Source organism: Andrographis paniculata, unplaced genomic scaffold, assembly GCF_009805555.1.
Source record: "Andrographis paniculata isolate CXL003 unplaced genomic scaffold, ASM980555v1 Contig37END, whole genome shotgun sequence".
In the NCBI taxonomy this organism is placed as follows: Eukaryota; Viridiplantae; Streptophyta; class Magnoliopsida; order Lamiales; family Acanthaceae; genus Andrographis; species Andrographis paniculata.
In genome coordinates, this window is record NW_026137570.1 from 3,110,485 (window position 1) to 3,182,573 (window position 72,089).

The 72,089-nt window shown below is 33.1% G+C and overlaps 2 protein-coding genes across 2 annotated transcripts; one reads left to right on the forward strand and one right to left on the reverse strand.

The window, feature by feature from the left end:
- The first annotated feature begins 14,621 nt into the window (after positions 1-14,621).
- LOC127250127 (uncharacterized) lies at positions 14,622-41,589 on the forward strand. The gene is made up of 4 exons (XM_051273286.1): positions 14,622-15,094; positions 40,174-40,332; positions 40,439-40,547; positions 40,620-41,589. Exons 1-4 carry the CDS (start codon positions 14,741-14,743, stop codon positions 40,814-40,816), a joined length of 819 nt encoding a protein of 272 aa, XP_051129243.1. The 5' UTR covers positions 14,622-14,740; the 3' UTR covers positions 40,817-41,589.
- Positions 41,590-53,978: 12,389 nt separating this feature from the next.
- On the reverse strand, positions 53,979-55,955 carry LOC127250535 (uncharacterized). Its single transcript, XM_051273864.1, has 2 exons — positions 55,688-55,955; positions 53,979-54,284 (listed from the first exon to the last, which is right to left on the reverse strand). Exons 1-2 carry the CDS (start codon positions 55,919-55,921, stop codon positions 54,210-54,212), a joined length of 309 nt encoding a protein of 102 aa, XP_051129821.1. The 5' UTR covers positions 55,922-55,955; the 3' UTR covers positions 53,979-54,209.
- Between the last annotated feature and the right edge of the window lie 16,134 nt (positions 55,956-72,089).

Consider the following 72,089-nt stretch of genomic DNA (forward strand, 5'->3'; position numbering starts at 1 on the left):
AAGCAAGAATATAAGTTATTATATCAAAATCTAGCAGATATTAGACTTGTAATCATAGAAATTGAAGTTATATTGATTTTCGCAAAATTTCAAAGAACATATAGTTTTCGTGAAAATTATTTTTGATTTAGTGTTAATGCGCGTGAAATCAGAGTAAGTAAACCATGAAATCGAGTATTTAGATCAAGGCAAACCGAGATCTTACCTCAGATTTAGCTAAAATTGGTTGAAGGATCAAGATTTTTTAATTTTTGCACGGAGAACTGACGGTTTTCTTTAGCTTCTGGAGGAAGTTACTGTAGGGTAAAAGTGTAAATGAACGAGCACAGGGTATTTATAGGGGATGTCACTCGCTTCTCAGAGGAAGGTAAGCGGTAGTGTGGTATTGTAGTCAGACCATTATTATATTATTATAAAGGCATAAGGAAGGGTTGTTGGGCAGGTGAGCGGTTAAAGCACTACTTCTAATTATCCTAAGTATGACACACAAACGATAGTGGAAGCAGTACTGGGTGAGCGGTAACGCTCCTCAATAGGGATCAGAATGAAACAAACGAAGTGATGGTTGGCTTGGGTCAGGCTTAGGTTAGAAGTTAAAATTCTATATATCCTAATTGAAGAAAGCGATAATAAAAACATTTAAACTATCTTCTACAAAATCGATAAGCCTAGCTATGAAAAAAGTAATAACTATTTTATGAAAGCAATAAAATCTCACTACGAAAGCGATAAACAAAAGCAATAAATTCTAACTATGAAAAATATAAACAAAATCAGTAAATTCTGTTGGCAGACATAATATTAGGCATCTATGGATATTAATTCTGAGTTCTAATCATTGAGCGAGCTTATGAACCTCAACCAGATTCATCTTTAGATCAGCCCGCTGCAAAATAGGCCCTTTAATATATGGTTTCAGTCTCGCTCTATTGACAAGGAATGAGCCACTCTCCCTGGGGTTATCCAAACTACTGATTCTTGTGGCTCCACTTGACAGAACTTGTTTGACTATGTACTGTCTAGTCCACCGTGATCCCAATTTCCCTGGGAATAAGTGAAGCCTAGTATCATACAATAAAACCTTGGATCCCTCAGTGAACTCTTTCTTCTTTAACTTCCTGTTGTGATAGAACTTCATCATTTCCTTATAAATCTTTGCGCTTTCATATGCCAAGTAGCGGAACTTGGTTAGATCAATCAGTCGCTCAGCGCGTTTCTTTTGAGTGGGGAGAAGATCACAATTTAGAAACTTGATAGTCTAATACGCGCGATGCTCGAGTTACAAAGGTAGATGACAAGCTTTTCCGTAAACCAAACTATATGGGGACATCCCAATTGGAGTTTTGAAGGCTGTTAAGTATGCCCACAGTGCATCATCCAATTTATATGTCCAATTCTTGCGACTTTTCTTAATTGTGGTATGGAGGATGTGTTTGATTTCTCTGTTAAAAACCTCCACCTGACTGCTTGCTTGTGGGTGATAGGGAGTAGTTAGATGCTGGCGAACATCATATTGCTGAAGGCAAGATTGCAACGCCTTATTCACAAAATGGGTGCCTTCATCGGTTATTATAGTCCTTGGAACTCCGAACCTCGAAAATATAGTGTATTCTATGAAGCAAATTATAGAGCGGGAGTCATTTGTAGGGAGCGCTTGAACTTCAACCAACTTACTCACGTAGTCCATAACCACCATAATATATAATTTTCCATTGGAGTTAGGAAAAGGTCCCAAAAAAGACTATTCCTCACACATCGAAAATATCCACAAATAAGACTCCAATTTGAGGCATCTCATTTCACTTTGACATAGAGCTTAATATTTGGCACTTGTTGCAAGCCTTGGCAAAGACATATGCATCCTTCTGTAAGGTAGGCCAAAAGAAGTTTGACTGCAAAACTTTGGCCGTTGTACGCTGGCCATCGAAATTCCCTTATACATGGAAACCGTGACATTCATCCAAGATCAGCGGGACCTCTGATTCTACTACACAGCGATGAATTATCCCATCAGAGCCGATGTTGAACAAATAAGGTTCATCCCAGAAGTAGTCATTTGCCAAACTGAGCAGTCTTTTCTTTTCTCTTTCTATAATGTGAACGGGAAATTGCCCTATAGCCAAGAAATCAGCTAGGTCTGAAAATCATGGCTCCTTATCCTGCACTAAGAACAACTTCTTGTTATGAAAAGATTCATTTATACCTAGGGATGTGTCCTCCAATTGTCTCAATCTACTCAAATGATCAGCAACGTAATTTTCCTTTCCCTGGCGGTCTTTGATCTCTATATCGAATTCCTGAAGTATAAGAACTCATCCGATCAAACGGGTCTTCATTTCCTTCTTCTCCATAAAATTTTTTATCGCTACATGATTTGTATGAACAATGGTCTTGCTTCTGATCAGACATTTTCTGAACTTCTTCAAAGCCAAGACGATATCTAGCAGCTCTTTCTCGATTGTAGTGTAATTTCTTTGAGCATAGTCCAACATCCTACTGGCATAGTATATGACGTTTAGCTTAGACTCCAACTTTTGTCCTAAAATAGCTCTGAGACGGCGTAATCACTAGCATCCGTCATTAACTCGAATGGCTCACTCCACACTGGTGCCGAAATGATGGGAGCGGTGGTGAGCTTCTTCTTCAGAATCAGGAAAGTCTCCTTACACTCGTTTAATCACTCAAAATGAGCATCCTTGCATAGCAGTGCGGTGAGCGGTTGAGTGATTTTGCTGAAGTCCTTGATGAAGCGACGGTAGAAACCGACATGTCCAAGGAAACTTCTAACTCCTTTTGCATTCGAGCGCGCTGGCATCTTTTCGACTACACTGACTTTTGATATGTCCACCTTAATTCCGGCGATCGAGATCTTATGGTCTAAAACAATTCCTTCATTTACCATTAAATGACACTTCTCCCAGTTCAGCACGAGATCAGTCTCAATGCAGCAGAGGAGTACTTTTTCCAGGTTATGCAGGCATCGGGAAAATGTTTTGACATAAACCGAGAAATCATCCATAAAAACTTCAATGCAAGAGTCCAGGAGATCACTGAAAATATGGTACATACATCGCTGGAAGGTGACTGGTGCGTTGCAGATCCTGAATGACATCCTCTTATAAGCGAATGTACCATATGGACATGTAAAAGTTGTTTTTCTCACAGTCCTCCAGCTTGATGGGAATCTGATGGTAGCCTGAGTAGCTATCGAGAATAAAATAGTATTCTTGTCCTGCGAGCTTATCAAAGCACTAATCAAGGAATGGCAGCAGGAAGTAATCTTTTTTGGTCAATACATTTAACCTTCTATAGTCGATATAGAATCTCCATCCAGTGACAAGTCTTGTCATGAAAACCTCCCATTCATTATTTGTTTGTTTGACAAAGCCTCATTTCTTGGGGACCACCTGGGTTGGGCTGACCCACTGGCTGTCGCTTATTAGATAAATAATACATGCATCGAAAAGCTTTACTACCGTCTTCTTTGCTACCTCTTGCATATTCTCATTTAGGCATAGGCTTTGCTTCAGCTTCCAGCCTTATATGGTGTATACACACCGTTGGACTGATTCGATTGATGTCCGAAATCTTCCATGCAAAAGCCGTCTATATTCTCTTGAGAAGGGAGACGAACTGAGCCTTTTTGTTCGGGAATAGTGAGGTGGAGATTATCAGCTAGTAAGTCTCCTCCGGGCCAAGGTATATGTACTTCAGGTGGTCAGGTAATTTCTTCAACTTGTCCTTAGTCTCGGATTTGCTCTTTGGTTCTCATTTCACTTCTTCTATGGACTCTGGTTCTCGCTCACCAGAGTCCACAAAATGCTTCAGCTCGAGCGAATCCTTTTCTGAAATTTCTTTCAGAAGTTCTAATCGTTAAACAATTCTCAAGAGCGGTTAATTCATTTATAAAATCACAATTTTCTTCATGAGGTTGGTGCATGGCGTTGTTCATGGAAAATGCAACTTTGTCTCCACCTATGCTCAATGTTATCTTGCCTTGAGCGACGTTGATGTTAGCTTGAGCAGTGGAAAGGAAATGTCTCCCCAATATTATAAGAATTTCGCGATTTTCGCTCATTTCCATTATTATGAAATTTGCAGGGAAAATAAATTTATTTACTTGCACTAGTATATCATGAATAATCCCTTTTGGGAGTCATATTGATTTATCGGCAAGTTCTATTACAGTTCTGCATGGTTAAAGCTCATAAGCCTCAATTTACTAAAAAACGAAAAACGTATAAGATTGATACTAGCTCCTAAATCGCATAATGCCCTAATAGGTTTTCGATTCCCAATTGTACAAATAATAATAAAAGTCCCAGGATCGCTCATTTTCTTTGGGAGGTCCTCCTTAAATACGGCGTTGCACATCCTCTCCAATTGCACCACTACTTCCCCTTCGGGGAATGCCCGCTTTCTATTGACAATATTTTTTATGAATTTAGCATAATGTGGCATCTGCAACAAAGCATCAGCAAACGGTATAGTGACTTTAAAATTACAGAAAATGTGTACAAAAGTCTCAAATTCCTTGGAATTATCCTTCTTCCGAAGCTTGGTAGGGAAAAGAGCCCTAGCTATCGCTTGAGTTGGGACTTTCTCCGTCTGTTCAGGTACCCGAGTGACTGGTATCGCTCCTGGCTCGGACAGGCTTTCTTTCTCATTTGGTACTTGGTTGTTCTCATCCTGCACAGGTAAATTAACAACAATAGGGGTAAAAGAAAGATTAGTACCTCTGTCTGGCAGTGGTGGTAATTGTGTCCGTTTCCCACCCCTTGTTTTAACTGCCTTCACTTGGTTCGGGGCAATCTCAACTGTCTCAGGCAGCGTTTCTTTCTGCTTGAGCTTCAGTGCCTCAACTATCTGCTCGACCTGAGTTTCCAGCATCTTGATCGAGGTAGATGTATTATGTTGGAACTCCTGATTCCCCCATTCGGTATTTCTCAATAGCTCATCTAGACTCAGCGGCTGCTGTGCCGCTGTGAGAGGCTGGGCGAAAACAGGCGTCTGCTATGAAAAATAGGGGGTCTGAAAATATTTTTGTTGCGGATAGTATCCGATTGATAGTATTGCTGCACAGCAAATGGTTGTGGCTGTTGAAATTGTTGTTGAGGACGTGGTCCAATAGGCCTTTGGGGTTGCCCCTTCTGGAACTGCTAAAATTGAGGAGCGTGTATGTTCGTTATGTAAAACACCTCCGTTGGGTTCTGAGTCTGCTCAGTGGAGCTCTCAGCAACCTGCGGGCTAGATTGGTCTACATAGGCGCACTCCTCTGTTCCTACGGTTTCGCTTACTACCTGTTTTCCTTTGTTATCAGATAGATCCTGCTTCACGATCTTGGCTAGCACTACAATCTGGACCGATAGATTGTCGATCCTGGAATCCTGTGAAACTGTAGCAGAAACCTGGTAAAGACCACTAGATGGCTCCGGCCTGCTGGTCTCTGGCCAACTGGTTTGATTGGCTGTCATCTTCTCAATAAGAGCCCTCGCTTCTGAAATGCAACGTCCTATAAGCGAGCTACTCGCGCTGCATCAAGAGACATCCTCAACTCCAGTAGATGATCTGGAGCTCTATAAAGTTAGGAATCTCATGATGGGGCAGTTGCGGAGCAGCTGCTTGTAGCGGCTCCAAGATTTGGGTAGGGTCTCATCACAAGCTATCTTGAAGCTCAGTATTTCATTCCTCTGACTAATGGTCTTTGAAACAAGATGATACTTGCTTACGAAGGCTTGCACTGCTTCCTTGAAAGTGACAGGAATCGGGTAGAGGTTATCAAACCACTTTCTGGCTTCTCTTGTTAAAGAAAAGAGAAACATAATTTACTTTGCACTATCCTCCGTGATGCAGTGGGAGTTGCAGCGGCGTTAGCGGCCTGAGCCACTTGAGTAGTGATGAACGCAGCCTGTGCAGCTTGAGCCTGCTCAACCTGTGCGATGTGCGTTTGCATTTCAGCCATTCCCTGTTGAATGCTAATCAGAGTCCTAACAAAGCTGCTCTTCAGTAGCTCTCAAGATATGGGGAATAATAGATGGTTGGACTACAGTGGGGATCTGGAGCTAGGAATGGGCATTGTTAGAGTATTTGCAAATATTCAGGTATTTGATATCTGAACCGAAACAAACAAATACCCGAAACTGTGAATCATATCCGAACCGAAAATAACTGAATTTTTGGTTAACCGAAAATATTTGCAATATTTGCAAATAATTGAACCGAACCGAAATTTAAAAAAAATATATTAAAAAATAATTAAAATTCTAATTAAATAAAAATATTTGCAAATATTTCAAATCTCCGAATCGAAACCGAACCAAATATAAATATTTATATAAATTTCAAAACATAATACTACCTCCGTCCCATAAAACCGGTAACATTGGCCTTTTGCACTTATATTCAGTATTGGTATTCGAAATGAATTTGCTCAGTTAACCAAAAATTCGGTTCGGTTCAGTTCGGTTCATCCGTTCGACGGTTCGGTTCGGTTTTTTTGCCCACCTCTATCTGGAGCGGCATCTCCTACACCGATGCCAATGTGGAAGAGTTTGAGAAAGTCCCAGTGGCAGTCTGGAAAGTTGGGACAACAGTGGCGGGGGCAACGACATTTCCTTGGTTGGCCATTATCCATTTTCTAGTAATTTCTCGAAACAGACGTCTCTGTGTGCGAGAAGAAGGAATAGGACTGGTTGGACGCTGGAAATGCTTTGGACCCCTGAATTAAAATAGCCACACAAGATAAAAAGTTAAAACACAATAAAGGAAACACAAAACAGCGAAACAAAATTATAGAATTTAAAGGTAAATTATGACGCATCACTAGATCTATTCAAGACTTTGTTTCTTGAGTTTAAAATCCCTGGCAACGGCGCCAAATTATGATAAGTGATTTTTTATGCTTCAATCACAGGGAATTTGTATTGGAATTAGTGAGAAGTGTGCTATTGTGAATAGTCAGATATAGGTTAAAACATGTAGTTGTAGACCCCGAATCGTTTATCATAATTATTTATACTTTTTAACTGGTGAGTTTTCAGGTCGAACACAGGAATTTTAAGTTATGAAAATTCATCAAAAATCAACTAGTGAAAAGCGGCAAAAAAAAAGAAGCATAAGCTAGAGAGCGATTTAAACTAAGGCAGAATTAAAGAAAGCAGTTAAAAACGAGCGATGGGATGAGCGGCGCAAGGCTGGTGAGCGGTGGAAGGCAGTGAGAGTGGCTTGTGAGCGGAGGTAAGCGAGGAAGATGAGCGCGGTATAAGTATATATATAGTGAGCGATAGGGAGCGACCAGAGGATGTTGCGTGTGATTTGTACGTTCCTTAATGACTAGTTTGTCACTGATGAAATAAGCAAATGATGTTAGTGCATAAATAGAGATTATATGTATAACATGTAAGTGACATCAGATGTGAATGTAATCATATAAGCAGATTTACAAGGAACTTGAACCGCGGTTATTTGACTCTAAGGGATTTACAACAAAACTTCAATGACGCCCATAATTAAAATATTATAAGTAAGAAATGCTACTGTCACTAGACATTTCTATGACCTGGTATACAAGCACCTATGCCCCTTTAATTATTCTAATTTTTGTCTCATTAGTGGCTTTATCCTTCTGTTACCTCTCTTTAATGAAAATCGAATTCAGGACAGTAATTAAGCAGATCGACATGGCTCCCGCATACTTAACTACATTGAACTACCTAGAATCTATTAATGAAAACAACGTGAAACTAGGCTTAGATAATCGATTCTTCTCTGTTCTTTCTCAGCAATTCGGAATTCTATACTAATCAGGCTTATAAAAATGTGAAAAGGGGAAAGAAACGATGATGAAAAAATTGTGATATTTCATTAAACTAGTAAGTAGTAAAGTGAACTGCCAGAGGATGAGAAAATCTCAACTTCCCTGGTCGTTCCTGTTGAGAACTCCCCTACAGGGTTGGAGCTCTCGGAAGGTAGCAGGAAAATTACAAAAATTGCAAGTGTATACTCCTGTCGAAGTATATTTATAAGAGATATCTGGCTCTATTTATAGCTAAATGGGACAACAATTGCGAGCAGTTAGGAAGTTGTTTCAACCGCTGAGCAGTTAGGCAGTTGGCGGCGGTTTTTCTGTTGAAGCAGTTGTACTGACCATAACTCACAGGGCGCTCGCTTCGCTTGCTTTGGTATATAGGGGCGTATACCTTCCTTGCTTGCCCAAATAGTTGGAAGGCATCAACGCAGCTAAGCGGGGCTATCCTTGCTGACTGGTATCGGAAAGGCTTTACCGCTGCGAGTTGGACATTTAGGTATTTCCCTTGAGCGGTTCATTTTCGTTTCGCTGCGGTGGATGTCTGGTCGCTAACGCTGGCTTGACCGAGAATAGCGTCACTTATATTTTAAATTTAAAATTTTACTCCTTCCATTTCATTTAATTTGTCCATATTTCTATTTTCGTTTGTCCCACATAATTTATTTTTTTTTTTAAAATATAATTATACACTTTAATCACATTTTAAAATTTATAATTTATATATTTTTTATTTTAATTAAACTATTTAGTAATCTTAATATTAATTTATAATTATTTTTATTAAATTATAATTATTTTTACTAATACACGAAAGAAATATTATGTTATATAATTATAGTAAATAATTTAAATTATTTTAGGGTAAAATATACTTTTTGGTCAATATTTATTTATTTCGGTGTCAATTGACTAAATAATTTAAATTATTTTAAGGTAAATATACTTTTTTTTTCAATATTTATTTATTTCGATGTCAATTTCAATTTTATATTATTAAAATAATAAATAAAAACTAAATTTAAATTAATTTAATGAATAATGAATCAAAATTATTATTTATAATAAATTAATTAAAATTGACACATTAATAAATAAAAAAGAAAAATAATATATTTTAATCATTATATTATTATTTAATAATTAATATTTTTATTTAAAATTTAATTTAATTATTTATTAAATTTATTATTTAAATCATTTTTATATTACAACGATTTAATCAATCACGGAGTATTATATATATATATTTACATAGATAAATTATAAACATAAATTTAAATAAAATAAAAATAAAATTTACTTAATTAGTAGCGGCCATTTTTGCAGGAATCCACAGTGACACTGTTACTCCACTCCAAAAATTCTGGTGTTTTTTATATTTTTGATATTTTTTTGTTATATTGTGTAATTTTAATTTTTAGTAGATGATATATAATTTTATATTTTAAAAATTTGTATGTAATTTTATTTTATTTTGAAAAATAATGTATAATTTTTTTTTTTAAAAGTGATATATATTTTAGTTTTTGGAAAGTAATATATAATTTTATTTTTTAAATGTTAATTTTTATATATGTAATTTTTAAATAATTTACAAATTATATGTGTATGGATCTAATGTAAAAATAAATTAAAGTTGAGGTATAATTTATAAATATGAAAAGTTATATAAAATAATATAAAAGAGGAATATATAGGGAATATACTTTTTAGAATAAAAATTGAAGTTTACGGTTGGAGTAAAATTACTGTAGATCAACTGTATTTTTATTGTAGCAACTGCAAAAATGGAGTGGAGGGTTGGAGACGGCCTGATAGGTTTGAAAATTTTTTAGGCTAATTAAATAAGTTTGAAAATTTCGAGACTAATAAAGATGTGAAATTAGTTAAGATTTGGAATTTTCGAAACCAATTTTAATTAGTTTGGAAGTTTCGAGACAAACTACAATAGCTTTGGACTTTCCGAGACTATTCCGAGATTAATAAGGGTTCAGAATTTCCGAGATTAAGAAATGTTCGGAATCTTTTAGACTAATTAAAATATGATCGGAAGTTCCGAGACTTATTGAAATAGATTCAGGATTTCCGAGACTGTAAAAAATTGGAATTTCCGAGACTACTTAGAATAGGTTCGGAATTTCCGATACAAATTAAAAAAAGTTCGAAAGTTTCAAGATTAATAAATATTCGAAATTTTTCGAAGCTAATTACAATAGGTTCAAAATTTCCGAGACTATTTAGAATATGTTCAGAATGTCCGATACAAATTAAAATCTAGTTGAAAATTCCGAGACTAAAAAAGTGCGGAATTTTCCGAGACTAATAAAGGATCGAGATTTATATAATATAGCTTCGAAAAATCCGAGTTTTTGAGACAAAAAAATTAATTGATTTTATATTTATTATATATATTTATAGTTTTGAAATTGATTCCGATACAATTTCCGACCATAATCAAAGAAATTTTGATAATGACATTATGTGGGACGAATCCATATAAAAAGATTGGAGAAATTACGTGGGATGAAAGAAATATTAAATCAAACATTTATATTTTATTTTTTTATACTATATTCAAAATATCAAATTTTTTTTTTAAATCACATAAGACAATTATTCAAATTCAAATTTGTACAAGATGAATTTATTTATTTTTGACATAAATAGTCAGGTTTAATTACCCTACCTCTCTATACCTTCCAATTAAGAGATGACATGTATATTTTATGGGGTGGGATTGCATGTTGAAAATTAAATGCTGATTGCATATTAGCCATTGGATTAAGGGTGTAATTGTAATTTTAATAACCCTAATTTATGTAACTACATCAAATATCACCCTCCTTCATTCTTTCACGCAGCAATCGGTGGGGAGAAATGTCATCATTTATTCTTCACTCTCCTTCATTTTTCAATGGTTGATATCAACAAAGGTGGGCAGAATCAATTATCCATTATTTCAACCCCATTCAACCGTTCAACAAGGAATGGAAACATCGAAGAGATTGCAATTTCGGATGATCCAGCGCCTTTGCCAGTACCAGACGCGTTGGAACGGGAATCGCTCAATCGTGTAAGTTACGCATCAAAAATTGACTTGAAATCGTGAACATCGTACCTTCTGTGATCAATTTCATTGAAATTATGTTATTCTGTTCAGCGGATTGGAATTTCGTAAATATACTTTAGCATTCGCAATTTAATGAGAACGTTAGTTACTAGCATGATATGTGATTGTATTTGATATAGATATCAACATCTTGTCATTTATCTGAAAGCATATTGAAATATGGTGGTCAGCATTTTGATTAACAGAATTTAGCATTCCATGTGTGCAGAGTCCATAGATTGACATGCAATGGAATTTACAAAACCGGATGATGCTTACAATTTCTATTGTGAATATGCATACAATAGGGATTTTTCAGTGAGGATAAAAATTCAGAAGAATTTCAGAAAAGATCGCACCAGATACAATACATGGAGTATTGTTGCAACAAAGCAGAGTTCAAAGAGAGTAGCAGTGTGAAACCAAACAATCTTGAGATTAATCTAAAACAATGCAGCGAGTTAAGAAGGATCAAAACCATGCATCATAGTCATGAAATGGGAACAGACTGTAATTCAAAGATACAACTTCAATTTGACAAGAAGAATGCAAAGTACAAGTGACATACTTTAAATACTACCATAATCATGATCTACATCCTACAAAACACAAGCACATGTTTGTATTCAATCGTAGGATTAATACATCACATTTAATCATTGCGAATACAAATCAAGAAGTCGGACTACCAATCAGATCATCGTATGATTTGTGAAAATAGTTGTCGGAGGAAAGAAAAATGTGAATATGCTTCTTTACTTGGCTCGTCTGCTCATATTAATAGATTAGTATGTTGAGTGTATTATTCATATATGCTGTTGAATGAACGTGAATATGCTGAGTAGGTTTTTACAGCCAGACAGTAATGTTATTCAATTTCTTTATCAATTTCTGAATATGCTGAGCAGGTTTTTACAGCTAGACAGTAATATTGCTTTAATTTTTTATTTTTATTTTTTATCAATTTCAAAGAGTGGTGGAGAATCATAGAGAATAAAAAAGGAACAACAAAATTTTTTCGCACGAGATAGAAGGTTGGTTGCAAATCATATATTCAACTCATTGACGAAATCTGCAGCTATATTCTACACACTGAATGTCTTTCAATGGTTTCAGGAGCAATACCAAAGATCATTTGAATTCATAACACAGTACTTAGATGAAAAGGCAACATATCTTATATATAACATGGAAAAGACATGCGATCAACATCTTGTGCGCGTAAATATTCAAGAATCTTCAATTGAGTGCACTGCAATATATATAAAAACTCTAGAATGTTGTGTTGTCATTCAATACGCACGATGGATGTATTAGTAGAAACAGGGTGTGCACAGTTCAAAAATATCCCAAACAAATACATATTGAATCGATGGAGAAAAGATGCTAGGAAGATGTTACAGTAGCACCACACAAGCTTAACATCTAGTCGAGAGGAAATAGATTTTTCAGAAAGATACATATCATTGTGCCACTTTTTCATGAATTCTGCAACGTTAATAGCATCTGAGCCGAAGGATTACAGTTAATTTTTACATAAATTCAATGAATTGCTTCACAACATAGTTACATTCCCAAATCTGTATGGAGGAATGCCGACGGATGAAAATAACAGTTACGTTTTGTATATATTTTATATTTATTGAAATATATATGATATTAAATTAATCGATTCTTCATGCTACAGGAGAAGTACAAAATATAACGACTGCAGACCATTTCATATTGAAGCCAAAAGACAATTCAAATGGAAAAATTAAAAGAAATATGTTAATCAGCAACTCTAAGAGACAAAAGAAACATCAAATGATGAATAAGAAAGATAACCATCAGGATAAATCCAAAAAAAAAATAATTTTTTGTCAGTTCATATATGATTTAGCTGCAAAGTATTGTGAATAATTGATATTAAGCACTTACATATACAAGACCAAACATTTTTTCGAATACTAATAAACATCTTATTGAGTATCAATAAGCATTTTCTAGAAGTGTGTTTAGGATGTCAATGAACTATCAAATTATATGAATGTTATTCGAGAAAATGCTGCAAAATTAATTGTCAAGTTAAAAAATTATTCTTGAAGTCATGCAACTTTTTTTTTTAAAAAAAAAAAATTAACTTGTTTCTACGAGCTCATGGAAACCAAGCTTGTTTCGGCCGAGAGTAGCCAACTTTTACAAAAAAAATCTGTTTCTAGCGAAAACAAAGTCTGTTTCTGCTAGCTCGCAAAAACAGACCTTGTTTCCGCTAGAAACATGCAGCATTCATTCTAAACCTGTCAACATTTATATATACTAAGTCAAGCATTTTACTATGTATCGGTCAGCATCTTGTGTTTTAACAAGAAGCATGAGTATTAAGCAGTAATTGTTGCGAAATTACAGTCAACAGATCAATCACCAATTAAAATTCAATCCATCGATCAACACCAACAATCTATTCAAGTTAAATCGATCGATCAATACCAACAATCTCTTCAAATTCAATTCATCAAAATCAACAAATCAGTCATCACACTTAATTTTTGTCTTGTCCACGACCTCGTCCTCGCCCTAAACATTTACCCTAAACTGCACAATGGAAAAAACAATACTTACCAAAAATCGCTTCCATGGACGCGCCTAGTGTCGTCGATTTGAAGGACGGTACAGAGAGTTGAAGAAGACGAATTAAAGACGACGCGCGAGGGAAGGGTTTCGTTGAAGAAGGCGATTTGAAGACGGAATGGAGAACAAATGAACGTGATGGAGGATTTCCATTGAAGGCGATTTGAAGACGGAATAGAGAATAAGCTAGCGCGATGGAGGATTTTTGTTGAAAAAAACGATTTGAAGGGGGAAGATTAACGATTTGAAGACGAATGGTTCATATACACCTATAAGTCTTTAAAATAAAATTACTATATTACTCCTGCATAATCTAAACCGTTCATCATAATCTAGGATTGGATCAGCATGGTGCTGATGGGGCACTCATCAACACCGGGTCCGTCTCCATATTTTATATTTTATTTACATGAGTAAACTAATTTTTGTAGTTTTGTAATTAGACTTTTTATGATTTTAGTTCCATAATCAGATACATTTTTTAAATTGTCTCGTAACTAATTTTTTTTTTTTTTCATATTTCATAGTATTCTATGCTTATGTGGCATACCGACAGATACACGTTGGTCCAATCAGCGTCATCTGTTAGACGTTTGTCTGTGACGTAGATTATTGTTAATTTTATTTTATTTCTTAATAAGAAGATATAGAGATAGAAAAAAAGGATGTACAAAATATAATAAACTCAAATACTCCCTCAGTATAATAGTTTTATTTTCATAAATAATCATATCACCGTAAAACTACCTTTACTTTTTTATTTTTATTACACAATTGCCACTACTTTTTACGCTAATACACTCAGACAAAAAAATATTTTATCCATATATTTTACCAACTATCAATATAATATAATATTTTTTTAAATCTCGTATCCAACTTAATTAAAACTACGACGAACTGACGCAATAGTACTTTCGAATGTTGGATACCATTTCAAAAATTTTCTAGAAATTATAACATATTTAATTCATTCAATTACAATTAATTATTAATTCCAGTGGTGTTGAACGAGTAGAGGCTTCTAGAAGTTTTTGTTTTTTCTTTTTGAGGCTTCTAGAAGTTGACAAGCCAAGGCAGTGCAGATGAGCTGGCGCCCGCAAACCATATTCATTTTCATGGCGACAAACCACACGAATATTTCCTCGTACGCAGTTGCATTTCCCTGTTTTTGAGTTTTTCCACACTCTCTCTGCCTACATCACAACCTTCCCATGGGTTCCTCCGATCAAGTCGCTGCCTCCGGAGCACCTCAGTCCTACCAAAATGTCATCGTAATGCGCCATGGAGATAGGCTGGACAACTCGTCGCCTCTTTGGGCGGCGTCGGCTCTGCGCCCCTGGGATCCTCCGCTGGACGACAACGGCAAGGTGCGAGCCTTCCGCACCGGAGAGAAGCTCAGAGATCAGCTCGGTGTACCGATCCATCGAGTTTTTGTTTCGCCTTTTCTTCGATGCCTGGAGACCGCTGCGCAGGCGATATCCGCCTTGTGCTCCGTTGGTAAGGACTCCGGTGGTTCGAGCGACCTGTCTGTAAACGGAATGGTGCTGGATCCTTCGAGAATCAAGGTCAGTAGCGTTTACACACACTTGCGCGGTGAATGTGGGTATGGATGAATCATGATTCATGAATGTGTGTGAGCGAATGCGTCAGTGTTCTGTGCGTAATGGTGGATGGCTCTTTCATTGGCGCTTTTAATTTCTTTAATGAACCCTTGATTGGATTATGTTGCTGTGATTACATTCTTGCTGTTTATTTGAACGTCTGATTAAAACTGTTTGAACTCTTTTTGTTTTCCTTTTGAGTTGTGAGAATGTGAGCTGTTCGTTAGATTCTGAAGCGAGAAAGAGAAACATTATTCTGATGGGCGCTCGTTCTGTTCTTATTTTTCCATTGGATGAATTTGAAGAACAGAAGCAGCGGTTTTAGCTCAAAAACAGAGCAATGCCATTGCCAGGGCAGGGATGAGGTAAATAGACTGTTGAATTAATTTGAGTATATACGCTTCATGATAGTTATAGCCCATAGAGGAGTTAGTTTTAACAAGCCTAACAAATTGAGTAGTCCCTAACAACAACATGCAGCAAGCACTAGAAGCTTACTCCTAGCCACATCCATCTGGCTGTGAGTGATGCTGTTGCTGCACTTGCTGCATTTGTTATCATACCCCTGGCAAGCGAAGATGGGCTGGAGAAGCCCAGATTCAGCTCGCCACATGCAGCAACAAAGATGGCAAGTGGCAAGGCTTTAGTGAACGTGTAAGAAAGTTGTTGAGAGTTGAGAGGATGGTATGGAAACTAAAACCATAAGCAAAGTGCTTGCAGAAAAAATGGCAATCAATGTCGACATGCTTCGTGTGCTCATGATGAAATGGGTTTTGAATCATGTGAATGGATGACTAGTTGTCACAAATACCATAAAGAGGAATGAAAGAGGGCTGAGGGAGGGATGAGTGGTTGTCACAATAAAGAGGACTGGAAGAGGGCTAAGGGAGTAGAGAGTCACGCATCGGATAGGGGATCCACGACAACTCAGACATTGTGGCTACTAAGGATCGATATTCAGCCTTGCTGATGAGCGGGTTATAGTAGGCTGCATTTTGGTCTTCCATGAGCAAAAGCCTATTAAGGATTGGGCGGAGTCTAAGCAGCTAGCTTAATTGGCGTAAAAAAAGATGCAGTGAGTCAATGGACCTTCCGGTGGGAAGGGGAGTTGAAGTTGCATAGTCCCTTGAAGATGCTCTCCGGTGATCGTTTGTAGGGGCTGCCATGAACTGTGTTAGCTATTGTATAACATAGCGTATGTATGGTCTTGTAATAGTGATGAGATAGAGGAGACGATCAACAAGACTTCTATACTTGGCAGGATTAGAGAGAGAAGTGCCTTTGTCTTTCTAAAGTTTGGTGCTAGTAGCCACTGGAGTAGAGCTAATATTAGCAGCTAGTAGACGATGGATAATATCTTTTAAGAACTAGTGTTATGAGAAAGCAAATCCGTTGTCAAGATTGAATGATGTGAAAGCCAAGAAATCCATGTGCTGGACCCAAGTTCTTAATGGTGAATGTAGCATGTAAGAAGGCCTTTGGAGCTTCAATGGAGGACAACTCATTATCAATAAATAAGTATGTTATTACCATAGACCAATAGAGATATGAAAGAATGAGCTGAGGTGAGTGTAAATAGATAATTTTCGTAGGATGATTGGACAAAGCCATAATCAAGATTCTTCAATGTGGACCCTTTGTACCACTGTTGGAGGGCTTGTTTGAGCCCGTATAGAGATTGTGTAAGCTTACATACGTGTACTGTCGGGACATTGCTGCCTTCTGGAGTTAGCATGTAAAGTTCTCCATCAATGTAACCATGTAAGAAGGTATTATTGATGTTCAATTGATGAACATCCCATGATTTGAACATCCCATGATTTGATCAAAACAATGGCAAATAAAAATAAAAAGGCAACTACCTTAGTCACAAGAGCAAAAGACGCGTTATAGTCCTTTCTAGGGACTTGCAAGAACCTCTTAACCAACAATCTAGCTTTATAACGTTGTATGCTTCAATTGGAATTGTGTTTAACTCGAAAGATCCATCTGCAAGAAATGGGTGTGATGCCGTTGGGAAGCAATATAATGTGCCATTCTTCCTTAATGTCTCAAACTTCTCATCCATAGAAGCTCTTCAGGAAGGGTCTTTTGAGCCTGATCAAATGATTTTGGTTCTGTATGTCACCATTTGAGACAAGTGCCATGCAATGCTAAAATGGGTTGCATTTAGGAGGAGCTGTGAAGACATAGAGGAGGAACTGTTTGAGCAGGGATCGCATATTTCCATATCTGGGAAATTAGATATAAATAAACCTTTTCAAGGATTTCCAGCAGCTGTCTGCATATTTCCATTTTGGTGTCGACTTGCTGCATTAATATTTCATATGCCAAAACTAAAAATGATATTTTTCTAACAGGATTGAATATAATTCTATAGGTGCGTTGGGAAGATTCAACTTAAAATCTTTTGTACTTTAGCTTGTATGAGAGCAATAAGTTCAGTTGATCAAGATATAGCAGCTTAGTTGCCTTCTTTCTTCTCATTAACAGCTCCAGCCATTTTTATTTTTTTTCCCCACTATATCCATGTACAAGTTCATGTAATTGGCAGCAAGTTTCTTTGTTGTGCCCTTCCTTTTTATAATACTCACACACATACTTTCTCTTGTCTACCGGTGATCTTTTCTTGTCATTACTCTTTATGGACTGTGACTCTCTATTAGTTCCTAGGACGGAATTTTGTTCAATCTAATGTGAATTTTCCTTTGTTTTTCAACTTGAAGGAGAAGAGGATATTTCTGGCTCATGCTTAGAAAAGGTTCCATTAAAAGAATCTGTCTATGAGCTGCATCATAGGTGTCGTAGAGACCTATTAGGAATTGGATTAGCATATCTCTATCCATTATTTGTAGGAGCTCGGTGTTTGATCAATAGGTGCATTCCTGTGGTGGGTTTACGGTTAGAAGCTCTTGCATATTTCGTGCAATTTAATAACATAGATAGTTTTTGATTTATCTCTTTGCTTCAATGTGTTGAGGGACCTTTTAAGTTGATAAACAATGGAGTCATTGGATCAATCATATTTCTCCTTTAGGCTTTCCCAGGAGCTTTTGCAGTACAAAAATAAATGCTGCTTGTAAATCATTAATAGTGAAGTTATGTATCCAAGCTCTAAAACCATCTACCTTCACCAGCAAGGAATCTTGCTTTGCCTTCAACAAGGTATTCCAAACTCGATATCTCCATATGAACTAGTTGGAGCCATTGAAAGGAATTGAAGACAATGTTAGGTGTGGTTAATAACTACTCCTCAGCTGCAATGCTTTATGAAGAGTGGCCCGTTGTAATGCAATCGCTTGAGTAGCCAACCGTGATATGGCATATGCTGTTGCTTTTGTCTAAGGATTGTTATTGGCATTGCTAGATGTTGAACATTAGATCAATGATGCTCTGATACCATGAAGAACAGAAGCAACCTTCTTAGCTCACTAAGGAGGTAATGCAAAAGGATGAGAAAAAGAAATTTTTGAATTAATTTAAGTTTGTTTGGGGGTTTGGATTTTGATTAATTTTTAAATTGAAATAAATGTTTGATGTGATATAAATTGATGTTGACGCAATATTTTGAATATAAAATTGATTTTAAGTATAATATAAAAAAAATTACAATTAAGTGTTTTGATTTGATATTTTGAGTGAGATGAATTTTTTAGGAATAGTAAAAATCCTTGAAACCTGCCAAACAAACTCCCATCATATCTATACCTTATAGAAGAGTTAGTTTTAACGGCCAACAAGCACCAGAAGCTTTCTCTGGTTGTGAGTTATGCTAATGTTGCACTTGTTGCTGCAAGTACTTCACATTTATTATCAAAATTCAAGGCTTTTTTGTATTTTCTTACGCTATAATGTCTTGATCTTGTTTGAGGTTTTTGGGTCGTGAGGCGATAACAAGTCTGAAGTCTTGACATGTATAGGGATTGTTGAGAAAAAGAGGGAAAATAAAGTTATATTATTCCAAAAAAAGAAAAGGGAAGAATATATATATAGCAAATTAGAAAATCTATTATAGCTAACTAAATCATGGATATAATATAGATATGAATATGGATATGGATATGGATATAAATATAGATATAGATATGATTTTAATAAATCTAACACTCCGCCTCAAGCTGGAGCGTACAAATCATACGATTCAAGCTTGTCCCAGATAGACTGGGGGATCTAGGACCTGCCAGAGCTTTCGTAAATACATCTGCAAGTTGATCATCTGAAGACACATATTTAGTATCTATATATCCAGAGATGAAGTGACAATCTATTTCGATATGCTTCGTTCGTTCATGAAATACTGGATCTGATACAATGTGTAATGTTGTTTGATTATCAAACCATAACTTCATCTTCGTCATAGTTGTCAATCACGGATAGCGGTGCGTAACGGTTAACCTCTAAAATGCTATAGCGGAATAGCGGATAGCGGTATGACCGCTATTTAGATATTTAAGAATATATATATACATATATATTATTACGTATACAAAATTACAACAATAATATAGAAGAAATCTATAAACTAAACTCATAATGACCAATCAAATGTCAACAAAAAATATATAATTATAATGTTTAGATAGTTATATAAGCAAAAACAATTAGATCACTATTGTTTGATAAATAGATATCAAAGCTAATCAGATTCAAAATCTGATAAATTTGTTTCTTCTTCAGTTTCACCATCATCGCTGCCACTCTTGTCTAAATATTCTTCCTCTTCTTCCTCCTCCTCCTCTCTATTCTCATCCATTTCTTCTATTGTAGCATTCTTTCTCATTGATGTTTGCATCCTAGTGTAGAAAGCAGACTCGTTAGCTCCAGTAGCATCAGCAACAACTCCCCAAGTCAAATTATCATTCTCAAATACTAACTCATCCTCGGCAAGTTGTCTATCTTCATCAACTTCTCCAATTAACCACTCATTGGAATCATCAATATCATTCAAAACAATAGGATCAATGACATCATTGCTATCATAACGATCTAACAGATTTTGGTTATACTTGATATAATTTGCAACTTCTGGCTCTCTAATTTGTTTCTTTTCTTGGAATGAATCTAACAATTAATTAAGATTTAAGATAAATGTTAGTTTCTTTTCATCTAAATTATAATAGAAAAGGAAGTACATTTTATAAGTTAAAGTTATATTTCAATTACTTACGTGTTCAAAAATACTCCAATTTCTCTCACAACCCGATGAGCTACAAGTCAAGCTCAATATCTTTATGGCCAACTTTTGCAGGTTTGAAACATGACTTCCATAATTCCTCCACCACTCAGTTGTGTCATTCAATATAACAATAAGCTGAATAAATAAACTATATATAAACTTTATAGGAAAAAAAATAGACTTATGACTTAAACTGTAAACTAACCAGGAGCCAATGTATGTCTTTGCCTTATAGTTGCATTTAAAGCAAAAATTCCAGCACCACTTTTATAAACTGCCAACTGTTTTGTAATCTTATCGACCTCTTCTTCAGAAGTACTCAATCTCTCAATACACTTATATAGTCCGTGTGTAACTTCAGGTTCAAACTCAATGCTTGGATTGGAATAATAAAAATGTGGATTTAAGAAATGCCCTGCTGCATGTAGAGGGTGGTGAAGCTGACATTCCCACCTTCTATCAATGATCTCGAATACATCCTCATACTTCTCTTTCTTTTTTTTAAAACATTTTTCAATAGCTTCTTTAGCTCTATCCATCGCTTCATATATATATATATATCCCATAGCAGGCTTCTTTTCATTGTCCACCAATCTTTTCACATGCACAATAGGACCCATTATCTTAAGAGCATACAAAACATCATTCCAAAATGTATGGCATCAATACAAGACCATTTGCCTTTTTGCCCTTAGTTTCTTTAGCTGTCTTTGATTGCAACCAATCATCAGAAGTGAACATCTTTCTAAGATTACTTTTTTGTTTATGCAGCCTTTATAAAGTCAAAAATATCGTAGCAAATCGGGTGACTCCATGCCTAACCAATTCCATCTTATTTGTGAACTTTCTTATCAAATTTAAAGCAATAGAGTGGTTGTATATGAATCCCACAAGAGAACAACCTCTTTGTGTAGTCCTTTTGACTCATGGGATCTTCCCAATGTCTTCTAACATTAAATCCAAACAATGAGCTGCACATGGTGTCCAATAAATATGCGTTCTCTTTGCTTGTAAATATTTACCTATCATGGGTCAATAACTTATCTAAGAATTAAGGATATAAGATTAAAACTAAATAATCAATAAAAGAAGTTAAAGGTTAAAAGTCATACCGGCCAATACGTAGTTACTTCCATTGTCCGTTACTACTTGGACAACATTTTCCTCTCCGATCTCATCTACAAAGGAGTCTAATAACTCAAATATTTTTTCTCCTGTCTTCACAAATGAAGAAGCATCCACACTTTTTACAAACATTGTTATGTGTGGACAGTTTACTAAAAAATTTATCAATGTTCTATTCTTTCTATCTGTCCATCCATCGGACATAATAGAACACCCAAAGTTTAAGCACTCTGCTTCAAGAGGTTTCGTCATCTCCCTTGTTAGTTCTAGTTTTTTTTTAACAAAGGAACTTTTAATTCATGATAACTCGGAGGCTTTAGATGTTGGCCAAAATTTCCTATTGCATCGACCATCAACTTGAAACTTTTTGATTTTGCAACATTAAATGGGATGGGATTTCTGTAGAAGAATCGAACAATGTACTGATTTGTCATTGCTCTCGCTTCTTTGTCACAAACATCCTTTATACTTCTTTGTCGTTGAGCTTTTCCCATCGTTGCTGCTTCTGATTTGTTCATGAATAATACATCCAATGGACCTTTCACATTTAACCTTTTCTTTTCTCCACTAAGTTCAGTTGCCGGTCTTTTTCCTATTTTTCCCGACCGAACAAGGTGTATTTCTTGAAGAGCTTCTAAATCATCCTCATCTTCCCTCAACTCATCAAGAATATCCTGATCAACAGCTGTCTCTTTTTGTTGGTATGCTTCAATGAGTGTTTTCTTGATCTCCAATGGAATTTTTTTACATGCCCCCACATCTCCCCTTATTCCCATTGGATGTCTCTTTGCTCTTGTAATTCCTCCGGTTGTAGTTTTTGAGCAAAAATCACAAGTAACGTATCTTTTATTATTGATATCTTTCAAACTATTCCATTGCCAACCAATATCTAAATTTTCTCCCGTCGGTTTCACCATGCTGCAACTAGTTGACATAATGGAGAAGTCAGGAGATGGAACAGTTTGAAAAAAAAAATCTGGGCAGAAAATGGAACAGAATCTGGGCAGAAGATGAAAGGGAGAGAAAGATCACTTGTCTAGGAGGGAGAGAAGAAAGAAATATGGGCAGAAGATGGACAGGGGAATAAAATCACTTATATAAAAGGGAGATAAGAAAGAAATAAGGGCAGAAGATGGAAGGGGGATACAAAAGATGGAAGGAGGATAAAATCACTTATATAGAAGGGAGAGAAGAAAGAAATAAGGGTAGAAGATGGAAGGGGGAGAATATTGAAGAATTTGATGATCGCTAGTCTAGGAAAGTAAAAAAATATTTATGGCAAAATATCAAAAGACTAAAATATATTTATGGCAAAATATCAAAAGACTTAAAATTTAATGGTATAATAAATATAATAAAAATTTATATCATTTTTGTAATAAATATTATATAATGTTTTTAAACCGCTCCGCACCGCACCGCACCGCTACAGCCGCTACCGGCCGCTATGCCGCTATTGCGAAAATGCGGAATCGCAGAGCGGCTGTTGCGGCGAGTTGTTGATCCGCTACGCAACGCTACTATAGCGTGCTATTGACAACTATGATCTTCATCACATCAAAGAACTTGAGTTCACAAAGTAATTGTTTAATTCAAAGAAGCTCACATGTAGCTAAAGTCATAGCACGATATTCAGCCTCAGCGCGCAACCACATTTTATTTTTTACTTTTTCAAGATATCAAATTGCCTCCAATAAATACGCAATAACCAAAGGTAGAACGCCTATCGATTGGAGACTCCGACCAATCAGCATCTGAATATCCAACGATTTCAGAATGACCATGATTTGTATAAAGTAATTATTTTCCGGGAGACCCTTTAATATACCGCAAGAGTGCCTTCCAATGAGAGTCACATGGAGACTGCATAAATTGACTCACTACACTTACTGCAAATGATATATCTGGTCGGGTGATAATGAGATAATTAAGTTTTTCAACCAGCCTTTTATGTCGTCCAACATCAATATCAGTCAATGGTTCCCCCTGTCTTGGAAGCAATTTTGTATTTAGATCCATAGGGGAATCCACAACCTTATATTCATTTATACATGTTTCTTCTAACATATCAAGAACATACTTTCTCTGAGATAGGATAACACCATTCTTCAATTGGACAATCTCAATTCCTAAGAAGTACCGTAGTGGTCCAAAGTCTTTGACCTGGAAATGATTGTGTAAATGTTCCTTTAATTTTGTAATACTATCCATGTCATCTCCATTGATGACAATATCATTAACATAAACAATTAAGTAAACGCATCGCTCTTCTAAATTATGCTTGAAGAATATGGTATGATCAGACGAACATTGTGTCATACCAAATTCTTTAATAGCAAGACGGAAACGTCCAAACTACGCCCTTGGAGACTGTTTAAGCCATAGAGTGAACGACGAAGGCGACATACAAGACCAGTTGCTCAATATATACCTTTCTTTAAGCTCACCATGCAAAAAGGCATTTTTAATGTCAAGCTGATGAAGGAGCCAACCACGCATTGCTGCCATCGGAAAAAAAAGGGGCTAACAGAAGACATTTTGGTAACGAGAGAGAAGGTTTTTGTAAAATCCTCTCCATACATTTGAGTAAAACCCTTTGCAACAAATCGATCTTTAAGTCGATCAATGCGACCAGGTCCAACTTTGACTGCATAAACCCAGTGGCAAGCTACGGGTGTCTTTCCTAGCAGTAACGGAACCAATTCCTAAGTATCGTTAACATGCAAAGAAGACATTTCCTCCATCATAGCTTGACACCACCTGAATGACCCAAAGTCTAATGCCAAGAGCGAGGAACAATGATAAAGTCTAAAGTAGTCACAACACTGCAAATGGAAGGAGATAAACGGTGATAACCAAGAAAATTATAAATAGGATTTACGAGTGGACCGTGTACCTCGACGTTGGACGACAGGTGACTGAGGAGTCGCAATTGGGGAAGGCGATAGAACCGGAGATGAGCCATCAATAGGCGCAGGTGATGGTGAAGTAGATATGTTTTGACGTTGCCATGTATGGCGACTATAGACTTGAAGTAGAGGCTTAGGAATGGGGACAACTCGAAGAGGAGTTACATGTATTAAGGATGAACTGATGACACTGTAAAGTATTGTGATGATTCAAAGAGCATGACATCTGCACTAAGATGAGTGAGAGGAGAATAATATCTATATCCTTTCTGAACTCGAGAGTACCCAAGGAAAACACATTCGATGGATCGAGGGCGTAATTTGTCCAATCCAGGGGAATGGTCATAAACAAAGCACGCACAACCAAATACATGGAGAGGTAAAGGGTACAGAGACACATTACGCTGAAGACATGTTATGGGAATCTTAATGTCCTAAGATAGCAGATGGAAGACCATTGATGAGGAAACATGCTGTAATAATAGAATCAGCCCAAAAATAAAATGGGACATTATAATGTATGAGGAGAGTGTGAGCTGTTTCTATTAGATGACGGCTCTTGCGCTCAGCCACTCCATTTTGTTGGGGAGTGGAATGACACGATGACTAATGAGTAATTCATTCAGATGAGACAAAATCACTAAATGAGTGAGAAAATACTCTTTACCATTATCACTTGTTAAAACCTTGATACATGTATGAAATTGTGTACGAATTTCAGCACAAAAATTTTTTAATATAGAGAGTAATTCAGATTGATTTTTCATTAAATAAACCAAGTAACTTGACAAAAATCATTAATAAACGTTACAAAATATTGGAAACCAAGGGTTGAAGTAGTACAACAAGGCCCTCAAATATCAGAGTGAACCAGTGCAAAGGGCTCAGATGCTCGACTATCGACGCGCTTGGGAAAAGAAGTAAGAGATTGCTTCCCAAGCTCACATAACTCACATGGTAACGAATATAGTGACGAAAAATTAGAAAAAATATGCTTTAATTTAGACAGATTGGGATGACCTAATCGTTGGTGGAACAATTATGGAGACTCAATAAATGATATAGCAATGGTAGAGGTATTGCGAAGGGACTCAATTAAGTAATATAGCCCATAAGACTCACGTCCAGTACTAATCGTCCGCCCCGTGCTGTAATCCTGAATAACAAAAGAATCACTAGTTAGTAAGATTGAACAATCTAGATCTCTAGTGAGACGACTAATAGATATGATATTAAATGGACTTTGAGGGACATTAAGAACATAATGAAGAAGTAAATTTGGTGACGGACAAGCTCTATCAATAAATTGAGTGTAAGCTTTATCACCATTAGCAAGAGTAACATGAGTTAGTGAATTTGATGGATGAAAGGTAGAAAATAAGGAAGGACAACCAGATACATGATCAGTTGCACCCATGGACCAAGAAAAGTCTGAGAGACGCCAATGACGGGAGTATGGGTGTCAGGTAAGTCGGCAGTACTGAAGGAGGATGACTGCTGAGATGCTTGATACTGAAGGAATGCAGCATAATCTGCTCCATGTAAGCTAATACTGTCAGATGAATTTCCAGGCGAATCAGTAGTAACAACATTTGTCGAGCGAGGGGGTTGTCCATGTAATTTGAAGTAACGTTCTAGTGTATGGCCCATCTTGTGACAATAACTATATTGTGGACGACGTCCACTACGATCTTGACTTCCTCGCCCACCACGATTTTTATCACGATTACCGGAGCTAGGATTTTGAGACACCAAGGCTGAACTATCAGGAGTATTAGTAGATGGAATAGCCACAAGGGTATTGCTACTAGAGGAGAGTCGTACTAGTCGAATAAGAACATCATCCAGCGTGGGTACAGTGGCAACTCCTAGTATCTGGTCTCGAACATGATCAGTTCAGGCTTAAGGTGAACAATATACGACAAAGAATTTTTCTCCCAAGCAGCCTCTGAATTTGCGGAACCGGTAGAAATTAGGGAACGAAACTCCTGTCGAATAGTTTCCAGTTTACTCAGATAAGTGAGAAGATCAAGTGTGATCTTTAAGTAAAACGAGACTGAAGACTACATCATAGTAGCGCCGAATATCATTGCTGTAAATGAAAGCAGCTTTATTCCAAACTTCATAGCATGTCTCAAATGATTAATACGTAGGAAGTATGGTTGAATCCAAGGAATTCCACAATAAGGCACATAATTAGGCATCAACTTTTGCCAATTCAGATCGAAGTTCTTTAATTATTGACTCAATATTTGCAAGGTGGTCATATTGCCCTTGTCCTTTAAACTAAAGTCATATAGATGCAGCCAATGACTTATAATTAGATGCACCTCGTAATTTATCGGTAGTAATAGATTGAAAATTTTGAATTTTAAATGGATCAACCATAGAAGTAGTACCAAAAAAGCTCCCTGAGAAAAAATCAGGTGGACAGTTGGCGGCGCGTGGCGGCGGCGGCGCGTGTGTCTCACGCACGGTGGCGGTGGAAGGCGACACTACCTGAGGCATTTTGAGGATAGGAATGCACCAGTAAGGCGCATGTCTAAAAAATAACTCAAAGTGAAGTTGAAGAAAGAACTAGGATTTTGGTATATTTAGGGTTTGAAATGAGGCGTCTGCTAGAACTAGCGACGGCGATTGGAAACTAAACCGTAATTTTACCTAAACCCTAGTTGGCTCTGTTACCATACAGAGAAATAAAGGAAAAATAAAGTTATATTATTCCAAAAGGAGAAAAGGGAAGAATATATATATATATATATATAGTAAATTAGAAAATCTATCCTAACTAAATAATGGATATGGATAAGATATAGATATGGATATGGATATAGATATATATATATGGAATGGATATGGATATAGATATAGTTATAGATATCCTTGAATTTTCTCCAAGTGATCCTACTCCACTTCATGGTGATAATACTAATGCAATTCACATGTGTTTGTTTGGAGGATTGGATTTTAAATCCACTGTTCATCTTATTTTTTCCCCTAAAAAATATCAAATCAAACACCTATTTCTTATTTTTTATATTATACTAAAAATCAATTTTACATTCCAAACATCATATCAACACCTATTTATATCACATCATACAACTATTCAAATTCAAAATTTTTACTATTCAACTCCCAACTCAAAATCTAAACCCCCAAACAAACACCCGTGGAAATCTAGTCTATCATAAACTAATAAAGCACATAGAGGTGGGCTGCCACTACATCCGGGAGGCCTTTACTCGAGTTGTTATCACTCTTCCCCATCTCACTACTGATCTTCAAATTGGTGATGTCTTCACGAAGGCTTTGATAGGCCAAATACATAAGTTTCTTTGTGGCAAATTGCTGTTGGTCGTTTCCCTAGCATCAATTTGAGGGGATGCCAAATATTCTTTTTTATTTGTTAACATAATTAGATGATTATGTAATTATTGTAATTAGAGTACATTTTTAATAGTTGTATACTTAGGATAACTTTGATTTCTCTCAAAGTTAGAGGCCTCCACTCATGGATATATATATAGGTGTAACATTCTTTTGATAAGACAGAAAAATTGTGTTTCAACTAGTGCAAAGAAAGACTTTACACACAGAGAAAGCCTCCCTTTTAGATCTAAAGAAATATACCCAAGTAAAGCGAGTGAAGTCATCAATAAAGGTAACAAAGTATGTGACGCGTTCACGAGAAATTAAGTGCAATGCCCCACACATCAGAATGAACAAGTTCAAAAGGTTTTGTGGTGCGAGTTTGATGCAAAGGAAAAGGAAGGGTTTCGCTTTTACCAGTTTGCAGAATTCACAATCAACATCATCAATCAAAGAAGTCGAGTTTTTATTCCCAAGCAAATCAAATTTAAGCAAGACTCAAAGTACATGAGAATTAGGATGTCCTAAATGTTTATGCCGTACATGATTATCACACTGGACAACATTGCAAGCAACAAAATTTGACACTGGAGGAGACAAAAACAAAGGAAAGAGACGTCCTACTTTAGGTCCTTCACGATCATTTTCCCCGACACTTTATCCTGCAAAGACAGCCATAATGAGAAAATTGAACAACACAATTTTTGTCAACTAATTGCCCAACAGATAGAGGTTAGTGGACAGCTTAGGAGACACAAACACTGTATTTAGAGAGACTGAAATATCACCAACAACTGTAATAAGCAAGGAATTTCCATCTGTGGTATGAATCTGAAAGTCTCTTTTATATGTTTGTACATTTTTCTAAGATAAGGAATTTTCATCCATGCCTTGTACAACAATAAGTCCCTCAGCAGCCACAATTGCGTACACTATATAAGTGTACTCCGCCCAAAGATTTTTCAAAGGAGGAAAAGAATTCTTGGATTGACATACTCCTTTGAGAAAGTTGATTGAGTTCTAGTTCTAGCTGAAACCTTCATGCTGCATTGGGCATCCTTCACCTCTCATGTTACATATTTATCTTTCTTTGTTTCACAGTTGGGTGTTGGCTTTATCCCATCAATATGACTCTACAACTCCTTTCCCGTGACAAAGATTTGAAATTGGAATGCCTAGGCAGAATAGTTCTTTCCATTAAATCAGACAATAAAATTTTCAGATTGTTCCAAAGACATGATTTAAACAATAACAAGAACTTAGAAATTGGATTAAGAAAAGAAAAAAATAACAAAACGATAGGACACGAAAGAAAACAAGATCAAGAACTAAGATCAATAAGAAACAAGGCTCAAGTTTCAATATGAAACGAGATCTCATTGTTTTGGCTCTGATATCATGAACAAATAAAGAAAGAGAAATACTGAAAAAAATTTTGTCACGTTACATCTATGTATACAAGGGTGAAAACCTCTAACTTTAGCCATAAATCAAAGTTATCCTAAGCCAATATACAATTACTAAAAAGACTAATTACAATAATTACATAATCATCTAATCATATTAACAAATAAAGAAGAATATTTGACGTCATTCTCATTAAATGTGACATCTATTGACACAAAATTTCTTGGATGGAGGATGGTAGCATTTGTATCCTTTTTTAGTGGAAGAGTATCCTACATTGATTACATTTTTGGACTTTAGGATCCTGATTTCCCCTGTTTGAGCCATGAATATGAACAAAAGACGCATATCCAATGACTTTAGGAACAAAATTATTTTTGGTTCTTAAGTCGGGAGAAAAGGATGTGGAGAACTTCCAGTGGACTTTTGTGGTGTTGCAAAACATGAGATGTGTGGTTGTAAAAGCTGTTTCTCCCCAAAAGGTTTTAGGTAGAATGTTCTGAAACAACACTGCTTGAGTTTTCCGAGTAGCTCACCATTGTTTTTTTTATTTTGCTACTCCATTTTGTTGTGGAGTAGATGACTTATGTATAATCCCATTATTTTGGACTTAAGGAGTGAGGACTTGGTTGAAGTAATCCCTAACCAAGGTTGTTACGGCGTCGCCTACGCGACGCCTAGGCTTCCTGGCAGTGATGATACACTGCCAGAATAGGTCGCCTCTCCGTTTGGCGAGGCTGGCATCCAGGCCCCACTTTGGTGACGCCATTTCGCCAAGGCGATGCCAAATGGCGTCAGGAAGAAGCTATGAAGCTTTGGGCCTTAATCCAGGTTTAAACTAGATTAAACTTGTTGAGATATTTTTAGATATTCAGATTTAGATTTAGTAGATTTATATCTAAATTTGATCATATTCATAGATTAGATTACTTAGATTTGAGTCTATAGAGTCTGTTTTGTATTGCCTATATATAGGCTCCTTATTTTGATGATCAATAAGATAATCTCATTATTTTTCCCCAAAATTTCTAACATGGTATCAGAGCTTATTTTTTTCATGGCGTAGATATAGCCTACCAACTCGTGTTTCTCCGGGTACATTCAACCTGGATTGTACCCAGAGGTCTTGTGATTTTGAGACCATGCCTTTGCAAGTCTGTCTTTTTGCAAATCTGTTTGTTGTCTGTCTGGTCTTGCGTGCAATTTGAAATTTGTATGCAATTTGCATATGAAATCTACTGAGATCTGTCTGCTATCTACCATATGTCGACTGTCTGTCTGTTGTATGTGTGCGATTTGCCATCTGTCATTGCATGTCTGTTGCTTACGTGTGATCTGCCATCTTTCTTGCTTGTTTGTTGCCGAAAATTTGTCTACGATCTGTCATATGTCCGTTGCTTATCTGTTACTTGCGTGCAATCTGTTTGGTGTTGCGATCTATCTGTTTTCGGCTCCGGTGGAGTCTTGTCGTTTTCGACTCCGGTAGAGAGTCATCTTGTTTTCGGCTCTGGTGGAATCATGTTGTTTTCGGCTCCAGTGGAGTTATGTTGTTTTCGGCTCAGGTGGAGAGTCATCTCATTTTCGGCTCTGGTAGAGTCATCTTTTTCGCCTTCAGTGGAGTCATGTTGTTTTCGGCTCCGGTGGAGTCATAATTTTCGGCTCCGGTGGAGTCATCTTGTTTTTTGCTCCGGTGGAGAGTTATCTCGTTTTTTGCTCCGGTGGGTGTAGAGAGTCAACTACTAATTTTATTTATGTTTTCTTTTTGCGTTTATATTCAAATTTCTTATCAAACTCAAGTTGGTTTCTGTTATACCACTTGAGTTTGAGGGGGGATGTTGAGATATTTTAGATATTCAGATTTAGATTTAGTAAATTTATATCTAGATTTGATCATATTTATAGATTAGATTACTTAGATTTGATTCTATAGAGTCTGTTTTGTATTGCCTATATATAAGCTCTTTATTTGATGATCAACAAGATAATCTCATTATTTTTCTCCATAATTTCTAACAAAACTCTTTCTAAAATTAACCGACCCTTAAACCCACTCTAAACTTGAATCCCAGTCCTAAACGCCCTCAACTCAGCCTTACCTTTGTGTTTAGTCTCTCACTCAAGTATCTTGCTGCCGCCATCCATGTCTTCGGTTTCGTCTTCCATCTTCCATTTCCGTCGTCGCGCAAGTATGAAGAAATGTCTGGATATGTTTCAGTTGTAATGTGGAGTAGAGTGTAAATATATATATAATTATATATATAATAATTAGTGGTGCAAGAGGGTTTGCAACCTTGGAGGATTATTTAATATTCCCTCCGTCCACAAACTAATGTCCTACTTTCCTATTTGGGATGTCCAACAACTATTATCATATTTCCTTTTTTAAACACAAATTTTACATTTTTACCTTTCATTCATTTATTACTTTTAATATCTACCATACAATTAAGGGCAAATTTGTCAATTCATAACAAAAAGACAATCACCTAAAAAATCGTGCAAATATACTTTAGGATATTAGAAATTAGACGGAGGGAGTATTATACATGTAATTTTATGTACTATTGTATAATGTAAATTGTACCTGTTTACTTGTTTATGTATATTGTACTGCATGATAGTACTAAGTTATGCATAGTGCAGAGTAGTTTAGAGTACAACATTGCAACATTGTACTGTTGTGGGCCTGTGGCTTGTTGCTGACCGAGTGTATATATATATATATATAATATGCTAGTAAAGACAAGTGCTATATATAATATATATGTATTATATATATAGTGGATGATTAAGATATGTTAGGATATTTCTTTGTTCCTTTTATTTTTGATCGGCTGGTAGGCAGTTTTTTTATTTTTATTTTGTAATTTCTAATTTAATTTAATTTATTTTATTTTTAAGTATGTTTGATTTTTATTTTAGTTTTATACATGTTTTAATGATTGATCTATTACTTATACATTTTATTATATATATATTTTTTTGTACTAGTTATAATTTAATGGTCGATAACAAAAATGTCCAAGATTTATCAAATGATCCGACAAGAAAGGCCAAATCATTTGATCCACGATAGAAGTATGGATTTTGGCCGGATTTGAATAACAAAGATTTGATTTAATGCGCTCTTTGTCATAGACAAATGCATTCTGAAGTCAAGAGGTTAAAGCAACATTTAGTTTGGAGCTACGGAAATGTTGCTAATTGCCTTAACATCACAGAAGAAATTCGTAAGGAAATACATCAATTTATGAACAAAAAAGTGAGATGAATAAAGCATCGCGGCGTATTACCGAATTTGATGATTTTGAGGATACCGAAGACAATGAGGAGTTGAACGAAAATCAATCTACGGGTGGTACGAATTTATCTTCCAAGCTTTCAGTGCATCCAAGTTCAGGAACAAGTAGCAAAAGAAAGTTGGCTCAATCAACTTTAAATTTTTTTGAATCTCCGAGAGTTGGAAAACAAAGTAAGTCAATTACTGCAATGATTCAAAAGACTCATGAAGATTGTTGAAGAAAGACATGGATGATTATGTTCAGAAAACCATCAAAGTTTTTACAAAATGAAAAGATGAAACAAAAGAAGTGCAAAGGTGTATTGCCAATTTTTTCTATGAAAATGACATTCCATACAATGCTTCCAAATCAAGAAGTTACGAAGATTATGGTTGAGGCCATCAGACCGGTTTGAGACCTACCAGTTATCATAAATTGCGAGAATCATTTCTTGAGGATGCAGTAAATATAATAAATAAGTTGAAAGAAAGACACATGGAAGCTCGGAAACAATATTGGTGTTCCCTTATGTCATATTGGTGGACAGACAAAAATGTTCTTGTCAATCGTCAAGAAAGAGATTTTTTTCTTGAAGTCTATTGGTGCATTAGCTGAGTCACATGATGCAAGAATGTTGGTTGATCTGCTTGAAGAAAAGGTCAAAGAAATTGGTAAAGAGCATATTGTGCAAATTGTGATGGATAATGGAGCAAATTATAAAGCAGCGGGAAGATTATTAGAACAAAGCATTCCTGGTCTTTTTTGGACACCCTGTGCAGCTCATTGTATTGATCTCATGCTAGAAGACATTAGGAAAATGAATGAATTTAAACCTTACATTCAAAAGGCTAAGGATGTCACCACTTTTATTTATCGACATGAGAGAATTCTCAGGGAAAATACCGGTTGCAGAGATCTGGTGAGGCCAGCGACTACCTGATTTGCTACCGCATTCTCACTTTGCAGAGTTTAAACAAACATATGAATGAATTGAGGCGGTTATTTGTGAGTGATGATTGGAGCAATAATAAGCTGTCGAAAACGGCAAAAGGAAAAAAGGTGATGGAAACCATTCTTTCGTCGAAATTTTGTGATCATATAGAAGATTCTTTACGAGCAACACTTCCTCTTTTGATTGTTTTGAGGATAGTTGATGGTGATGAAAAGCCAGCCACACCTGAGCTTTCTTTGGCTATGAATCACGCAAAAAAGAAAATAACTGAATCTTTTACGAGCAATAACAAAACAAGGTTGTTGGCCAAGTTAATGGAAATAATTGAGGATCAATGGAGCGATCAAATAGAGGTGAAGTTATATGGGGCTGCACTATTCCTAAATCCTTCAAAATATTTTGAATTGAAGAGGAGTGATCCCGTATTTGTTCGTAAGCAACGTCAGCTGTTTCATGATGTTCTAGAAAATATGATTAAAGATGAAGAGTTGATGGATAAAATTAGAGGTCAAGCAGATAAAGAATCGATTTGAAAAAAGGTCTTCCACAACCTTTGGATGCTTTCCTGGCCACTCCTTTAATTCAAATTATATTAGTATTACGATAAAATACGAGGAAGCTTTGCCGTCAATTGGCAATCAAGCACCAAATGCGAAAGAGTTCTTGTAAGTTTTTTTAACATATATATATTTTTATTTTCTATGAAACTGTGACACCTCGGCCCGCAAGTAAAGCCGGGCGTGTCGGGATCGTAGACTGGCCCCACAGGTCAACACAAGTTCTTTCAACGTGCTTTGTCTTCACTCGCGCGCACCATGAGAGATTTCCCAGGGGCCACCCATCTATATTTAACCTTTGATGGCCTGGTACCGGCTCATCCATAGGAGTTGGCCATGCAACGCCCAACTCCGGGGGTATTACATTCCCCCACTTAAGAATGCAACGTCCACGTTGCACCCCAAGGATCATCAACTGCCAAGCCCGTCATCAGTTTGGTTAACGTCTGCCGGTTGTCGCAGGTCGGCTTTGATACCAACTGTGACACCTCGGTCCACAAGTCACGCAAAGCTGGGCGTGTCGGGATCGTAGACTGGCCCCACATGTCAACAGGAGTCTTTTCAGCGCACTTTGTCCTCACTCATGCGCACCCTGAGAGACTTTTCACGGGGTCACTCATTCTCAAATTACTTTAGAGCAAGCACGCTAACTCTAGAGTTTTTTTAGTAAGGCTTCCGAAAAAGAATGTGCACATTGTTGACATGAGTAGTCTATTCAATCTATTTATAACCTATATTCAACTTTGGATGGCCTGGCACCGACTCATTAACGGGAGTTGGCCAAACAACGACCTAACTCTGGGGGTATTACAGAAACTTAATTTCAAATATTGAATATATTCTTTTATATATATATATATTTTAGTTGATTGGTGGGATGCATATAGTGGTGACAACGAAGAACTTCGATTACTTGCCGTACGGACTATTAGTTTATGTTGCTCTTCTCCCGATTGTGAGCGCAATTGATTCACATTTGAATTTGTAATAATCTTCAAATTTTTATAGTTTTATTTCTAGATTCATACCTAGAAAAGAAATGTATTAGAGTACCAAAGGCTAAATGATTTGGTGTATGTTAAATATAATCGGAAGATTGCACATGACTTTCAAAAGCGGCAGGAAGAAGGAAGCAATTTTAATCCCTTAATTCTTGAACAATTTCAATGGGACAATGAATGAGTTGATGATTTCAACCTTCATAGTAGAGGTGTTGGTGAATCCTCAAGTCCACCCATCGTGTATGATTGTTGCCCTGGTCTTTCTAACAGACGTTTGGAAAATGAAAATGAAGAAAATGATGAAGATGATGGTATGAATACCGAAGACTAATGTGAATTTGAGAAATTTAGGGATTTTTTTTTTCTTTTTTTTTTGTGTTTTTGAAACTTTCATATTTTAACATATTGATATTTTAGTATTTTGATGATTATGTTTAATATTTTGATATTTCATTTGAAATTTAGTGATTTGATGTTATTATTTATATTGTATAATTACATATTAGAAACTTATAATAAGCAGGTTGTTGTATTTCCATATTGTCGCTATTTCGGGCGCCGTGTTGCTGTGCCTAAACGCCCTAACAACCTTGTCCTTGACAAACTTCAACAGGAACAACAAAGTGACACGGATACAATCATCAATAAAAGAAACAAACCATCGTGTTCAAGAGACATTAGGAATAGTAGGACCTCATATATTAGTATGAATGAGGTAAAAAGAAAAATAATTTTTCTTTTTTATTACTAATGGGAAAAGGCATTCGCTTATATTTGGCGAGTTCACATACATCACAATGAAATTCCTCAAGGCTTATATCCATAAACAGGGTGGGAAACAAGATCTTAATAACCCTAAATGATGGATGTCCTAAACGGTGATGGTAAGATAAATTTTCTAACTATTAGATAAATGGCTTTCTGATGTTAGACCCTTACTCTGGACCAAGTTCAAATGACTTGGCGTCTCAAAGTAATAAAGGTTGTCTCTTACTTTAGGACATCTAACTGTCCTCCATGAAACCTTGTCCTGAAACACAACCATTATAAAAACCACATTGCATAATAGATCTTGTGTAAGCTTTTGTATAAAAACAAGATTGGTGGATAATTTGAGGACATGAAAGACATTCTTAAGGGTCATGGTTGGGTTTGTTTGAACATTGCCTACTTTTGCAATAATTGATAGAGATCCATCGGCTATGACTGTTTTCCAACTACTACAGGCTGAAAAGTATTTAGATGAACGGGTCATATGATCGGTGGCTCCGGTGTCCATGATTAAGGCTACTCCACTCTTCACTTTGTGGTGTAGCAGCAATGTGTACTTGTCCAGCATGGTGTAGAGGCTCTTTATTCCTTACTTGGTCTCCCTTTTCATTCCACTCTCGGCTTGGGGGCTTTCTATGAAGCTTCCAACATTCCTCTCTAGTATGTCGAGAATTTTTACAATAAGTACAAAACAACTCATCCCGATGCTGTGACTTAGGTTGAATTACTCATTGCTTTTGGATCTAAGGCAATTTTGATATCACTAGCCACCATAGCCATGTTATCAACAGTCAACACTTTATGGTTCCTACATCTCAAACCTACTGCTTTCTTCTCTTCGAATTAGTGATACAACAACTTCATTTGAGGTTAGGAAGGATTTGGCTCTCACTTGATCATACTTAGATTCAAACCACAGAGAAAATAATAAACCCTGTGTTTTTTTAAAAAAATCTTTTAAATTTGCTTGCATTTGCCAAGCAGTTGGTGTTTATTACCCTATAATGGTCGAGTTCCTGCCACAACGATATTAATTCACTGCATATTCAGTCACTGTTATCGTCCCTCGTTTTGTTGCTATCATTTTCATTTTGACTTCATACACCTGAGCCACATCTTTAGACTTGGAATAGGTTTCTTGAATAGCATTCTAGACATCCTTGGCAGTGTTCAAGAAGATATGAGTATCTTTGATTCAGGATCATAGAATTCCATAACCAAGTCATTATCATAGGGCCTTCTTCATCCTACGCTTCAAATTTGGGATTTTCCTTCTTTGGTCCCAATGAGATGACTACTTTTTCCTTTTCCTTTCAATGTCACTTGGACAAGTTGGGACCATTTTAGGTAGTTATTTTCCATCTAGTCTACCTTGAAGTTCACTGGCATGTTGGACTCAGATTTTCTCCCCGAATTGTGCAGTCTTTGTCAGGTTTCACATATTATAACTTGTAACTTCCGGTGAATAGGACTAACAAACTTGAAAAATAGTCCAGAAAACTCAGTAATAGGAAGAAAGAAAACTAGCAGAATCAAGAACAGTTCCAAGAAAGAGCTGCACTGATACCATCTCAGATTTTGAACAGAAAAATCAATTGAAGAAAAAGATTAATTTTATTAAAAAAAAGGTATATTTTACATATAGGAATTGACAGATTTTTATACAAAATTTCCTAGTAACTATAAAATGAAACTATCCTCTATCTTATCTAATGAATCATAGAATCATCATCAATCTTATCCCATGAATTAGGGGATCTCTAGCTGTACAAAGGAAATAAGATATTTATTTCCTAAAATTAAATTGATTTACATATTTTACCACAATTTTACTCTTATGACTTTTGACATGCTTTACAAGTTTTTAATCTTACCAAAAGTCAAAATATCAATTTTCAAATTATTTGACAATAAAATTAAAGTTGTCAAGATAGATTGATAGGGTGAGCCAGTCCCCCATCCATTATATCGTAGATTGTGGAAGTGTGAGCTTTAGTTGGGGTTAATTAAAATGGCTTGGCCCATCTGTCCTTTAAAGCAGGGTAAAGCAGGCCAACCGGATAGGCTCAATCCATTTTGATAGCTTTAATCCTAATGTATATCTTAGTTCCTAATTTTATGATGGAAGAATCCCTTGATTCTTTGCCAAAATGCTTATAGTGAGTTTTGTGGCTTGACAACCTCAGAAGTAGATCTAGTTTGGATTTAATTGGTAGTTTCGAGTCATTTTCTTTCATTCTTTGTGATATTTTTGTAAAAATTAGCATTAATGCCTAATTGAGTGGGAGCTATCATGATTAGCTAAAGAAAATTTCCAGTGATACTTTTTATGAGTTGACTATGCTTTTGAAGAATGCATAGTGATTATTACCTACATGTGAAGGAACTAAATGAACTTTTGATAGAGAAACTAGAAGATATGAAACAAAAAGAATGAGATATTTTAGATAGGATGTTGATATGCTTTGAATCTAGTTTGCCACTTCGCTGAGTTTTACGGAGGTCTCGCTGAGTTCGTATTGTGTGCTCTCTTAATTTATTTAAATAGACTTAAAAGATATGTAATTTAGGTTAATCTGTATCAGAAATCAGTATTTGTAATCTGTAACCTAGCTGCCTTCAATAAATCTGTTTTTCGTTTCTGTCCGTGGACATAGCTAACACGTTGTTGATAAATTACAAAATCTGTGTTTTCTTTACTCTTCTGTTTGTTATTCCATCATTAATCTTAATCCGTTACAACATAGGAAATCCATGACCCCAATTCATGTCTTTTTCACCTGACATGTCGTTCCTCGTGGCAAAAGCGAGGTTGACAAATAGCACACTGCAAATTTTGGTAGATATGTATGGGATACTATGTATGGCCAATAACTTCATCAGACATGATAACTTTTTAGCATTACGATGTCGGAGTTTCCAAACACCTCAATGAACTCAATATCATCACATCATAGTTGGCTTCTATTAAATTGAATTTGGTGTCAAAGTGAAAGTCCTAATTTTTTTGTTGAAACTTTGAAAAAGATGGGAAAATGTTGGAAATTACATCACTGCAAAAGAAAATATGGACATTATTGAAATCTATGCATACAACCGAAAAAAAAGGATAAAAGAGTTAACAATTCAAGTATAATGGCTAAACTGATTGTTACCATGGGTAGTCCCTTGTGAAGTCATGGGTCTCCCTATTTCAAGCTACCGCTGCTGCAGTTTATTCCTTCCGCTCACTTAGTTGCTATCAGGCGTTAACAAGAAAAGAGTGAGTGGGAAATCCGATCTTAGAGCTGAACCCCTAAAGCCACCGTGTTTCTCTGTTGCACTAGTTCGGAAATTATGGAAATTTACACCTCTAGTGATTTTAGAATTTTCTAAGTTGAAAGAATTATGGAAAAAAATAGGAGATTTCTATATCAAAACTTCAAATGGATGCAAGTGGAAGCTATGTGACATTACAGACATCCTAAGATTGAAGAGGAATTTGATCCCTACAAGAAAATTATACAAATAAGGCTATGCTGCAACATTTGGATGAAAGAAAAAAGGTGTCCTATACCTGACTGGAATATAAACTAAGTTTGTGTTCTTAGAGAAGTTGGAACTATGCATAGTTTCAACAGGCCTTGGATGGTAAGAAGGAAAAAGTTTGGCGCCATTGTTATTATAAAAAGCTGAAAGTAAAAGATACAATTAGTTTTCATGCAGGAGATTTTTGGGTTGCGTGGATTCAAAGACCTGCATGCTCTATGCTTGGAGGATCTTCGAATCCCTTGTGTTTATATTAAAACTTTCCAAGGTCCGCCTCATGGAATCCAAGTTGAGAGAGATAAATTGAACAAATATGGAAGGTGACAAGAAGTTTGAAGTTTAGAGAAATGGTTATTATTAAAATTCCGTTGGCATGGGCAAATATAGGCATAGAGTTTCAACCGTATGTATATATATTTTAATTTTTCTAATCCTTTCTGATGCAATGATGTAATCCGGTGAGTCTCTTGAGTTTACTTTTTTCTTTTTTTTTTTTTTTTGGTTGGGGGTTGATATTTTCGTAACAAGCGTGAAAGGATATACACGCTCTTTGGTTTACGGTTAAACTTCTTTGATCAAAGGAATTTGGTTAGGATGTTCATGGAGTGTCTTGATTTAATATATCTGATATTATGTTATGACTTGGAGTTAGTGCTGCAGTTCATGTTATGCTATAAATGTAAGTGCTCATTTCAAAGGCATTATTTTAGCATTATATACTTCACTTTTCCCCATTTTTATCTTCATGTATTCTCCCTGTGAAACAAAGTTTTACATAACGTTCTACATCTCAAATTCTATCTTTCTTTGAAGAGTAGAAATTATCATTACGACAAATTTTATGGAGATGATCCAGTATAGTTAGTATAGTGAAATGTATAGGAACATGGGTATCTGCTTTACCTGCATTTTTATGTAACTTGAAGTTGAACTTTTGCTAGAACTTCTTTTTTATACATTTCAGGTTTCAGTCGAGTTTGGATTGTCTGAGATGCTGAACACCCTAGCTATTCGAGCTTCTGTGGCTCCTAAAGATGGAAGATTTAGTTTCAATATCTCTCAATGTGAAGCTGTCTTGCCAGCTGGAACTGTTGATAATTCTGTTGAATTGGTTTATAAGGAGGTAATCTTCATTCTTCACCAGTCGAATTTACACTTTCCGACTAGAATAGTAATATATTTGTCAAGGTCAATTCTCTCTGTGCTAGATGGTGCACTTTTGAGTGTAGGTACCAAAATGGCAAGAGACTCTGGAAGGTGCTCGAGCTAGATATGTTGAGGTGATCAAGAAACTCGCCGAAAAATATCCCTCGGAGAACTTGCTGCTCGTGACGCACGGTAACCTCCATGCATAATATCATTTATCAGCAGAGCATCGGGATTGTTACTTGCCTCACAATTTTCTTTCAGGGGAAGGAGTTGGATCAGCTGTTTCTAGATTCATACCCGGAGTTATGGTATGTGATGTTGAGTATTGTGCCTATTCGGTTTTCCGCAGACCAATAGTGTTGGGTGCAAATCAGTCGTACACTGCTGGAGGAGACTTCGTCAGCTCCCTCAAAGACCTCTTTGGGGTTACAATAGTTGAAGAACCTAACAATCCTTAGAACCTTACACGAATTTTAATTTGTTGTGTCATTCTTTTTTCTGAGCCAGAAATAAACACAATGCAGATTGTTTTTGAAATTTCATTTCCCTTCGTATGACTGAACATAAATTTTGAGATTATAATGTTTGGTATGGCAGACAAGTTCTAGGAGTTCTGGATCTTATGTTTATAAAGAATTTTGTTAGCTACCAGGTTGCAGGGGCTGTCAGTGTCGACTAAATCAAGACCATTCTCTTCCAATATCGGATGTTCGTAAGGGCTCTGTAGCAAGAAATTATAAATTCTGTTAAAGAAAGCTCTTGGTGTAAATTGCATGGGCTAGGGAATCTTTTACAATATATCGAATTGGTATGGTAGGTGAACTTGTGACTGCTAAGTAAGGAATTCACATCTTGTAGTTCTTTTCTTCTTTTTTCTTTTTTATAATATAGGTAAAGACTTTTCTGGAGGTTATCCATTCTAGTATTATTTTTGTCCAAATGTGCGTAATTTTGGAGTTTTGATGGGATCAAGTGCGTTAACTGCTTAGCTGGTCTTGTCTAGTGTGACTTAGCTATTACGTTCAGTCGGTTTGTCTAGTGTGATTTAGCTATTATGCTCAGCGAGAGGTTTAATAGGTGCGAGTCCTAACTTTCTTCTCTTCTGAGCTTAAATTTTGTTTGAGGCGAAGAAAAAAAAAGAACAAGAAAAACTGGTGGTTGGGTCAGATCCTGCCGAGCGCCACTGGACACAGTCGTTCAATCGATCACGGTTTTCTCCTCTGATGAAAACTTCAGGAAAGAGTTATTTTATTTTTTTTTACGCACACACACACACACTCCATGGGAATTGAATTCTGAACATCAAACATGTGAAGAAGTGCTCACCCATTTGAACTATATCTCTTCACCATAAAAGACTTATAGATTGATTGATTATTCATTTTTGCAATTGCTTTGCAGGTGAACGAAGTATATATCATCAAACTCGGTCAGTCCCGCTAGAATGCACACTCCGATACAACAAATATTACATTACAGGTAACCAATCCATTTTCCTTTTCATTGTGTATAGCATTTAGTTTATAATAATAAAATAATCTACTCTTGCGTGATATTTTTGCGGAGTTCACTCAAGATGTAATGGCAAGTAGAAGTCAATCTAGTGAGGCATTTTGGAAGAATAAGTTATTGTGTGATATTTTTTCGGTGTCCATTTAAATTATAATTGCATCGTAGAGATCAACCTAAGGAATCATTTTGGAAACAAATTATTATACATTAATGTAATTGATGGTTAGTAGTTGGAAGTTGGATTAAATGCAACAATAATTTATTCATATAGTTGAAGGTTGAATTAAATACAACGAAAATTAATTTATTCCATATTATATGAATTAATTATCGTTGCATTTAATTCAATTTTCAACTATTAACCATCATCTACATTAATGTATAACAATTCATTTCCAAAGTGCTTCATGATTAATCTCTACTTGCAATTGCAACCTGAAGTTGCAATGAACTCCGAAAAAATGTCACACAATAATTTATTTTTCCAAAATGCTTCATTAAATTGACTTTTACTTGCCGTTGCATATTGAATGAACTCTAAAAAATGTCACACAATAACTTTTCCTTTTAGTCACTGTCAAATAGTTCGGTTAGACATACTGTTATATTGATAGGTGTGAAACCGAAAGCAACAAGAAGAAACAAATATATAAAAAAGTTAAGCAATAAAAAGAAGAAAATATAATGAAGTTGTAGCGCTTGTAAAATGCAATGACTAATTTTTATAGGAGAAATAGGCAAAAATTTTATGTTGGAAAATTAATGAAGTAGTTGGTAGTTGAGGGTTAGATTAAATGGAAGGATAATTAATTCATCTTGTTGATTGTTAGTAGTTCATAGTTGAGTTAAATGCAAGATAATTAATTTATAAAGTTAATAGTTAGTGATAATTAATTCATTTAGTTGATGGTTAATAGTTGAAAGTTTTAATTCATTTAGTTGATGGTTAATAGTTGAAAATTAGATTAAATACAAAAATACTAATTCATATTGATGGTTAGTAGTAAAATTAAATATAACGATAATTAATTAAAAATAAATAATTCATGTAGTTGATGGTTAGTAGTTGAAAGTTGAATTAAATACAACGTATAATTAATTCATATCATTGATAGTTAGTAATTGAAAATTGTATTAAATGAAACAATAATTAATTCATGAATTTAAATGCAACTATAATTACTTTATATATTTGATTGTTAGTAGCTGAAAGTTGGATTAAGTACAACAATATTTAATTTATAAAGTTTATTGTGAGTAATTGAAAGAGAGATTAAATGTAATGATAATTAGTTCATGTAATTGATGGTTAGTAGTCTAATGTTAAATTAAATGCAATAATAATTAATTTACAAAATTAATGGTTAGTTGTTGAAAGTTGAATTAAATACAAAAATAATTCATTACTGTAGTTGATGATTAGTAGTTAAAAGTTGAATTAAATGTAATAATAATTAATTTATAAAGTTAATTGAAAATTGAATTACATAAAATTAATTTATGAAGTTAATGGTCAATAGTTAAAAATTGAATTAAATGCAATTAAAATTAATTCTTATTGTTAGCAGTGAATTAAATGCAATGATAATTAATTTACTAAATTAATTGTTAATAGTTGAAAGTTGGATTAAATGCAATAATAATTAATTAATTTATGTAGTTGATGATTAGTAGTTGATAATTGATTAATTACAACATTGATTAATTTATGTAATTGATGATTAGTAGTTGAATGTTAAATTAAATGCAACAATAATTAATTTACAAAAAAATGATGAGACATATAATAGAGAACAACTAAAATGATAACGTATACAAGAGATCTGAGATGAAGAAAATATTATCTTGTTTGTTCCAATTCAAATATATTTTTTCTTAATTTCGTCTCTCTCAACTCAAAATATATATATTCCTATTTTTGTCATAATCACTCAAAAATATTCATTTTATATTTTAATAATGTTACGCACAAATAATAATAATAATAATAATAATAGCAGGATCTTAAAGGAAGTTAGGACACGGAGTCGGGCGGAAAAGGAGAAAATATGCACTCAGGTGGGTTGGTCTGCAGTCGGTTGACTGCAGTCGGATAAGCAGGTCGGAAGGTCCGCAGTCGGATAAGATAAAGTTGGGCACGGAAGATCGGACATAATAAGGTCAGACACGGAGGTCGGACAGGACAAGGTCGGGCACGGAGATCGGACGTGATAAGGTCGAGCAAAGCAGAAGTAGCGGCAGACGCGGAGGTCCGTCAAGATGAAGGTCGGACAAAGAAGAAGTATCGGCAGACGCGGAGGTCTGTCAAGAGGAGATAAGGCAAACAGAGCCGGTCGGTTGGTTCGCTGTCGGTTGGTCCGGTCGGATGGTCCATAGTCGGTTGGCCCGCGGTCGGACCAACTGAGGTCGGGCGAAGAAGGACGGCTGATACGGCGGTCGGTCGAAAGAGGAAGTCGGGCGAAGAAGGACGGTTATTACGCAGGTCGGACCAAGTGAGGTCGGGCGAAGAATGAGACGGACGGTACGAGGTCGGACAAGAAACCAGATGGGGGTCGCTTGGTGGGACTACCAAGAATTCGTTAGGTCTATGCGATCAGTTAGTCTCTGGATTGGTCGGTTGGCGCGACGGTTACCGTAACCGACCAGACGACGCTTCAAAACGTTTCGTTGTGGGCGGTTGACGGCGGTTGCTGGCGACGGTTCCGAAACGTCTTTTCTGAAGAATATTTAAGGATTGGGGGTCAGCAACTGGCAGAGCATCTTCAATAGACATCAAATTCAAGAGAATTGTTTTTTGGGATCACTGCTTTATTTTTCAGTCTTTAATTTTATTTTTCTATTTTATTTATGTATTCTATAGTGTTTAGAGATCCCTAATCTCGAGCACTAATTATATCAAATTCGAAGATAGTTTCCTATTTTCAGATTTTACTTTTTTATTGTTGAAAAAATACATCAACAAATAAAAATAATTATATACTAATACCAAAATATCCTTAATAAAACATTGTTTTTTATGAGAAAAAAATTATAAACTAATATCAAAATACCTTAAATTAATTTACGGTAAAAAAAATATTCTTTTTACACACTTGTATTAATTAATAAAATATTATAATTTCTTAATCTACTATAAAATTTCAAATAGCACATTTGGAATAAGTAAGATGAAGTATTTCTTACTTCAAACATTGTTTCCCCAAATAAAGTATTTCAAATAGGTTCCTTATTTTGATGATAATAAGACGATCTCATTATTTTCTCTAAAATATCTAACAGCGTCTATTTGTGAGTTTTAAAAAAAATAATATATTTTATTTATTAAATAAATATTTATATTTAGTAATATAAAATAAAAATAAAAACAAAAATAAAAGTATATTTTTGTTATGGATTTTAATATCCTCTAAAATCTAAGGAATATCAAAACTAAAATAAAATAAATATTTATATTTAGTAATATAAAATCAGAACAAAAAAAAATGCAATGTATTTTTTGTTATCAATTTTAATATCATGTAAAAATTTTAAAGAAACATCAAAAACTATAATAATAACGATAGACCAAACAAGAAATTTTGAAAATTAGAAACACAAAGTAAACAACCAATGACTAAGTAAAGCAAATGCTTGTTGAGCGCTCTCTCTCTCTACATGCATGAGATTGATTTACCCGTGATAAGCGGGTTGGATTATAGGGCCAAAAATATCAATAATATTTTTTTTTTATTTTTTTTGTTTTTTTTTGAATTTGAGCTGAATTTAATTTTAATTTATAAGCTAAAAAAGTGTATCAATAATCAAATTACATTAGTAAGAAATACTCCTTCCGTTCTTCAATAATTTATCTATTTTTTTATTTTGGTCCGTTCTATAATAAAATATCATTTTTTTTAGTAATTGTACTATTTGTCTAACATTACAAATACCCTTTTAATTTACAATATATTACACAAATGTTATTACTTTTGTATCAAACAATACTAATATGGTTAATCTAGTCTTTTTACTTTTATTTATACTATATCCTAATATAATATTTTTTAAAATTCTGTGCAAAAAGCAAATAGATATATAGATATGGGACGGAAGGAGTATAATATAAGCCAAAACATATCCCAATTAAGCAGATGAAAATGGGATAATAAAATTTTATTACAAGTGGTTCTAGAATTCAGTGATGGCGGAGAAAAACTAGAAGTTGAATCATAGGATATAAATGGTAAATTTATTATAGTTTTGTTGCGACAAAAGACTTTTAAAATTTCTAAATTCAAGCTTCATCAGTCCGTCTCTAAAGATCACATTTATTTTTTATGTCATTGTATTTAACATTAAAAACATAATTATATTTGTATAATTTTTTATAGAATTATATTTCTATTAGTATTATAAGACACTAATATAAGTACTTTTACAATTTTTTCTTAATTTATACTACATTCTGATATAATAAGTAATATTCAAATATCAACACGTAAAAAGTAAATGAGAACCTTAAAATCGGATGAAGGTAGTAAGTAGTAAAATATTAATATTTAACATAGTGTTTTGTGAGAGAAAAATATATTTAGTGTAATATTTTCAAAAAGTTGAATACTATCAAATTTTTAAAATTGTTGTATAAATAAAGAACTTAAGAATTTGGAGAACCAAAAAAACTTAGGGCATTCATTTCCTTGTTTGTGGCTTTCGTGTCTTTATCTATAGCTTGTTGAATTTATTCATATTCTGAATTTATTTAGTTTTAACTTTTAAGCATTAAACCCTTAGCTTCCATTTTACCCTTTAGCTAATTTTATTTGATACTCCTTCCGTCCTATTTCTCATGTCCATATTTTTATTTTCGTCTGTTCTATTTATTTTATCATTTTTCTTTTTTTGAAAAAGAATTATACATTTAATCTTATTTTAAAAAATATAATTTATAATTTTTTAAATTTTAATTATACTAATAAGTTATCTTATCTTATGATAATTATTTTTACTAATATATTTTTAATTATTTATTAATTATATCCCTCCTAAATTTTCATATTTACAATAAAGCGGACAAAATATCCGAGACAGAAAGAGTAAATTTTTGTATTTATTTTGGGCATTTCCAGTGTCTTTATTTTATTCTTTTATTTTTCATTCATTTTAAGCATAATATTTATCGAATTGACAACTTTCCAACCAGCAAAATCCAATTGGATATGTAAAAGACAAATTTTAGCAGCAAAATGTATGTACAGGAATTTTAATCCCGATTACATTACAATTTTTTTTCTATCCATCCGTTTAGCAGATCCATTTTTGATATACTTAGGATAGAATTCAAGATTGATAAATAAATTATTTCCTATTCTCTAGTTTTCTTTCTCTTATGTGTGTAGGAAAATGGAGAGAAATGAAATTAAAAGATGACAGTGTGTTTATATATATATAGATATATTTTTATATTTAATTTTTACGATTTAATTTTAGTTTATTTTTTATTATTTTTCTTACTATTATTTAATTTTTATATCGTTCTAATATCATAAAATATCATATCTAAATTATTATTAAAATAAATTATCAAACTAAAAATATAAATAAAAAATACAATAATATTTCTTTATTATCTAATTTATCATCTTTTTAATGATCGATATATTTTTTTCAACTAGCAATATAGCGTGCGTTGTATATTTTTTTTTATGTTTTGCAACTAAATTTTATGTTTTACCAAACAAAAAATCAATTATCATTCTTTGCTGAATTTATTTTCTATGCAATTCAATTATCTACTATCATTTATATGCAATTCCATTCTATGTAACAAAAGTAGATTTTGTTTTCTTATATACCAGCGGAATACCCGTACTACGCACGGTGAGATCAACGAAAAAAAATTATAATCATATATTTTTTATTTAATAGTAATTTATTTATATTATATATATATATATTTTTAATCCATATAAAAAAATAAAATAATATTAATGAATTATACTATCTTCATAAATATTAAATTTTGTAGTATTTTATTTTTATTTCTTAATTGAATATAAAATTATAATATAATATTATTACTTTTTATATTTTCTTTATAATCGGAATTACAAATAAATACTTTTTATATTTTCTTTATAATCGTAATTACAAATAAAAATTATTTATCAATATATACATTGTAATTCTAGAATAAATTTATAACCTAAATCTATATTTTTTTTTAAACATATATATGTGTTTATATAATTATTTAAAAAATTAGTAAAATATATGCATTTACCTTTGGATAGTACTATGCATTTATTTTAAATTTATTTTATAATTTTTAAATACAAATATATTAAATATTAATTAATAAAAAATATATTAAGAATCTACACAACCGTCACCTTTCCACACTAAATATCATACAATAAATTAAGAAATCATATATATGTAATATAAATTATGATTTATATTATGTATTTGGAATAAAATATGCAACAATATAACCAAAATAATTTAATATTAAAATTTGGAATAAAATATGCAATATAACCAAAATAATTTAATATTAAAATTTGGAATAAAACATGCAATATAACTAAAATGATTTAATGTTAAAATAAAAATTTAATTTATTATGAACAAAATCAATTAAAAAATATATAAAAATTATACATATATTTAGATGTGTTTAGAATTTGATTGATTATGAAAATAAATTTATTATTCATATATTTGGATGTGTTTACAACTTAACAAATAAAATCAATTCCCCAGATAACTTAATTATAGTATTGTAACTCTATGTGATGAAAAAAAAATAATAAAAATAACATATAACTTAATACAAATTATGATCAATTTCTGATTTTTCTTTCCTTCTTTAACATTCATCTCTTTCCGAAGAAATTAAATACAAAATAAAAAAATAACCATAAATAAATTCAAAATTTCAATTTCAAAGTAAAAAAAAAAATTATAACTCTTGCTATGCGCCACATCAAAATAAACAATTTAAAGAATAACAAAAAAACTATAATCAATAAAAAAATATCAGAACAATTGTTAAAAATTGAGAGAATATGAAAAGAAAATAAGAAAATAGTGAAAAATAAAATGAAAATTTTAAAAAATTGTGATTACTCAACTCATTTATAAACAATATGAAAAACGGTAAAAATTAATTTTCCCATTAACATTCAGTTAAAAAACCTATTTAAAACCAAATTTTGAGAAAACCGTAAAACCACCACATTTATTGATAAAGAGTTAAAACGATAAAACAAAACTAAAAAAATGAAAAAAAAATAATAAAAATAACATATAACTTAATACAAATTATGATCAATTTCTATTTTTTTTTTCTTCTTTACATTCATCTCTTTCCGAAGAAATTAAATATAAAATAAAAAAAATAACCATAAATAAATTCAAAATTTCAATTTCAATATTAATAAAGAAGAATAGCAAAATAATTCAATATTATCAATAAAAAAATATTTATTACAAAATTGGATAACTTATCATATTAAATATAGATAAAATATTTTTAAAAAAAATTCCTACCGTGGATTGTAAAAGAACAAAATTCAAAAACTTACTTAAAGAAGACGGCTCGTAGTAGAAAATTTTTGTCAAAATGGCTCAAAAATTATATAAAAATTCTAAAAAAATTAATTAATAAAAATGAATATGAATCAAATAATATGAAAATATAACAATTTGAAGAAGTAAAAGTTTCAAAGAACAACACCCTCCCTCTTCGTGAAGAAAAAAAAAACCCTTGCACACCCTGTAAAACTTGCCTGAAAAATAAAAAGAGAACATCCCGTAAAACTTGGCTGAAGAATTTCTGTAAAACTTGCCCGAAGAAATAAAGGGAGAACACCCCGTAAAATTTGGAAAAAAAAAAAAGAAAAACACCCTGAAAAAAAATAAAGTTTTTGTTGCCCGAAAAACATCACCCTTGCCTTGCCTGAAGGAAAAAAAAATAAAAGAAAGAACACGCTGTAAAAACTTGTCTGAAGAAATAAAAAGAGAACACATTGTAAAAGAAGAAATAAAAGAAGGACACCTGTAAAACTTGCCTGAAGAAAAAAAAAAAAAAAAGAAACTTGCCTGAAGAAATTTTCTTCTCGGATGGCAATCTTCTCTAATAAAAGAAATAAAGTTTCTGTTGCAAACAACACCCTTGCCTTGCCTGAAGAAAAAAATAAACTTGCCTAGGAGAACACACTGTGAAACTTGCCTGAAGAAATTAAAAGAGAACACCTGTAAAACTTAACTTGCCTGAAGAAAAAAAAGAAGAATACCCTGTAAAATTTGCTTGAAGAAATTTTCTTCTCCGGATGGCAATCTTCTCCGATAAAAGAAATAAAGTTTTTGTCGCCTGAAGAACACACCCTTGCCTTGCGTAAAGAAAAAAAAAATAAATTACCCTTCCCTCACATGTCTTCTTTTCTTTCTTCTGGCACCAACAGATGAATGGTGTTGAACGGATTGTATATATATATATATATATATATATATAAAAATCAATTTTATCGACTAACATTGAAACCACCGTACCACTATTTCAAAACCCCATACCATTGCATAAATTTACAAAAAGTGGGGTCCATTTTTGAACTGTTATATATATATATATGATATGATTACTCACTAAAAATTTTTACAGATGTTATATTCGCTGTCCAAATACAAAATGGTAAATTATATAACACCCTCTTGTGATTTAGTAAAAATGAACAAAACACTCTATATTTTATTTGTTGCGTGAAATTTCTTGTGTTAATTTAAATTTTGCACTAAACACTCTATTTGTCCAAAATTGAATTTTGATTTTAAATAAAAACCTAAAATAGTTTTATACAAATAAAAAATGCAAAATATCTTAAATAATCTTTTTGAATACAATAAATAAAATAAATAATTTAATAATCCTTCATTTTATAGCTTTTAAGACAAATGGTTACCTGTTTTTTTTATAAAAACTACAAAAATAAATGATTGATCAATTATTTATTTATTTTATTAAAAAAATTATTTAAAATATTTTATGTTTTTTATTTGTATAAAAATTGCATAATTTAGATCTTTATTTAGAACCAAATATCAATTTTGGCAAGAAAGATGTTTCGTGCAAATTTTACATTTACTAACTTATATTTATTTATTTCAATACCAATACATCAAAATTAAAATATAAAGACAAAAGATTTTTTTACACACAAAAATACTATATTTAAATACTACTCTTTCTGTCTGAGTCATATATATATATATATATATTTTTGTCTGTCCAATTCAAATGTATGTATTCTTAAGTTGTGAGTTTCTTTTGAAGCGCCTACTACAACTGCTTAAACATATTAGGTTCCTATAAAAGCAGTTACCTTTCTAACTTTCTTTCTCATTTTTTCTTCAATTGGTGAGGCTAGTTTTTTTAGAAAAATATCTTTAATTAAATACTAAAATATTTTAATATTTTATCATTGTTTATTCAACACCATTAATATCAATATAAAAGAAGATAATTTACACCTACATAACTATAAAATAATACAAAAGTCAAATAAGTTCATAAGTATTATTTGTTAAGTAAATATAAATCCATCGAATAGACAAAAGTAAACATATTTTTTAGTAAAAATCTATTGGTATAATCCACCCATATTGATATGTCTCTTCTATTTTCTTATAAAATATTTAAAAAATTATAAAAACTATTCTATCTAAACATTATAATTCCCCAAAAGATATTAATCATTCTTATCGACTAACAACAAAAATTCTATTTTCCTAAAACACTAAAACTAGCATTATCTTTCTAAAAAAATAACATACTATATATAAATATTCACTCTACACGATTTTTAATAAAAATATACTATTTTCTCATATAAAAACATTATTTAACCAAAAATTTAATTGAACTTTTTATTTTAAATTACAATAAAATAAATATTTTCTATTTGAAAGAGTCCATTCAATATATATACATATATTATAATTTTCAAATTTAAGATAAATAATTGTATTTATATTAAGTCAAATTAAATACAAATGGTGGACATACATGTAAGCAAAACCAGGGCGCATTTGTCATTTTCTACCGTATTTATTTTCAAAGTCCTCTGAACGGCCACAAATTGCTCGGTCCGTCTTGTATGTTTGAGGGATGTGGGTGTGAGAGAAGAGATAAAAAAAACATATTGGAGAAAATAGTTTGAACAATGTCTCGACTACACCAGACTTTCTTCAAAGAATTTAGTTTTTTGCTTGAAAATTTAACTAAGAGCAAGCTCAGGGGTATATTTGTAAAACAGCTTTCATAGCACACGTGTTCAACCAATCATCTTAAATCGTCTGATTTGATGCTCACCTTAGGAGGGTGTCAAAATTAAATCTGACCCAAAATAAAAAAAGGGAACTCGTTTGATTTGAAAATTTTCAGGTTCGAATTTGGGTATTTTGAGCTTGCAAAAAAATCGGTTCGATCCGAACCTAAAACAAAAAAGATTTGTGTCGATGTTCGGATCGTGTTCCCGGTTGACCTGATAACCCGAAATATAAAAGCAAGTCATGTTTCGAATTTCGTGTTTCGGGTTGACTTGTAATTATTTATTATTATTATTTAAATTTATAATATTTTAAATATAAAATAATATTAAAAATAAAAATAAAAATAAAAATGAATTTTTTTAAGTTTCGGTCTGTTTCGTACCGGGTTCGCGTCGGGTTTCTTCGGATTTCAGGTGACTTGAAACTAATTCAGGTCAACCTGAACCCGACCCAAACGAATTTGTATCTTGTTAGTCTAGAGTTTCAAGTCAAATTTTGGATTTAGATTGGGTTCAAGTTGACAATTTTTTTGTTACCTCGTAACTCAATCCGACAAGAACACGATCAAAGAAGACAAATTGACACCCCTACCTAGTTGCAAAAAGAAGGAAAGAGAAAAGAGAAAATCGGTGGCCTTGGGCATGGACCGCTCCAAACTGTTCCCAAGCCGCGCCGAAAAAGTACCCTCCAAATCTGCATTAATTTGTGACCTGAGAGAAGCAGCTTCCACAAAGGAGAAACTTTCTAAAATTGCTTTACTGCGTTTGCTGTAATGTATGGTCGATTTTTCAAAGCCTAACCAAAAAACCTCTATTGGAGAGGCCACGGCTTCTAAAAAATAGTCAAATGTTGTTTGCCCTTAAAATTATAACTCACAACTCACAACTAAGCAAATTCTAAATATATCCCTACTTTTACTTTTTGATATGATTTCCAATAAATTCTATTCCCTCCATCCCACTTTTCATGTTCATCTTTTTATTTTCATCCGTCCCATTTATTTGTCACTTTCATATTTTTAAAAATAATTAATACACTTTAATCTTATTTTAAAAAATTTAATTTATATTATTTTTTAATTTTAATTATACTAATAAATTATTTTAATCTTAATTTATAATTATTTTTATTATATAATTATTATTTTCACTAATACATTTTTAATTATTTACTAATTATACACTTCTTAAATTCCCGTATTTTGAGGGACTACTATTTATTTCACAAAACATTGCATCTAAACCATTATTTATAAAAAAATCAAAATCAAACTCCACCAACAACTTAACATAAGGGTGGGAAAAAAAATACCAAAATACTGCACAAACCATACCGAAAATACCGAAACTTTTAGTATACCTAAATTTTCGGTACCAAACTTTTTCAATACGGTAACAATATATAGTTTCGGTATATATTAAAAATACTGTATATCATTTTTATATTTCATATTCGGTATATTGGTATATATGGTATATACCGAAAATATATCAATCGTACCGAATTTTTGGTATACCGATTTTTCAGTAAACCGAATTTTTGGTAGGTACTAGTACGGCAAACTACCATACTGAATTTCGATATGATATAAGGTATAAAATTCGGTAAACCATACTGACACATCTCTGATTGTATACTCCTATCCCAATACTTGATACTAAATATATAATGTTTAAGGTGTGTATTTTTGTACTTTAAAAACATCATTTCCAAAACCTAATTTCTATTAAAAAAATTTCATATTCGAAACACTTCAAAGATATTCAACTAACAAACAACCACTCTTAGGTTGTTGACATCTCAATTCACAAAGCATCATCAATGGTGGTCACAAAAAGATTGACATAAATTTCACAATTATTGGCTAAACTTCTTCAACTAGAGATGTTGAAATTTTTACTCAACAATCAATGAGAGATTGTTATTGCACAAAATTTCCATAAATTCCTCATCAAGAATGAATTCATCTGAGTAGAAGGAAGCCAACTTCATTTAATTAGGAAATGAAATGCATCTAAATAAAGCAATCTACTCACTGCGTGGCCTCGGCTGCAGTCCTAGATTGGATCTTATATCTTCGCCTAAAGCCTTCATGTCATCAACCTGAAAGATTCACAAATGTTTATTTCAGATAACGCATTTTCTTCGCCTCAGGCAAATTAACCGAACTGAGAAATTCAATAAAAAGGCCCGGCCAGTTTTTACTACAAACACAACAAAGCATGGTATAGAAACAGGTGTTGCGTAATAACAAATTTTGTTTAAATATATTTTCGGTATGCAAGAGAAATATAAAGAGTTCAATAAATCAATAATGTTTACTCCTATTTTAGTTTAGAAAAAGCTATTCCTTACTCATAAAACTTGAACCTTAAACCTTAAACATAACCATCACTCTTGACCTCTTATTCACTATTACGGCATTAATTCAATTATCCAAAGTTATTGTATCTATATGTCTGTGTGTCATATATGCACACCGAACTAACTACTTACATCCCCAAATATATTAATTTGTTAAGAATGTGAACCTAAAATATCACCACTTAAAAGGTCCTTACATTTAGACACGATGGGTGTGTTTGATTTGTATTTGTCTTTGCATATAAATCGTGGTTCGATGTGATGTTTTGCGAGAAGATATAGTGCGTTTTTATAGAAAACAAGAGAATCGCCTAGTAAAAAAATTGAAAAAACCCTCAAAGAAAACAAAGCCATTAATATTTTTGTATTGACTACATTTACCTCGAACAAAGGAGCAACTATAGAAACAATAATCAATAAGGGAACAAAACGAGAGGCCTCATGTTCAAATTCCATCACAACCCATTTTCCAAAAGACTAACCACAAGCGAAGTTTGCAAAAAAGATTGCGCACACATACGCAAGAACTCCTATTGGATATACACACATAATATTATACAATTTTGTAACAACTTAAAGGTTTTAGGTCAGAAAGTCACTCTAACAAAGTTAAAGCTTCATTCATTGCAATAGTCCTCAAACTATAACAAGTTTATATGCACACGAAATTGACATCTTCAACCACCAAGACAACATTCACCCTCAAACACATTTCACCATCATTCTAAATCAATTCATAGACATCTTTGTTTCAAAAATTTTCATGAACTTGCAGTAAACATCAGATACTCTTCACCTAAATTGTTTTCTCCTTATTAGCTTAGACACTCATCATCTTCACCAGAATCGATAAATTCCAATCAGAAGCAGCTTATTTCAATTCAATGATGATATGAACACTTATAACAAATCAATAACCATTAGCATAATCCAAATGCATAATTGAAACACATATAATCCAGATAAAATATCAAACACACTTGGGAAATTGAAAATGTAGCTCCAAATCAAAGCACAAATCCGGAATTGGAAATAGACAATAGCTTTTAAATCGAAAGAATTCCTCTCAACAATTAACAAAACCTAGCCTCAATTCAATGAAAAAAAAATACACGGAGACTACTTCGTAATTGAACTCTCACCGAGCGCACGCCGGAAGCTCGAAGGGAAGCTGTGGCGGAGGTGGCTGCAGCGCCGACGAAGAGCGAAGCAACAGCGAAAGCCTTAAAGGGCATTAAGTTCGAATCGCCGGAATATCCTTTCCGGAAGGCCAAAATCCCCAACACAAACTGGGTCGCGCCGGCGGCCGCCCATCCCCAGTGGTCTCCGATCATTCCATTCGCCGGTTTGCCTTCTTCCTTTTCCTCCATTTTCATTCTCGACTGAAGATTATTTACCGGCGCCGTACTGTCAGGCCATCTGTAAAATGGGCCTTTCAAATTTGGTTAATGGGCTTTAACAATAGACTATTTTATTCGTTAACTTAAAATGAAATAAAATAATTTATTGATACTATTGTCAAGTAAGGTTAAAAGGGCTCCCAAAAAGCCTATATATATATATACTTGTATTTTTTAAAATTTTATTAGTTCAATAATTTTTTTTTTAAATATTATAGTATTTAATATCAAATTAAATATTATTTGTTTAGATTTAATTTTAGACATCATAAATCAACCGTTCATTTACTTTTATGTTTGTAGGATATTTATTATCGACATATGGAATGAGATCACTTAGGCAATTATTATCGACATATGGAATGACATCACGAAAATATTGTACTTCTCAACTTATTAAATTCGAAGCACATAATCATTATTAAAATTTTAAAATTAGTTCGGTTTTACATATATTGAATATTATTTGTCATCATTCGAATGATATTGCACTGATCAAATTTGAGATTGATGTTCTACACAATAAATCAAAATTTATTTTTACAATTATTTTAAATGCACAATTTATCCCTTCTCTTTGTTGCTTATTTTCTTACTTTTTATTTATTAAAAAAAAATAAAAAAAATATATTACAATAATAAAAATAAAAAGAAATTAATAATATAATAATAATAATAATAATTGGATAAAGATTCCAAAATACACCTACCACATTGAGAGTATTGCTTAACATGCAAAGTGACAAGTGTTATTACACTTTGCACCTATGGTCAGCTTCCTCTATAAAAACCTTACATCTCTCATCTCAGTGCTCTCTCATTTTTTCTTCTCCGCTTACCATTTTCTTTTAATCATTTTTTTCTTCTTCTCCACCTTATGTCCAAATACAAGTCAAAACTGTCAAGATCTGATAGTCACAGTTTCGTTTTTATATATGACAAACCAAAGTTGCTACAGTGTTTGATAAGTTTTTACCTTCAAATACAATTTATAAGGAGGTAGCAGCACCATTGTAAGAGTAGGACACTAGATGCCCCTCACCACCATATTACCAATTTATCTCCGATTGGAGTACTAAACATAACTTGGTCGGTATAGATAATATTTTGGCAAGTTGCAACTACAACACCATAGATTCATCGAAAACTCAAGAATTGAGGGCCACATAGAGCATATATCTAAACATACACTCAAATCAGGCAATGGATCTTGTATATCTTGGTGTTGTCCTTCCGAAACCTATTCAACCGAAGAAAATTCTAACTCAAGAGAGAAACCAAGCAGCCTTCGAGGCCAAACAATTGTTGGTCATGGTCTCTGATGCAAAGATCAAGGTTAGACTACCAATTCTTTGTATAGGGAGTATGTTGCATAGATAAGAAAATTTAATTTCCATGTAAATATATATATATATACATATATATATATAATAGTATTAGTTTTAGACTTTAATCTTTTTTATCACATTGTCACGATGGTGTAAGTGAAGGATAATTTAAATTCAAAAACTATGTTCCTGATTTGATGAAGATGGAAGGTATGCTGAATTTTACTTGTTTATACTTTGAATAACTTTTATATTATGAAATAATGATTTTGTGATTTAATATATATATATATGTATATTAATTTTTAAGAAAACTTATATGACAATTTGTTACTCACCATCGGATGCTTTTATGGTTGTGTTGTGGACAACAAGATTTGTCATGTCTAATTTAATTTAATTCTAGATATGACAGTTTGTCACCTACCATCTGATGCTTTTATGCTTTATATGACAGTTTGTCACCCAAAGTTGAATTGAATTTAATTCCGAATAATTTTGGATGTAATTATTATTATTACTATATGTATATATATTAGTAGTTTCTCTAATGCAACATATTCAAATTATAATTTTTTTTTCCAGGAATCAGTATCTCTGTTCAAATATAATTTTGAAAATTACAATTATGAATCACCAATGCACCGTTACTATATCCTTATAGTTAAAAAAAAAAAAAAAAAAGTCTACAAGTCATAATTTTGAGATCACACCCCAATTAATCATAATTTTGAGATCACACCCCAATTAAGTAAGTGTATTATATGCAGTGACATATCTAAATTTTTTAATTTGGTAGGTTTGATAATTAATATAATTAATTTAAATTAAAAATAATAAAGTACATCAAAAAAAAACTTCTATTAAAAGGTATGAAACTTCAAATTAACAATCACTAATGCATTAAATAACTACAAATGTTCACGATGAGATCTCATATTTTGGTATCGATTGACAATATCATCGATACTAACTTTCGTAAACACATCTCTTTCTAGAAAATTAACTAAACAATCATTCAATAATTGATCTTCCATGCTATTCCGTAATTTGATTTTGATAATAGTGATCACTGAAAATGATCTTTCCACAGTTGCAGTTGCTACAAGAAGAAGAACACTAATTTCAATAGCAAATAGACCCGTGTTTCATTTTTCTTTGTCTCAACAAGTTTAATAGAAAGTTCGTTTAGATCCTTCAAATTTCAAAATCTCTCATCACATCAAATATCAGTAATGAAAAATTACCCAATGAATATTAAAAAACCATGAATTCTGCTTCTGAAAATTCTGTAGGATAAAATTCTACAAGCCGTCACAATCTCTTTTTATGAAAAGAAGAAAAGTGATCATAGGGGAAAAATCAAGACATACACATCAATAATTATTTACTTACCTCATTGAATCGATTTTCAAGTTCTGGCAATTGTAGATCAATTACACTCAAGAATACTTCAACTCGAAAATGATGGAGATTTGTCACTTGTGGAGATTTATTTCCACGATAACACCTCTTCCCCATAACAACATATTTTTCTTCATATCAAGAATATCCACCTCATGCTTAACTATAAATGATGTAACTTTTTCCATGAAATTATCCCATCAATTCTCTATCAAATCTTGAAGGTTTTTTTTAATTACCATTAACCATGGACATTGTATTTACAATGTCTTGTTCTATTTTTTGCAAGGCCAAATTTAGTTTATTTGTAATTCCAAATATTGACAACATCAAGTGCGCCACAAAACTGAAATCAAATATCATGAAGTGTGTAAGTGACTTAGGTTTATTTTTGTCTTTTATGTCAAAAACTTTTTCAATAGCATCAAGTGATTCAAGAATCAAAGGAAACAAATGAATCACATTTGCAATTGTTTTAAAATGTAATTCCCAACGAGTATCTCCAGGCCAACTTAATCCAAGCTCTTAATATAAACCTGTTCCTGATTCCATTTCCCCCAACGTTATGCTTGCACAACAATTTCAGCTTGTTTTTCTCGAATAATTTCTTTTTTTTTTGGGTGAACCCCTAACAAAATTCAACAAAGTGCAAGAATATCATTAAAACCAACTAATATCTCTATTCTTTTGAGAAACAACAACAATAGTCAATTGAAGTTGATGAGCAAAATAATGGACATAATAAGCACTTGAAGATTTTTTCAGAATTAAAGTCTTCAAATCATTAATTGACCATCGCATGTTAGTAGCACCATCATATCCTTGGCCTCGAATACTAGATAGTGTTCCATTAGCTGTGACTCTATTGCATCATTTAGAGTCAAAGAAGTAGTATTACCGACATGCACAATGGAAATCTTTCATGTACTTCTCTTTTATTAACATATGGCAAACAAAGAACCATTTACTCCTTATCAACAATGTCTGTCAAGGTTGTTACGGCGGCGACGCCTAGTCGTCCTGGCGGTGATGATACACCGCTAGAATAGGTAGCCATGCCGTCCGGCGAGGCTGGTGGGATGGCGTCGCTTAGGTAACGCCTGGACGCGACGCCATATGACAATTGAGGCCCTAATTATTCTTAAACTCAGATTAAACCAATCCAGCCCTAAACCCAATCCTAAAACCTGAAATTCAGACCTAATACTTACCTTCGTATTAGTCTCACTTGAGTCTCTCTCGCTGCCGCCATCTCCACCGTCTTCACTTCCATCGTCGCTGTCTCATCAGGTAAGCAGTTGTGTTTTATGTAATTTAATGAGTAAATACTATCTAGTTAGTATATTATATGTATATATATATATACACTTAGTGCAGATGCATGTAGGATTTTTTTGTTAGTATTTGCACTGCAGTATATATTATTAAATGTTGAGTAGATGACTACAGTGCGATGATAGTTGGATTGCACTATTTAAATGCAGAATGCAAGACTGGATTTCAGGGTTTAGAGTGAAACTAATTTTTTTGTTTTTAGTGAGTAATATATTAGTTGTGTTATACACTTCTACATAATATTAGTTATGGGCAATTATTTTTTATTTTTGTATGTTATAGTTTCTAATTTAACTTATTTTATTTTATTGATTTTTTTTTAAGTATATTTGATTTTTGTATTATTAATTCTATTTGTATTTTAATAAATGACTTATTAGTTATGTATTTTATTTTATATATTTTTCTCTGTACTAGTTTTACGTTAATGATCGATAACAAAAATGTCAAAGATTTATCAAAGGATCCAACAAGAAAAGCAAAATCATCTAATCCAGGATGGAAGTATCGATTTTGGCCGGATTTGAATAACAAAGATTTAATTAAATGTGCTCTTTGTCATAGACAATGCATTCTGGGGTCAAGAGGTTAAAAAAACATTTAGTTGGTAGCTACATCGATGTTGTTAAGTGCCCTAACACCATAGAAAACATTCGTAAGGAAAGACATCAATTTATGAGCAAAAAAGGTGATGAATAAAACATCGCGGGGTACTACTGAATTTTATTATTTTGAGGATACCGAAGACAATGAGGAGTTAGAAGAAAATTAATCTAAGGGTGCTACGAATTCATCTTCCAAGTCTTCAGTGCATCCAATTTTAGGAACAAGTAGCCAAAAAAAGTTGGTTCAATCAACTTCAAAGTTTTTTGAACCTTCGAGAGTTGGAAAACAAAGTAAGTCAATTGCTACAATGATTCGAAATACTTCTGAAGAGATTGTTGAAGAAAAACATATGAGTGGTTATGTTTAGAAAACCATCGAAGGTTCTACAAAAGGAAAAGAACAAATAAAAAAAGTGCAAAGGCGTATTGACGATTTTTTCTATGAAAATGGTATTCCATTCAATGCTTCCATATAAATAATTTATGAGATTATGGTTGAGGCCATCGGACAATATGGTTCTAGTTTGAGACATACTAGTTATCATCAGTTACGAGAACCATTTCTTGAGGATACCATAAATATAAAAAATAAGTTGAAAGAAAGGCACATGGAAGCTTGGAAGCATTATGGGTGTTCTCTTATGTCAGATGGGTAGAAAGACAAAAGAGAGCGACAATTGATAACTTTTTTTGTCAATAGTCCATAAAAGAATTTTTTCTTGGAGTCTATTAATGAATCAGCTGAGTCACATGATGCAAAATGTTGGCTGATCTACTTGAAAGCAATGTTCAAGAAATTGACAAGGAGCAAATTGGCAAATTGTGATTGATAATGGAGCAAATTATAAAGCGGCAAGAAGATTATTAGAATAACGTATTCCTGGTCTTTTTTGGACACCCTGTGCAACTCATTGTATCGATCTCATGCTAGAAGATATTGGAAAAATGAATGAATTTAAACCTTACATTGAAAAGGCTAGGGATGTTACTACTTTTATTTATCGACATGAGACTAGAAGACATTGGGAAAATGAATGAATTTAAACCCTACATTCAAAAGGCTAGGAATGTCACTACTTTTATCTATCGACATGGGAGAATTCTCTGTGCAATGAGGGAAACGACCGGTGGTAGAGATCTCATGAGGCCCGCGACTACCCGATTTGCTACCATATTTCTCACTTTGCTGAGTTTAGACAAACATATGCATGACTTGAGGCAGTTATTGTGAGTGATGATTGGAGCGATAATAAGCTGTCGCAAACGCCAACATGCCAAAAGGTGATGGAAACCATTCTTTCATCGAAATTCTGGGATTAGGTAGAAGATTGTTTACGAGCAACACTTTATCTTTTGATTGTTTTGAGGATAGTTGATGGTGATGAAAAGCCAGCCATGCTTGAGCTTTCTTCGGCTATGAATCACGCAAAGAAGAAAATAACTGAATCTTTTACGAGCAACAACAAAACAAGGTTGTTGGCCAAGTTGATGGAAATAATTGAGGATCAATGGAGCGATCAAATGAAGGTGAAGTTACATGGGGCTACACTATTCCTAAATCCTTCAAAATATTTTGAATTGAAGAGGAGTGATCCCGTATTTGCTCGTAAGCAACATCAACTCTTTAATGATGTTCTAGAAAAGATGGTTAAAGATGAAGAGTTGATGGATAAGATTAGTGATCAAGTAGATGATTACGATAAAATGCTAGGAAGCTTTGGTCGTCAATTGGCAATTAAGCACCAAATGCAAAAGAGTCCTCGTAAGTTTTTTTTTAACATATATATTATTTTTATGAAACTAAATTTCAAATATTGAATATATTCTTTATATATATATATTTTAGTTGATTGATGGGATGCATATAGTGATGACAACGAAGAACTTCGACCACTTACCGTACGGACTATTAGTCTATGTTGTTGTTCTGCCGGTTGTGAGAGCAATTGGAGCACATTTGAATTTATAAGTAAATTTGTTCGAAATTTACTTGTATTAATATTTTAGTAATAATCGTCAAATTTTGATATAAATTTTATATCTAGATTCATACCAAGAGATTAAACAAACTAAAGTACCAAAGACTAAATGATTTGGTGTCTGTTCAATATAGTCGGAAGATTGCACTTCGCTTTCAAAAGTGACAGGAAGAATGAAGCAATTTTAATCCCTTAATTCTTGAAAAATTTCAATGGAATAATGAATGAGTTGATGATTCTCGAGATTTTGTTTATAAAGATGGAGATCTAGAGTGGCATCATGTTGATGAAGTCGTAGGTGCTTCAAGTAATCTTAATAATTCCAACCTTTGTAGTAGAGGTGTTGGTGAATCTTCAAGTCCGCCCATCGTGTATGACCATCGCCATGGCCCTTCTAACAGATGTTTGACAAATGAGGATCAGAAAAATGATGAAGATGATGATATGATCATTGAGGACTAATGCGGATTTGAGAAATTGAGGGATTTTTTTTTTTTGTCTCCGCGTGTGTATTGAAACTTTCATACTTTGACATATTGATATTTTAGTAATTTGATGGTTATGTTTAGTATTTTGATGTTTTGGTATTTTAATATTTTATTTGAAATTTAATGATTTGATGTTATAATTTTATATTGTAAAATTAAATATTAGAAACTTATAATAGGCAGGTCGCCGTATCGCCACATTGTCACCATTTTAGGCGCCGTGTCATCTAGGTGATATGGCAGTCCGATAGCGTTATGCCTAAATCTTCGCTGTAACAACCTTGATGTGTGTAGACTTATAAGCAAGAATAAAAAAAAAAAACCACTATCAAGTTCCTCAATAAGTGCTTTAGTTGTCTCTTTTGCACAAGCATTGATTATATTCTTTTGAATTGAAAGACCAATCAATTGACAATCTCCAAGAGCATTTTTCAAAACCACTTTTTGGTAATCAAAATTATGCACTGAAATTCGATGCAAAAGTTCTAAGAAATTATCTTTATTCAATGATCCTTCACTCTCATCATGACCACGGAAAGCCAATCTTTGAAGCGAAAGCCATTTCCAACATTCAATTGAAGCTTTTAACTGCAAACAATAAGGACTTACTATTCCTCAGATTGTTTAGACAAAACAGATACAATTGAATATATTTTTATTCTTGAAATCATACAATCTTCCCAATGCTTGATTGTGAGCACTCTTAATTCCACTCATATGCTTAGCAAATGCTTCATTTCTATTCCAAGTTCTAAAACTCGTACCAACAAAAGCATCTCCACAGGTTGAGTTATCATCCTTGAATAAGTAACACACAAAAAAATGCTACATCCTTTTCAATACTATACTCAAGCCAAGATTTGTGTTTCTCAAACTATGTAGAGTGAAAACGCGGTTGTTACTCGAAAATACTATTTGAGGAAACAAGTGATTTTCAGGTTGACAAGGTTGCTTTCAAATATATGTTGTTCTAATCATATCTCTATCATCCGCATGAAATTCAAAATTTTTCTTCTTTTTCCCGGATCATGTAGAGATCATAAACATCACATTGACTTAATCTTACTTGATCCCTAGGAGTTCAATTAACTTTAATGCATTGTTGATCTTGATCTTGAATGTCTTGGTGTTCATCAGATGAAAATTCATTTAACTGAGAAGATGCTGGAAAACTTATTTCAAATGGCTCTTCTTTGTCTCAGTAATTTTTTTTAGGAAAAAAATTTAAAATTTGGCTTTAATTGATCATTTCATTTCGAAAAGAAAAAATTCAGTAATAATAATAATAATAATAATAATAATAATAATAATAAAAACATTAGCAAACAACATCACAACAATATTACAAACTCAAAGATATAAAATTATTGATAATATAATACAAATTGGATTGAATAATAAATTCTGAAAAATCCCACAAATCATAATAAGCTCTAAAAGATTAAAACTCTAAAGAAAATATGGTATAAAATTTTTTACAAACCATAAAAAACCTTGATAGACAGCGGCCATCTGCCATATTACCTCTCAATTCATTCCAAAATAATAAAATAATAAATAAAATTAATTACATGTCGAAGGTATTGGTGTAAATTAGGACGCGAGTGAAGATTCAAGAACGGATTGGAAGGGGCCAAGAGCAAAAATAATTAAATCGCGGCTATTAAGGTGGGTGAATGCGTGAACGAGAATTAGAATAAAAGAGGAAGAAGATGAAAAATAAATATAAAAGTAATAAATTAAATTAGGGTAAATATGTAATTTTAGTGAAGAATTGAGTATTATTTTTATTTTTATTGTGATGGATCTTGTCTAATAGTGCAAGTCTGCAAGGCTATTGATTCTTGATATAAATATAAAATTAATAAATTGATTTAAGAGTGTAGTTCTAATTTTAATAATATTTAGTATTATTTTTCAAGAGGGATGACTAAGGTATAAAAAATATGAATAATTACTGGTAAAATATTTTCAAAAAATATGAATCCACGGGATCAATACTTTGTATTATTGTTGTTATAATTTGGACTGCACATAGAAATTCTCTGATAATTTTTTATATTATTGTTAGTTGAATTCGATACAATAAATTGAATATATTGCATGTTATGTCGGTACATGTTTATGTACTAAGAGTTAATTACAAAACTTCCACATGAAATCATAATCTCAAACCCAAACACTACAGTTTCACGCCATACCAGAACCTTTCCACACTATGTTTCTGTGAATGAAAATTTTATTTTGGCATAGGGACAAATGGTGACTTAATTTCTACAGTAAAGACTTTTCAAAAGACAAAAGATATATTTGAGGAAAGATCAAAATATGAAAACTCACTCATTCCATTTTGGTGCAAAGAAAAAAAAAAGGAATATGAGTGATTTACTTAACCGTACAAGGAACTAGGATAGGTGATGAGTATAGTTGAGAAAGAGCGCTTTAGAGAAAGATATATGGATGAAAGCTCTCATCCTTATCTATATCGATTCTCGTTAGTTTGAATGAGTTTATGACACAAAAATGCTCCGGAGATGTCGATGGTGATCGGAGATAATGGAGTTCCAACCGGAGGGGATGATCATGCTCTGAACTTCTTTGCTGTATGGTGGTTGTTAGTACGAGTTTGTAACAACGTGAACCCGTTGAGGTATTTTCCTAGGTTAGGCATGATAAGCGTTAGGGTTGAATGAGTTGTGGTTGTCTTTGTCTTTTATCAACACTGATTAGTGGAACTACTCGTGGATTGGTATCCCCGGATGTAGATTGGTTGATAATTGAATCGGATCAACAAATACCTTGTCTAATGTGTTGTTTTGTGTTCTGCTTTGTTATTTGTTGTTAAGTCGTTGTTTTAACTGTGAACCGTCCATGCTTTGGGAGTTGGCCCTTTGTTGAAGTGTTCGAATGTCTTTTGTTTGATAAATCACTTCCCAACTGATCGGAAAATTTGATTGATGCTTGACTGCTGTCATCATCGGAAAATTTGATTGATGCACCCAGCTGATCCTCGTCGCCAAACAGTGGCCGGCGCAATCGAACCACCCACTTTCCAGCTGTCCGATCAGCCCCCTGAATGAAGGATTTGTGAGTCTCACATTTTCTTATTGGAGACCATCACTAGGGATTGTCCTGCCTTCAGCTCCTCTTGGGTTTATGCTGCAGTCACCGCCGACAACTTCCCAACATTTTCAGCACTTGGGATATGCGTGACTGTAAAGAAATAAATGCGGAAAACAAAGCAACGGCAAAACAGCGGCCAAAGAGGAAGGAACAATACAAACCGAAGGCTAAACTCGATGTCGAACCCCTTGCAGTTCGAATCGAGACAGGGGGAACTGAAAGCACCGTTGAAACTTATCAGGAATTAAACCCTAAGTTTTGGATCTATCGTGTGGAAATAATTGAGAAAAAAATAAAGCAAAATAAATCTAACCTTATTCCTTAGCATAGTCGGATTCGGATCTGCAAACAATGAAGAGTTTTATATTCTTCAAGTCTATGACGAAACCCCTTATGAGAAAACCGTAGGGTTTTTGCCGTTACTACCACGAGAAGATATGAAAAGTAATGGATGTTACGTCTAGACCTGGGATCAGAATCCTAATTTATACATCACCCAATTAATAAGTTACCGAATTTCTGCACGCAGGAGCCCGCACTTACTAAATACATTTAAGCCCTATAAATTTAATAGATCACTTAATACTTAACATGACTGATGGCCCAAATAGTTGCATTTAACCCACAATTGAATTTATAATCCAACAAGCATCTCTAATCTCCACATTGAACAGGAAAAAGAAGCTCATTAGATGTTCGTCGGAGGTTGCCAGAGAAGAAATTGTAATCACAAGCTTGGATTTAGTGAGAGGTCAAAGAGAAATATCTAGAGAGAGAGGAGCAAGGAGAGTGGTGAGAGATTAAGAGCTCAAATTCAAGCCCTACATCCAACGGTCCAGGAGCAATGCAAAAGGTAGACGCGGGTCAACAGTTCACGGGTCATTGGGTCGCGAGGTGGATCACGGGTCATGGGTTAGGGCCATGATTCAATTGGGCCACAAATTATGCATGTTTGTGTTTGTGTTTGGATTCAATAATGGTCTTTATAAAACCTCATTGACCAAAATTTTATAACAGTGACTATTATGACCAGTTTCGGGACGACAACGGCAGCTTAACTTCATTGTTGACTGCTGAAAATTAATCAGCCGGCAGAAAAATTAAACATTGGGTTGAAAAGTATGAAATATCAACTTATATAATCATTAGTGTATAGTACGAATTAATGCTAGTGTATATCTATATATGGTTTACCTATACTTTTTCAAATATTATTAGTTCAGGAGTTTTTTTTTTTTTTAATAATTATCACATTTAATAACTATTTATATATTATTTGCTTATATTTAATTTTTTTACGTTATAGGTTAATAGTACATTCACTTTTATGTATGTCGGATATTTATTGTGGCATGGGGAGTGAGGTCATTTGGGTGAAATTCGATATTTGGCATCACTGTTATATGGTACTCCTCAACTCATTAAATTCGATTGTACATATCCATTGTTAAACATTAAAGTTAGTTCGATTTTACAAATGTTGAATATTATTTGTCATCATTTGAATGAGATTGCTCGGATCAAATTCTAGATTGCTGCCTCTCGATTCATACCCGGAGTTATGGTATGTGATGTTGAGTATTGTGCGTATTCGGTTTTCCACAGACCAAATGTGTTCGGTGAAAATCAGTCGTACACGAATTCTTAGAACCTTACACGAATTTTAACTTGTTGTGTCATTCTTTTTGCTGAGCGAGAAATGAACACAATGCATATTGTTTTTTAAATTTCATTCCCTTCTTCATATGTCTGAACATAAAATTTGAGATTGTAATGTTGGGTATGGCAGACCAAGTTCTAGGAAACTCAGTAATTGCGATTAGAAGCCGGTACAGATGAATTAACAACAGTTCTGAATCTTATGTTTATAAAGAATCTTTTTAGATAGCAGGCTGCAGGGGCTCTCAGTGTCGACTAAATAAAGACCATTCTTCTCGGCATTTTCGTACAACAGAATCTACAAGCCCTTTACGGGCTCCATTGCAAGAAATGATACAATCTGTTAAAGATAGCCGTTGGCCTAAATTGCATGGGGTAGAGAATCTTTCTAATTATCAAATATGTTGGTCGGATTGATATGGTAGGTGGACTTGTGATTTACCTTGCTTGTTGGTGTCGGCTGTTTTTTTTTTTTTTTTTTTTTTGTTTAGGTACAACATAAAGATTTTTCAGGTGCATAATTTTGGAGTTTTGATGGGATCAAGTGTGGCACCATTGTCTGACTGTTCGATAGATCGCAGTTTTCTCGTTTTACTTTTTAATTTTTATTTTATCCCCACATGCACATGCACATACTCATGCACTCTATTAAAATTGAATCACAACTTCAAGCATGCCAAGGAGTGTTCAACAGCTTGAATTACACCATTTGGGCACCAAAGATTTATGCATTAATTGATTTATATTTTGTTTTTTACTCCATATTTTTTAAAATTTACAAATAACACCAAATATTTTATTATTTTTATACATTTAGTATTATAATAATATTTTAAATATTATATTCAAATTAAATTTATTATTTTTTTATTATTTGATCATGAAATTAAAAATAAAAAATATTCTTTTATTATATTAACAAACTAAAAATTTAATACTGTTGAACAATATTTATACGACATATAGATAAAAAAAAATATATGTAAGATTATATGATTAAAGATAATAAGTACTAACATATAACTAATTAATCATCAAAGCGACTGTATTATTCTCATATATGCTAAATTAAAAAAGAAATTGTATAGTTCGAAATGAACATCTCTACTTCTGATTGGGAATCATCACCCAAGAAATTATTGATAGTGTTTTTAATCCCTAGCCCTTTCAACCGTTGGTGTTTTTCGATATTTTCTTATTGACACACTGAGATTACATTCTTCCTCTACATGGATTAATTATTGTTGTATTAATTTAACTTCCACATAATAACTACTAACTGCATGAATTAATTATCGTTGCAACCGCTAACCATCAACTACATTAATATATTAACAATTCGTTTTCAAAATGCTTCCTTGGATTGTTCTCTACTTGCAATTGCATCTTGAATGAACTCCAAAAAAATGTCAACAATAACCTAAATTTAAAAAATGCTTGATTTGATTTGATTTACTTGCATCTTGCATCTTGAATGAACTCAAAAAATAAAAATAAAAAAATAAAAAAATCACACAATAACTTATCTTTTTAGTCATTATAAAATAGTTCAGTTCAACATGATTGTTCTATTTATAAGTGTGAAGCTGGAAGTACACTACAAGAAATTATCAATTTTGTAACGAGGTTTTTTCGTTCCTAAATTCATTTTTTTTTTCGTAACTAATGATATTAGAGATGAAATTAGAGATGAAATTACGTTAGCTACGTGAACTTTAGGAACGAAATTTCGTTACAAATATACTAATTTTTTTTTTTTTTTTTTTGTAGTGACGAAGAAAAAAATGTAATGTAGTTAGACAATAAGAAAAAGAAAATATAATGGAGTTGTAGTGCTTGTATGACAATGACCATTTACAAGAGAACTTGATAAGATTTTTTATGTCGGAAAGTTAATGCACGTGGTGGTTAATGGATGAATGTTGGATTAAATGAAGAAATGATTAATTTATATTTTTTTATGGTTAGTAGTTGAAGGTTGATTAAATTTAACAATAATTAAGTAGTTGAAAATTTTATTCAATGCAATAATAATTAATTCTTGTATTTATGGTTAATAGTTGAAAGATGTATTAAATGTATAATAATTAATTCTTGTAATTAACTTTAGTCATTACGTAATGGTAATTAATTCTTATAGTGATGGTTACTTGTTGAGAGTTGCATTAAATAAAACAATAATGATTTTTTTAGTTTATCGTTAGTAGTTGATGGTTAAATTGAATACAACGATAATTAATTCATATACACTTCTAGAGAATAGTTGATAATTACAGAAATTTATTACCGATTTTAATTCGTAACAATTAAAAATCACAGAGAGCAACTTCGTGACAAATTTATATCACTAACTTCTTACTTTAACTATTCTGCGAATAAAATTTGTAAAAAAAGTTACAAATAATTTTTCGATGACTATTTAAAGTAGCGAATTATTTAACCAAAATGTCCAAAATATTTATAATTCGTGTCTGTAGACTATTTCATTGTAAATATTGTCACAAAATTTTTTCATGACTAATTTAAACTGTAGCACAAATAACAAAAATATTTGAAATATTTTAACTTATTAGAGATATTGCAATGATACAATTTCCGTAACTTTTTTAAACGTCACAAACTTCAATTTATTTAATTATTTTTATTATTGTTCGTAACTTTTTAAAATAATAACATAACAACAAAATTATCATCAATATCTTTATTTTTTATATCTATTATAATTGAACTGGGTCTCTTTTTAAATTGGCTCAAAATTGACCAAATATTATATATACATATATATATATTAATAACGAACCTGTAGCCACTACTCACTTAGTACGCTCTGGGTACCCAAATATTATCAATTTTGATAATATGGGGAGCGGCTTAGTAATAGTCTATGCTCGGCTTGCAATTTTTCAAAAATAAAAGTAAAGATCAACTCATGAATTCATGATATGACTGTTTGCTCTGGAATAAATATTACATTTTTTTTGTCCCACTAAATTATGTGACTAATTTTTTTTCCTCCGCTAAATTTATTTACAATCCATTTGAAGTAAAATAATTTAATTTATCTACAATTTTATTATTTTTACTTTAACAAATTAAATTCAATTTGCTACTATGTTTACTACCTACACATTATTTTTTTATCAATCTTTTAAAAACTTTTCTATAGTACCTCTACTTTATTTTTGTTATACTTTACTTTAATATAAAAATATCATTATTCTTTAATTTTTGTGTTCAATCAAACTTACGTAATTTTATCGGACGGAGGGAGTACTGTTCAATTTATTTTTATTTTTGTAAATATTATGTAGTGCTTGTATTTTTTAAAATTTTATTAGTTCAATACTTATTTTTTTATATTATTATATTTAATATCTAATTATATATTATTTGTTTAAATTTAGTTTATGACATCGTAAATCAATTTTTTTAAATTTTATTAGTTCAATATTTAGGGGGTTGTTTACCCATATTTTTTTTTTCCTTCACAAAAGTCAACATTCAATATAAAATATTATTTTTAATATTAACAACACGATTCTTTATACATCACGTAAAAAAAATTCAAATCAAAACATTAAACAAACAAACGTTTATTTTTTAAAAAATTATATTTAATATCTAATTATATATTATTTGTTTAGGTTTAGTTTTCGACACATAAATTAATAGTTCATGCACTTTTATGTATGTCGGATATTTATTATCGTCTTATAGAAGGAGATCACTTGAGGCAATTAGATATTTTGGCATCACGACAACGTTGTACTTCTCAACTCATTAAATTCGACGTGCATAATCATTGTTAATGTTGCGACGGATTAGGGTTGATAATTGAATAACAAACAGAAAACGTAAAGAAGACACATATTTACGTGATTCATAAAAAACGAGTTGGCTGCCTCTACGGACAGAAACAGAGAATAGATTTTATTGCAGGATTTGAGCCGCTTGGCCGCATGGTCTGGCCGTATGGCTTGCCCATATGGCAGTATGTTAGAATGGGAATACATGCCTATTTATAACATGACTCTATGCCAATAATATCGAAATCATATATCTAAATCTAGGATATATATGTAATATTTAAATCATATCTAGGATTTAATACCTAATATCCAAATCATATCTCTAGATTCAAGATATATTAACAAATCTCCACTTTGACTTGAATCCCACTTCCAGATGCATAATTACAATGCCAGATGAACAAACTTCTCCAT

Coding starts and splice junctions, on each gene's coding strand:
- LOC127250127 (XM_051273286.1), top strand. CDS start 14,741: ATGGGTTCCTCCGATCAAGTCGCTGCCTCCGGAGCACCTCAGTCCTAC. Junction 40,333..40,438: donor TTGAATTGGTTTATAAGGAG/GTAATCTTCATT, acceptor TTTTGAGTGTAG/GTACCAAAATGGCAAGAGAC. Junction 40,548..40,619: donor CTTGCTGCTCGTGACGCACG/GTAACCTCCATG, acceptor ATTTTCTTTCAG/GGGAAGGAGTTGGATCAGCT.
- LOC127250535 (XM_051273864.1), bottom strand. CDS start 55,921: ATGAAAATGGAGGAAAAGGAAGAAGGCAAACCGGCGAATGGAATGATC. Junction 54,285..55,687: donor GAGCTTCCGGCGTGCGCTCG/GTGAGAGTTCAA, acceptor TGAATCTTTCAG/GTTGATGACATGAAGGCTTT.